The following is a 72,089-nucleotide window of genomic DNA, read 5'->3' as shown; positions in this document are numbered from 1 at the left end:
GGTTGTTTTCATGGATTCCACATCAAAGTTGTTAACTTTGTCGCCACCCTGCTGTGTTATCCACAAAATATACTGGCAAACTTTTACCATTTAGGGATATTATTTCAGCGCTTCTTGCGCATCTGTTTACATTCCCCTCATCCGCCATATCCCAAACTTATAAGAACGCTACTACACTTAACTTGGTGCAGGCTGGGACCGAGTCTGACCCTGGGGCTGGTCATATACTGCCGACGCCGAGGATTGCGGGGCCTACCTCGGTCCAGGTCTCAAAGGCCTACTATACCTCCTCCTCCTCCGAATTACCATCCGTGGCCATGGCGCCATCAGTCGGTAGCTCTAGGCACAGCAGCAGTGCCGTCGCTAAGCGACAGCAGGCGGTGCTCAAACTGCTGAGCCTAGGCGATAAAAGGCACACCGCCCAAGAGCTATTACAGGGCATTCCACATCAAAGTTGTTAACTTTGTCGCCACCCTGCTGTGTAATCCCCAAAATATACTGGCAAACTTTTATCATTTACCGATATTATTTCAGCGCTTCTTGCGCATCTGTTTACATTCCCCTCACCCGCCATATCCCAAACTTATAAGAACGCTACTACACTTGATCTTATACAAAAGGTTCTTAGAAGTGCTGTTTGGGGAGTAGCCTAGAGACAGGGGCTTGGATTGGCGAAAGCTCGCCTGGCAGCGGAGCGCCAGCTCCATGCCAAGATCCAACTAACATAGTTTTAACTGCAGCACCTTTAATCTACTACTAGTTCACTGCCTCCATACATGGTCCCCTTATCAAACGAGCTGTGTCAGGCAGAATTTTGGGTTGTTTTCATGGCTTCCATGTTAACTTTGTCGCCACCCTGCTGTGTAATCCACAAAATATACTGGCAAACTTTTATCATGTACCGATATTATTTGAGCGCTTCTTGCTCACCTCCTTTGGTTACTCTCTGCCACCCATTGGTTTGAAGCCTGAGTCCATTTAGGGTATGTCGCCATGACACTCTCTAGCCTGCTGCCGCTGCCTCTGCATGCCGTCCCCTATAGTGTCAGGGTCAATTATTGGATGTTTTAGATGCTATCTAGCTTCATTCTGTCACTCTGTCATGGCCATGCTGTTGCCCATACTTTTGGCATAATGGTGCGATTAAGCAGCCTCAGAGGCATCCATGCATGCTGCCCCTGCTGTTTCCTGTCCATATCCGTGGTGTTTCCATCCTTTTCTGAGGTTCCCAGGTGCTTGGCCAAGCTTCCCTGTGCAGAGCCTTGGTCCCCTTGAAAAATGCTCGAGTCTCCCATTGACTTCAATGGGGCTCGTTATTCGAGACGAGCACTCGAGCATCGGGAAAAGTTCGTCTCGAATAACGAGTACCCGAGCATTTTAGTGCTTGCTCATCTCTAATTATGATTCATCTAGTCTGTGTGCTGACAATGTGGTTATATTATCAAGGTGCAGGTTTATATACACTTTCATTTAGCTTCTGAAACTTCTGTACTAGTATCTGACAAATCAGAGATTAGACAGATCAGAGATGATGAGATCCATGAGATGCCTATTACATGCAATGACAGTTAGCTCTCCTACATCTCTGCAATTCCACAACACACTGCAATACCTGCTGTGCCTTTCTCCCGTCCCCAGATAAAGAACTTATGTGTCTGTAGCTTTACACTCCTCACGCTGCTGCCAGCAGAAACTCAGTGTCCATGTATCAGTGAGAGCTCTGTCCTGGAATGCCGGGGGGCGCATTATATCTGTGAAATGCTGTGAAATTTTTGGTAATAACAGTGAATAAGAGAATGTTATTTTGTTATCCTGAGTACATTTAAGAACCGTGTTTAATGGGAATACCCCTTTAAGAAACTACATTTCTGTTATCATGAAATTATGGTTTTCTATGAATCTCTTAACAGCGTTTTAATGAATCTTAATTATCTATGAGTGTAGATGTGTGGAATGTTCTATGTGTGGAAATATTAAATATTATATATTTAATACCTTTTTTTCATGTATGTACAGTCAATGCAGCTTACACATGGAAAACTACCCAATCTAGATTTCCCTATGTGTGTTTGAACACCAGTCCTCAAAGGACCTACATCAGCTTTAACTAACAAATCTTTCAAATTATGATTTCATGGCCATTTTCATGGATGCAATTTTTACGGAAATTGGAGATACAGCATCTTCAGATATTGGAGATACAACGGACTTTCTAAATAAACTGGCACAAGTAGTAGTCAATCCTTGAGAAGATATAACTCTTGTATCATTTAATGTAAATAGTCGTTACACATCAATATACCATGAAAGAGGTATAGAAGCGGTTACTATTATGTTGGATGACTCATTAGGGCAAATTTACCTACCCGGTCCTGTCGCGATCCCCGATCCGGATGGTCCGACGAAGATGAAGTCCTTACCCTATAATATAGCCTATAAATAAATTTGTTTATGAAATATCTAAATATGGTTTCATTTTATTACACTTACCGTGTGAAGATTGTTTTCCTTTAACAAAGATAGAAGCGAGAGGTCTCAAACGTAGAAGGCTGAGATAGGTATGACATGGAGGGGGTGTGTTTTTCATCCCTACATGGAATAGCCAATGACTGATTCTATTGTAGCGCATGCGCATTGACTCAGCAAGGACATTAGTAGAACGAGTCCATTGTAAACGTGTAAGAGTGTCGAGTTCCAGATATGTTATGACTTATATAATGTTACTACACATATTTTTGGATATGGATTATGAAGATGATACACCAATATAACTATAATGTTGCACATGTTGATTAACTGTATCTACGATTTGTCACATTTGACACTTCTTTATAAAAAGCCTGTATGTATCAGTTTTACTTGGTTTGAGAAAGGCGCCTGATTCAGGAGCTGAAACGTAGCACTCTTGGAATTTTTTTTTTCCTTTTTGTGTGCCACCATTATTTGAAGGTTATAAATATATATATGGTATATGCACACTACTGCTCAAAGGTTTGGGGGTCACCTAGACAATTTTTTATTTTCCATGGAAACTCATACTTTTTTCAAATTAGTTGCGGAATGAATGGAAAATATAGTCCAGACATTGACAATGTTTGAAATATTGTATTTTCATTTGAAATAATAATTTTGACAAATTTTGACAAATAATAACTCTGACAAATTTTAATAATAATAATTTTGACAAACACTGACAATGTTTGAAATATTGTATTTTCATTTGAAATAATAATTTTCTCCTTTAACCCCTTAAGGACGTGGCCCTTTTTCATTTTTGCATTTTTCACTCCCCACCTACAAAAATCTATCTTTTTTATTTTTCCATGTAAAGAGCTGTGTTTGGGCTTGTTTTTTACATGACAAATTGCGCTTTATGGTGATGGTATTTATTATTCCATGCCGTGTACTGGGAGGCAGAAAAAAAATTCTGAATTCATTAAAAATGATGAAAAAATGCATTTGCACCATATTCTTGTGGCCTTGGAATTTACAGCTTTCACTGAGCGCCCAAAATGACATGTCTACTTTATTCATTGGGTCGGTACGATCACAGGGATACCAAATTTGTATAAGTTTTATAACGTTTTCATACATTTACAAAAAATTAAAACCTTCTGTACAAAAAAAAAATTCCTCATTTTGTTCTTATGGTCAATAAACTTTATTGAAAAGAGTACAAAACAAATTATACAATTCCTTACTTAGGCATATCAAAATACAGTCACAGAACATTTTGTCACATGGATTATATAATAGAATGATGAAGCAACTTAAATCTCTGAGCTATGTGCCCTGTAGGGTATGAGGTTGCATTAGTTGAGATAAGTGGTAGCATCAAGCAGACCAGATTCAAGGTGACAATATAATGAGCCTAAGTAGTATTACACTAGACAAAGACAAAGACATCTACATCCAAACACACATACATACAACAAATAGTGTCAAAAAGAATCGGATTATACATTACATTGGGAACAAAATAAGTGCCGGGAAGAGGTAGTGTCTAGAAGATGGGTATGCGTACACAGATTTAGGAAACCACTCCAGACGATACCCAGGTGGATATAGTAGGTGAATCTTTAAAGGACATCCAAGCAGACCAAGTAGAGTGGAACACTGTTACCCTGTCCTCATCTACAGCCTTGAGCTCTTCCATCCTCTGAATGTGAGCCATAGCAGCCACCCAGTCAGCTCTTGAAGGAGACGTGGTCGATCTCCAACGCCTGGGAATAATCTGGCGTGTAGCAACTAAGAAGTGCCTCAGCAGGCCCTTTTTATTTTTGAGATGGGGCAAGGGAGTGCAGAAAGCAAGGCCTGTTCCGGAGCAAAAGTCAGGTGAGATTTAGCTAAAGCATTGTATAAGCGATTGATATCACTCCAGAGAGGTGCAATTAGAGGGCAGCTCCACCATATGTGTAACATTGTGCCTGTTTGACTTTCACACTGCCAACAGAGATCTGAAACCTGAGGATAGATTTGTTTCAATCTGACCGGTGTACGGTACCAGCCTGAAAGGATTTTAAAGTTAAGCTCTTGCAGTCTGCATGATGAGGACAGGGCATGCGTTAATGTGTACACTGTGTCCCACTGTTCCATTGACAGTTCCTTACCAGTGGCTGTTTCCCATGCCCTAGCATAATACGGTCTTGCGTCTCCAGTCTCCTTTGCCAGGAAGACACCATATAGCAGTGGAATGGTATGTGTAAGAGGAACTTTGGAAAGACAGAGTTCCTCAAATGTTGTGAGAGTAGATGTTAGTGCAGGGGTTGGTGCAAGTGTGGAGACAAAATTTTTCAGTTGGAGATATTGAAGCCAGCGACCTGGGCGGTTTCCCCTTTGTAAACCAATGGGCGGATGCCATCTTCAGACACTACTCTAATTCTAGGTAAGGTATCCTGGCCCAAACCCAGAAATGAGCTAGCTTGGATCCCTGGTTCAAATTGAGGATTTCCCAGGAGGGGAGTCATAGGGCCGGGGACTAAGATTATTCCCTGTGCGAGTGCAAACTTCCTCCAGATTCGTAATAATCTTTTTAACATGAAAGAAAGCGGGAGAGATTGGAGTGCGACAGATTGAGGAAGCCATAAGAAGCCCAGGGCATGAGGAGATGAGAGCTCCAGTTCTGACCGAACCCAAATTTTGTCTTTTTTATGATGAAAAAGATCTAGTATACATGCACCCACTGCTGCTCTATGGTAAGTAACGAAGTCCGGTAGTCCCGTCCCCCCGAACGTTTAGGTCTCATCAAGAGGCTCCTTCGTATGCGAGGTGTAGAATCTCGCCATATGAATTGACAAGATATTTTGTGGAGAGTCACAAAAAAGGCACGCGGTATGTCCATGGGTACCGTTTGAAACAACTATAGACGGGGGAGAATATCCATTTTTAGTACATTAATCCTCCCAAACCATGAAAGAGTCAATCCCTTCCATTTAGTTAAGTCAGCGATGACGGATTTCAGTAATGGTTCATAATTGAGAGAGTATAAGCAGCATGGATCTGCAGAGATTTAATTGAGGTGCTGGCCCATCTAAAGGGGAAGTTCGACGCCAGAAGCTCTGACTCTTATCTGTGAAAGAGATATGTTTAGCAATTCTGATTTCTGTAAATTGACTCTGAAGTTACTCAGTCTGACAAATGTCTCAAATTCCATCAGTATTGACGGGAGAGAGATTTGGGGATTGGTCACATACAGTAACAAGTTGTCAGCAAAAAGAGACATCTTGTGGTGTGTCTGTCAGACCTGGAGCCCCTTGATGTCAGGATTATTCCTCAGCATTATGGCCAGAGATTCCATAACTAGTATGTACAGGAAGGGTGACAAGGGGCAACCCTGTCTTGTCCCATTTGAGATCGAAAACGGTAGGGACAATGACCCATTCCCTTTAACTCTTGCTGAGGACCTATGCTACAGAGCCAATATTTCCTCCCTCATTCGCGTTCCTAAGCCGATGGAGCGTGGAGTAATTTCAATGGAACCGATCAAATGCTTTTTCTGCATCTATGGAGAGTAAGCACATGGGGGTGCTGGCTATTTTCGCCCTTTCGATTAAGGCAATTGTCTTAATGGTATTATCCCTGGCCTCCCTCCCTGGGACGAAACCAACCTGCTCCTGATATATCAGGGAGGCAATATACGGTTGAAGTCACAAGGCCAGTAACTTCGAATATATTTTAGTGTCCACATTTAGTAAAGAAATTGGCCTAAAGTTACCACAATGTGTTCGGTCTCTTCCCGGCTTAGGAATGACAGTAATATGCGCCTGTAAAGCCTGGTCTGGAAAGGGGCATTTCCCGGATACAGAGTTAAAGGCCTTGGTTAGCAGTAAAATCTAGCTGTGAAGCCATCTGGACCCGGGCTTTTCCCCGTTTTAAGGTTTTAATGACTAGTGCCACCTCTTCTTCCGAAAAGTTATTTTCCAGATTCTAGGCTTTTTCCACCGAGAGCTTTGGAAGAGAGTTAGTTTCCAAATACTCCTCTATCAGTGATGAGTTTGGGAGAGGAGAGGTGGGGCTAGGCCCATGATCTGCTATGTTGTATAGGGCAGAATAGTAATTAGAAAACTCATCTAGTATCTGGTATTCCTTGTGTACTACGCCTTTAGTCGCAGAGTTTATGGAGAAAATATGTGTGGTTGGAGTGCGAGGATGTATTGCTCTCGCTAACCAGGCTCCACATTTATCTCCATATTCGAAAAAGCCTCTGTGCATGCGTTCCCTAGCACATCTATATTTTTGATCTAGGATGGAAAGAATTTCTTGTCGTAATAGGGATATTTCAGCCTTTAAGGTCTCTGAGGGAGTGGATTTGTTGATACATTCCTTATCCGCCAGAACACTCAGTGTCAGTTTGTGAGCTCTCTCTCTCTCTCTTCAATCTGGATCCATGGGACATACAAATGGATCGTAGTTTGTGTTTAGTTGCTTCCCAACCAAGTATGGGAGGTGTGGTATCCAAAGCGCATTCCTCTATCGCGCTCCGTATTGCTGACTTAATCTCTTCTGCACACAAGGCATCATCTAACAGATGATAATTGAGACGCCATGCGCTTTTTCGGACCTGGTGTGGGGACCCTTCTAAAGAGCCGTAAACCGGGGCATGGTCTAACCATAAAAAGGTATCTATAGAGCATCTAGGAAGCATGTCAAGTAGTTTGTGAGATAGGTAGATATGGTCAAGTCTATGGTAAGTGTTATGTGCTAGAGAGTGGTATCTGTATTCTCTAGTGGATGGGTGTAATGTACGCCACATGTCTACCAGACAAAGAAGCTCAGCTTTCAATCTGCGTCTTTTGGCAAAGGAGACAGATGACCTACCCGCAGTAGTGTCCATGTCTACGTCCATCACCATATTAAAGTCCCCTCCTAGGATTATTTCTGAGCCATCTGCAAATTCCGCCAGCTGACGAAGCAAGGTCACCCCAAAGGATACCTGATTAGAGTTGGGGAAATATGCATTAGCGATAGTGAAGACAAAGCCTCGTATGTTGATTTTTAGAAACATAAATCTAACTTCTGGATCATATTTAGAGTCAACTAACACAAATTGAAGAGACTTATGAAATGCCATCGATACCCCTCCTGCTTTCCGCTCGGGATGCGGGCAATGATACCATTTAGAGTATAAATTCGTTGGGCAAGCGGGCACAGCCCTGGCTGTAAAATGCGTTTCCTGGAATAGTGCTATTAATATTTTTTGTTTGTTGAGGCGATACAAAATTTGGCCTCTTTTTGCCTGTGCATTAAACCCCTTAACATTAAAGGAGCAGAAGGACAACCTCAAATTGTTCATGATGATTTTGTATGTCCCTGGGTAAGGGTCTTCCCCGAGATCAAGAATGAATTAAAGGGAGATAGTGAGGGAAAGAGTAAGTAGGTAAATCAGAACAAAAAGTCAACAATCACTCAGACACAATACTGTACACGGTAGGTAGGGAAAGTACAAAACAAAACAGGTTATAAGTAATCAGTTAACCCAAATTAAATTGGTGCACAATGTAACTACGCGTGTGTAACTCGCTATACACACAGACCCCAGGGGGAAGTGTCTAGCTAGGGAGGAGAATCACGGAACCTGTGTACCCTTTTAAATAGCTGCATCTGATTAAACAAGATAATGCATAAAATAAGAGCGTATCCAACACAAATAAACTTTCGGACCCATTGAAGAGGAACAATGAGATAACTCTACTGAAGTAGACAGATTGGTTAATCTTCCTATGACCCTTGCATGGCATTTGAGATATATAGGAAAAATTATCACTAATCTTCACACTGCCATTCTACTAACAAGTTAGATAAAGAACATTGCATTATAGAAACAGAACAGCAAACAACTAATGATAATTCCAGTTACTGGTTATCTGGAGGGCGAGGATTTCTGGGCGGCTGCGGAGCCGGATGCAGAGTAGCTGCCCTTCCTCTTTGACCTCTTCGACCACCCCTCCGTGGCGGCCTAGCCGGAAGTGGGTGTGGTAGGGCACCGCCTCCCAGACCCTCTGGAATAGGGAGCCCTGGCCATTTGGTGATAGCAGGGGCTGGGAAACCCAAGGCAGCGGATAAACCCGGAACGTCCACCGGATGCTGCAGGGTATATCTCCTATCTGCATGGCAGATATGAAGGCTAAATGGGAATCCGCATGAGTATGGGATATTTCTTTTCCTCAATTCCTCCAAGAATGGTCTGAGGGCTTTGCGCTTGAGTAACGTAAGATGGGATAAATCTGGGAGCAGTTGTAAACGTGTGCCTTGAAAAACAACTTCTCCAGCCTCTCTAGCTTTGAGCATAATAGCGTCCTTAACTTGGTATTTATGGACCCTACAAATTACGTCTCTCGGTGGATCCTGTGCAGCAGGTTTAGCTTGTAAGGAGCGATGTGCTCTGTTCAGTTCTAGGCATGTGTCAGCCAGAACCTCCAGGAGAGAATTAAAGATTTGTTGTAAGGTATTATGTAGATTAGAGTTATCCACCGTTTCAGGCAGACCCCGGACTCTAATATTATTGCGGCGGCCTCTATTCTCTGTGTCATCCAACTGATCTGCCAGAAATTGGAGCTGGAAGGTGTGCGTAGCTAACACAGTCTCATGAGCGTCCACACGGTTGATAAGGGTAGAGGTATTGTCTTCCACAGTGGCGACTCTGGCGGTCACTCTTTGAACATCTTCTCGCACCACCCCTAATTCTGCAGCATATGACTGTTCTAGTCTGGCCATGTAACTTTCCATGTCCTCCCTAGTAGGGATAGATCGAAGATGTGTTCAGAGAGCTCGTAATTCCGCAAGGGCTCCCAATTCTTGTGTCAGCATAGTTGAGGACTACTCCTGTGGCAACATCATTTGTGATTGTTGAGGCGAGATTGAAGATCTCTCCGAGTACGGGGACATATAGAGATTTGGACCCTCCAAGTCTTGCGGTCCACTGGGTGGTATGGAAGCAGAAATGAGTAAGTCCGCTGGTGAACCCCGGGTCGGTGTAGAAGGCCACTCTTCCTCCTGTGAGGACCATAGAGCCGGGGAGCGCAAGTTTTCATGCACCTCTGTCAACTGCGCGGATGTAGATGGCAGAGCTATACTAGATGCCCCACAATGAAGAGTTTGCCTTCTGGGTGTAGTATTCCCCAGGGAGTTTTGGGTAGTATGCTCAGACTGGGTTAAATGAGGCACTCTCAGGACTTGGACTTCTCTAAGTGAAAAAGCCCCAGGCTCACAATATAAGAAGGAGATTTGACTTGAGGCTCCCATAGTTGGAGATTTAGGACAGTCTAATAGAGCCATTATCTGGCCCCCAAAGTGACCCCCTGCATCTGGGGCTTCCCCTAACTTCACCTTCTCAAATGCAGTCTGGGATGGCTGTCTCTGTGTGGCATGCTGAGGCTCAGCTACCCACTGCACTATGGCGCCGGCTGCCGCCGCTGGGGCCGGGTGTTCCTGCTCTGGCTGCTGCAGCACAGCTCCCTGCTGCACTATGGTGCTAGAGTTTAGGCTTGGCCTTGTGTGTGTCAGCCTGCCCGGGCCTTTCCCCTGCACCAAGACTCCACCACCTGAGATGGTGTTGCTGGGGGATCGTCTGTCCGTCACAGTCCTCACCTCCCCCCGGAAGCAGTGATCGGCCCCTCCGAGCCGTTCGGCTCCTGCTGCGGTTCCTCACTTCTCTGGAGCTTGGCGCCCGGGTCTGAGCACGGCGCTATCTTGGATGGCACTTTCGGCACGGACTCTCCCTCACTCACTGTACCATGATGTCGGGTCTGGGCCAAGGTTCCGATCCTCTCCTTTCGGTGGCCGGCAGCCGAATTCTGTGTCTCCGTGTGCCCTGTACGTGGCTTTGGCGATTGCGGGGACTCAGATGGAGAAGACCCGGCCGCCATTTCAGGACCTCGTGCTGCGGTCAGGTGAGCCGTCACCTGGGTAAGAAACTTGCCGATTCCCTTGGCAGCCGTCCTGGTTAAGGGAGTGCAGGAAGCCTTAGGGTCCACATGCTTTTTAGGTCCCATTGTGATCAAAAATCGGGTGTTGGATCGCGATGATCACAGCTTTTGTCGGGGATGAAGCAGGAGCTAGCACAAAGCACATCTAGTCACCGCCATAGCTAGGCCACGCCCCCTCTCATTTTGTTCTTATAACTTATATAACTTTTCTATATTTCAGTGAATGGAGCTGTGCGAAGTGTCATTTTTTTGCAAATTTTGATGACTTTTTTAATGTTATCATTTTGACCACTGTACGGCCCTTTAACCCCTTAACGCCGAAGCCACTTTTCACCTTCCTGACATGGCCCATTTTTTCAAATCTGCCCTGTGTCACTATAAGTGGTTATAACTTTGGAACGCTTTAACATATACAAGTGATTTTGAAATTGTTTTCTCGTGACACTTTGTACTTCATGTTAGTTAAAAAATTTTGGTGGTATGTTTTGCATTTATTTATGAGAAAATCAGATATTTGGTGAAAATTTGGAAAAATTCTCAATTTTCGAAATTCAAAATTTTCTACTTTTTCCACACATGAGTCATAACACCAAAAAACATAACACCAAACTAACATTCACTGAATGTCTACTTTATACCTCTGTGGTTTTTTATCATTTTTGTAAGATGTTATGGGGCTTTGAACGTCAGGTGCAATTTTTCACATTTTCATAAAAAAAAGCAAAATCCTGCTATTGAGGGACCTGCTCAGGTTTGAAGTCACTTTGAGAGGCCTAAATAAAAGTAAAACCCCATAAATTACCCCATTATAGAAACTACACCCCTCAACGTACGTAAAACAACTTTTATGAAGTTTTTTAACCCTTTAATTGGTTTAATTGGTTTATCAGATGCAGTTTTGAAATTACATTTTTTTTTACTAAATTAATGTGTTTTTCATAAAATGTACAAATTCTCAGTGGATAAAATACCAAAACGCTCCACAAAGTTTGATACCCAATCTCTCCCGTGTATAACAATACCCCATATGTGGTGGTAACCTGCTGTATGGGCACACGCCAGGGCATTGAAGGGAAGCTGCGCCATTCAGAGCAGATTATGCATTGTCACTTTTTAATGGCTATACAATCTTAATTTTTTTGGCAATTTGGACATATAAGGGTTTATTTTTTGCAACATGAGATGCACTTTACAAATAATTCATTTTAGTGGGTCTGTAGCTTTTTGATGAGATTTTATTAACTCTTTAATGTATGGAGGAAAAGAAAATTGTCAATTTTAGGTTTCTTTTTTTTGTATATTTTGGGGGTCGTACGCTGTACACTAAAAATACAATAATATTTTTATTCTATAGATCACTACGATTACGGTGATACCTCATTTATATAGTTTTTAATATATTTTACAGGAAAAAAATGAATACAAAGAAAATCTCATTTGTTTTTGCATCGTCATCTTTTTGATTCCAGCTAAATGCCCCTTACACACCGTGGTCAGCGCAACCGCGGCGTGTTAGGGGTTGACACCCGTGAACGGAGAAATCTCCGATTGCGGGTGTTAGAGGCAAGTGTCGGCTATAATATATAGCCGACATCCGCAGCTTCTGGCGCCGGCTCCGTTCAGGAGCCGGCGCCAGAAGCTTGACGTACTGTTACTGCATTTTGCGGGAACGCACCTCCCGCCATGCAGTAATAGTACATCAAATGTCGGGAAGGGGTTAATCACTTTTTATAGAATTTTTTAAATGTTTTTCAAAATGACAAAAAGTGGCCCTTTGGAATTTGGGCACTAGTTTCCATTACAGGGTTAAATGCTGGGAAAAATCCTTATTATATTTTGATAGATCGGACATTTTTAGACACGATGATACCAAACATGTTTGTGATTATTCCTGTTTATTTGCTTTTATATGTGATCTAGGGAAAGGGGGGGGGGGGATTTAAACTTTTACTTTTTTTCACTATTTTTTCATATTTAAATTTTTTTTTTTTAACCATTATTTCAGATCCTCCAGGGTAATTTAACCCTGCAGGGTTCGATTGCTAATCCTATATACTGCATTACTACTGTATTGCAGTATATAGCAATTTTACTATGATTTATAATAGCCTGCCATCTGCTGGCTATTAGAGATCATTGCAAGCATATCAGTCTCAATGAGACTGTAGGCTGCCATGCTAACCGATCGCTGCCCTCCAATGACGTCACAGGGGGCGGCTATCGGCCATCCACTTAACAGGTTAACTGCCGCGATCTGTGCCAGCACAGAGCACGGCAGTGACAGGCGGGTGTCAGCTGTATTATACAGCCGTCACCCGCTGTGTATGGAGAGAGCTCAGCTCGTGAGCTCATACTTTTGTCATTCTGGCTGCTGGGGTAATCTAGAGAAATTTCACCCGATGCTTCCAGAAGCCACTCCCACAAGTTGGATTGGCTTGATGGGCACTTTTTAGGGTAGAAGGCAGGTGACCACTGCTTTACAGATAGAATACCAGCAGTCCGTTTTTTCCCTAAATAGTTAATGCATACTTTGGGGATGTGATGTGGGTCACTGTCTTGTTGCAGGATGAAAATGGCTCCAATCAAGCGCTGTCCATAGGGTATGGCATAGCATTATTCCTTCCTTATTCAAAATCCCACTTTGTTAGCACCAAAGCAACTCCAGACCATCACATTACCTCCACCATGCTTGACAGATGGTGTCAGACATCTTCCAGCATCTTTTCAGTTGTTATGTGTCTCACAAATGTTCTGCTGTGTGATCCAAACACCTCAAACTTGTCTGTCCATAAAGCTTTTTTCCAATCTACCAATTTTCCTTTTATTAGCAAGTCTCAGGTTTTTTCTGCCCTAAGGGCCAGCATCCTGGAGTCACCTCTTCACTGTAGAGCAGTGGTTCTCAACCTGTGGGTCGGGACCCCAGCGGGGGTCGAACGACCAAAACCGGGGGTCGCCTAAAGCCATCGGAGCCTAAATTTTACTGTGTTTTTACTGCGAGTTGCATGGTTTGGGGTCACCACAGCATGAGGAACTGTATTGCGGGGTCACAGCATTAGAAAGGTTGAAAACCACTGCTGTAGAGGTTGACACTGGCATTTGTCGGGTACTATTTAACCTCTTCACGCTCAGCGTCCGATATATCGGACGCTGAGCTCAATGACTTAGCGCTCAGCGTCCGATATATAGGACGCTGAGCTGATGCCGGTTCAGCTCAAGATCTGAGCCGAACCGGCATCGGGAAAGACGGGGTGCCGGCTGTGACTGATAGCCGGCACCCCAGTGTAACACCCGCGATCGGAGTTGTCTCCGATCGCGGGTGCTTAACCCGTTAAATGCCGCGGTCAGCGCGACCGCGGCATCTAACATGTATCTGGGGGGTCTTTCCCCCACGATCGCCCCCCCCCCCCGAACCGTTTTCGGGGTGCGCCGATCGTTGCTATAGTAACTCTGGGGTCCGATCTGGATACCTGCAAGAATTGCCAGTAAGATGGCGTCTGTGACGTCATCTTACTGGCACAGTGCCAGCCTATGCAAGTGTATAGGCTGACACTGATAATACTCTGCAATACATGAGTATTGCAGAATATTATCATGAACAAGCAATCAGATGATTGCTTCTTCATGTCCCATGGTATAAAAGTGAAAAAGTAAAAAAAAAAGTTATTCAATAAAAAAATAGTCATAAATCACTAAAAATGCCCCAAACCCCCAAAACATATAAAGAGACATATAACTCAAAAAAAAGTCTAAATCATAACACAAACCCCACATATATAGTATCACCGCGTCCGTAAATACCCGTAGAATAAAATTAAATCATTATTGAACCCGCACAATAAACGCCGTAAAAAAAAACTGTTATAAACCCTCCAAAAATTATGATTTTTACCTTTTCAATCCCACAAAAAATGCTATAAAATGTGATCAAAAAACCATATGTACTGCGACATGATAGTGGTGCAAAGTACAACATGTCCCGCAAAAAACAAGCCATCAACCAGCTCCGTAGCCAAAAAAGTAACAATGTTATGCCACTTGGAAGACGGCAATACATAAATGATAGATTTTTCCCCACATTAGGGTTTTGTTTGACAAATTTAGTAAAACGTAAGAAAATATATTCATGTCTGGTATCCCCGTAATCGTATCAACCCATAGAATAAAGATAACAGGATTATTAGTCTATACAGTGAACACCAAAAAAAAAAGAAGTAAAAAATCCAGTAGAGAATTGATGCTTTTCTACTCCTGTCCTCAAAAAAAGTTCCTACATTTTTAACAATAGGTGATACAAACCCCAAAATGGTAACACTGGAAAAAGCATCTCATCCCGCAAAAAAAATGGCATCACATGGCCCCAATAACGAAAAAGCGAAAATTTTATAGCCTTCAAAAGGGGCCAATGAGGAAACTAAAATCCTGGCAGCTGCAGCGCCCTCCTTCCCTTCTGCACCTCGCTGTGCCCCCATAACACAAGTCACAGCCACATGTGGGGGGTCTCTGCACTCAGGAGAAATTGCAGAACAAATTGTATGGTGGGTTTTCTCTTTTTATCTTTTGGAAATGTGTAAATTTTAGGGCTAAATGAACGTATAAGGGAACAATATGACCATTCTAAATTTCACCTCCATTTTGATTCAATTACTATGAAGATCTCAAGGGGTTAACAATCTTTGTAAATGCTGTTTCTGATAGTTTGAGGGGTGCAGATTTGAAAATGGGTTGGTTATATAGGGGGTTTTGATGCTAAATATGTAAAATTTCATTCAAAACTGTATTTATCCCCAAAATAGTCAATTCTGAAAATCCGGAAAAGCGATATTCTATTTGCAAGCCGCGTGACATCAAAATAAATTATCCAAACATTTCAGAAATTATGAAAATGTAAAGTAGACAAATGGGAAATGTTATTCAGCAACTTATTTAGGTGGTAAATCGATCTGCCTGAAAACGCAATGATTTTGAATTTCGAAAATGGCAAATTTTTCCAAAAATTTATCATATTTTCTTTTTTTTTGTAAATAAACGCAAAACTTATCTGCCAAAATTTACCACTAAAATGAAGTACAACATGTGGGGAAAAAACAATCTCAGAATCGCTTTGATAAGTAACAGTGTTCAAAAGTTATAACCGTATAAAGAGACACAAGTCAGAATCCAAAAAATCGGGCTGAGCCTTAAGCTACAAAATGGCTGCGTCCTTAAGGGGTTAATGAAGCTGCCAGTTGAGAACCTGCGAGGCGTCGGTTTCTCAAACTAGATACTCTAATGTATTTGTCTTCTTTCTTGGTGGGGCCTCCCACTTCTCTTTCTACACTTTTGTAGGCAATCTTCAGTTTCTTGGCAATTTGTAGCATGGAATGGCCCTCATTTCTAAGAACAAGAATAGACTGTCGAGTTTCACATGCAAGTTCTTTTTTTCTGGCCATTGTGAGAGTTTCATAAAACAAAGAAATGTGATGCTCCAGATTCTCAACAAGCTCAAAGGAAGGTCAGTTTTAAAGCTTCTGTAATCAACCAACTGTTTTCAGCTATGCTAGCAAACTTGAACAAGGGTTTTCAAGGTTTTTTTAACATCCACTAGCCTTCTTAAACGGTTAGCAAATACAATGGGGCAGAATTATCAAGCTGTCTGTAAGTCAGAATATTTCTAGTTGCCCATGGCAACCAATTACTGCTCCCCTTTAAAATATTCATGAGCAGTGGTGAAATGAAAGCTGAGCTGTGATGGGTTGCTGTGAGCAACTAGAAATATTCTGACTTTCAGACAACTTCATAAATCTGCCCCAATGTACCATTAAACCACTGGAATGGTGGTTGTTGGAAATGGGCATATATACACCAATGTAGACATTGCATTACAGTATATACATATAACATGCATATATTTATGTATGTAAATATGTATATATTTATATAGAAAAAAAGAAAAATCGAAAAAAAGAAAAATCGAAAAAGAAAAATCCGGAGCAGCACTACTGGTTTAAATGGTAAGGTGGTGCAAAGCCGTAAGTTCCGTGGCAAACGGTCTTTTGTAAACAAGTCCAAAAAATAGGCAGCACTCCAAGGTTGTAGTCAAAAACGTGAGGGTGAAGCTTTATTCCATGGCGACGTTTCGGTGGTTTAATCCACCTTTATCAAGCATAACAACAATCATTACATACCAGCTATTTAAAGGTGCATAGTGCTTCTCATTGGTCAGATGGTGGTAAAGTGCATACAGGTAAGCACGTACAGAAACAACATTAAACGTGTATATTCATGATGACATATTACAATTCATACATGTTATGTACATTGGCAGTGAAAATTCATAATACAGTGGCAATAAAGTGCAATAGTGTCAAGCATTAAAAACAGGAAGTCCCACCTATCAGGATATGACCAGCCCACGTCTCCTTCTCCATTCATAAAGTTGGTACACACCTGTGATTAAAGCACCTGTATAGGCGCGATGTTCAGAGAGAATAGCGGAAGTGTGTGGTGTAACCATATCATCGGCTCCCCTGTAGTGTCACAGTGGGAGCTGCTTCCGGAATCAGGCGCACGCGCGCCACAATCAGGGGCGTGTGCGCCACATTTAGGTGCGCGTGCGCCACATTCAGGCGCCCATGCGCCACTATGGAAGGAGGTGAAGCGGTGGCCAACTTGGATGAGGGCACGTTCCCAGAACAGACCGGCTGTAGGATAAATGAAGGAAAGTATAAAAATACAGAAGTCGACAATCAGGGCATCAATGGGTGCGTCTAGCGTGTACTCACAGTATACCTGTGAGTTCGCTTTTCTCGGAGGGTCGTCCAGGGGTCGGGTGTCAGATGCAAATCCGTCACTCCGCCTTAGGAGCGATGCAACTCCTTAGCCCAAGCCCTGATAGCTGTCAACGGGGGCGATAACCCCACCTCCAAATACCTGTCGCTGTGGTCCTTTTTTCAGGGTATAAGTGCCTAGTGATGGAAAAAATGATCAGTTGCGATGTAGGTGTGTTGAAAAGGGAGACGTGTAAGCGAAATTGGTCCATCCGATGGGGGTATACAATTCTTATTGTCTAAAGAAAGGGAAAAAAAGGACAAAATCAGAGGAATACTGGTACAGGGGAAATATCCCATAGGGATGCATATACAGAAGATAACCTATTCCGGAAATCAAGATTACATGGTCACACAGTTCTCAATGACACATAATTACGTAATACTTGAGAGGTTAAACTCTATATTCAAGCCATTGGGATGAAGTGTATTAAGGCGATGGATCTATCTTAATTCACATCTACGGAATAATAATTCCCTGTTGCCCCCTCGTCTGAGAGGTGGGATATGATCAATGAGAGTAAACCTCAATTGTGATTCCTTATGTTGCATTTCTGCGAAGTGTCGGCTTACTGGTAGATCCATTCTGCGTTTGCGAATGGTGTATCGATGGTGAGTGATACGAGTTTTAAAATCGGTGGTTTCGCCAACGTATTTGAGATCGCAAGGGCAACTGAGCATATATATAACATGGTCACTGTTGCATGTCAAATAGTGGTGGATTTTATAAGTCTGGCTGGCATGTGAGAAGGTCTCCCCTTTGAGCATGAGGGGGCAATTTATACAAGATCTGCATGGGAAACTGCCCTTTCTTGTAGTTCCCATGATGCCTCTTTGTGTAATTGTTTTCAAGGGGCCTATATCTGATTTCACTAGGCGATCCCTGATGTTTTTTGCTCTCCTGTAGGATAAAAGAGGAGGACATTTGAATTCAGGTACATTTGATGGATCTCTACTGAGGACTGACCAATGTTTTTTGATGATTGATGCAATGTGATTGCTGCTGTCACAGTAGGTGGAAATGAATGGGATTCTAGAGGTGTGTCTTTCTGTTATAAATATATATTTTTATATACCATACATACATACAGTACCATATATAGATATAGCATATATACACACATACAGTATATACACCATAGACACATACACTGTTTATACACCGTGCACACACATACAGTATATACACACTGTATACAAATATATAGAGAAGGGGTAGGGAACCTTTTTGACTGCCGTGTATTTAAAATGTAATTCTATGAGAGACAATGGGGCAGATTTATCAAGAAAAACGGGTTCTGTCACACGTTAGCGCTATGATTCCATTTAGAAAAAGGAATCAAAGAGTACCGAGGCGGTCTACGGCTGATCATAAATGCGTTTGAATGAAAACACATGTGATCGTCACAGCATCCTAAAATGGAGTACAGGGGGGAGATTAAGCAGAACTTCAGTTTTCTGACATACCAGTCATGAAATAATTGCAATGCCTTGCAAGCCACCAGGTATTGGGATAATTTTCCCCTTCACACTATCTCCATGCCATGGGGGCATGAAGAGGGTGTGTCAACGACAGAGAGGGTCAGCAGAGGGGCGTTCCTGCACCCTTGCTATAGCCTACGAACCTTCATGACTAAAAGTTTGCAGGTTATGGAGCAATTCTACACTAGGCAGGGAGGGCATGTATGCCGCGCAGCCCAGACCTGATGTATCCAGAGGGTCAGGAGCTTCATCATATGATAAGCTCCCCCCTCCCCACAAGTGTATAACTCTTTTTTTTTCCCATGTAAACAGCTGTGTGAGGGCTTGTTTTCTGCATAACAAATTGTACTTCATACTGACTATATTGACTTCATACTGAACTGCAGGAGATTGTCTTGACCATGTCTACATGCCTAAATGCACTGAGTTGCCGCCAGGTGATTGGCTGATTAGAAATTAAGTGTTAACGAGCAGTTGACAGGTGTACCTAATAAAGTGGCCGGTGAGTGTACACACACATACACCCAGCTTTATATATTAGATATGTGTGTATAGAAGTGGATTAAGGGAAGGTTTACATGGATGGGGCGTATTGCGATCTTTAAAATGAACCTATTACCAAGGATCCTATATTTATACCAAGCGCTACCTATCTTTTTACCGGGGAAATTTTTTAAGTTAATGATGTCGATACAAAAAAATTCATATGGGGAGGCAAAAAACCTCGTATAAAGTTAGAAATATTACATAAACCAAGAAACAGAGGAGTGTTGGCAGTACCCATGTACCATAAAGCCACACATACACTCACCGGGCACTTTATTAGGTACACCTGTCCAACTGCTCGTTAACTTTACCTTAATTTCTAATCAGCCAATCACATGGCGGCAACTCAGTGTATTTAGGCATGTAGACATGCTCAAGACAATCTCCTGCAGTTCAAACCGAGCATCAGTATGGGGAAGAAAGGTGATTTGAGTGCCTTTGAACGTGGCATGGTTGTTGGTGCCAGAAGGGCTGGTCTGAGTATTTCAGAAACTGCTGATCTACTGGGATTTTCACGCACAATCATCTCTAGGGTTTACAGAGAATGGTCCGAAAAAGAAAAAACATCCAGTGAGCGGCAGTTCTGAGGGCGGAAATGCCTTGTTGATGCCAGAGGTCAGAGGAGAATGGGTAGACTGGTTCGAGCTGATAGAAAGGCAACAGTGACTCAAATCTCCGCCCGTTACAACCAAGGTAGGCAGAAGAGCATCTCTGAACACACAGTATGTCGAACTTTGAGGCAGATGGGCTACAGCAGCAGAAGACCACACCGGGTGCCACTCCTTTCAGCTAAGAACAGGAAACTGAGGCTACAATTTGCACAAGCTCATCGAAATTGGACAGTAGAAGATTGGAAAAACGTTGCCTGGTCTGATGAGTCTCGATTTCTGCTGCGACATTCGGATGGTAGGGTCAGAATTTGGCGTCAACAACATGAAAGCATGGATCCATCCTGCCTTGTATCAACGGTTCAGGCAGGTGGTGGTGATGTCATGGTGTGGGGAATATTTTCTTGGCACTCTTTGGGCCCCTTGGTACCAATTGAGCATCGTTGCAATGCCACAGGTTACCTGAGTATTGTTGCTGACCATGTCCATCCCTTTATGACCACAATGTACCCAACATCTGATGGCTACTTTCAGCAGGATAATGCCCATGTCATAAAGCTGGAATCATCTCAGACTGGTATCTTGAACATGACAATGAGTTCACTGTACTTAAATGGCCTCCGCAGTCACCAGATCTCAATCCAATAGAGCATCTTTGGGATGTGGTGGAACGGGAGATTCGCATCATGGATGTGCAGCCGACAAATCTGCGGCAACTGTGTGTTGCCATCATGTTAATATGGACCAAAATCTCTGAGGAATGCTTCCAGCACCGTGTTGAATCTATGCCACGAAGAATTGAGGCAGTTCTGAAGGCAAAAGGGGGTCCAACCCATTACTAGCATGGTGTACCTAATAAAGTGGCCAGTGAGTGTATGGTTAGGATTATAGATTGGTGTAAAAATTACAAGAACAAAAAATGGATCTCAATTGAACAGGAGGCTATACATCTGATGGCTGGGGAATGAATATACGAAACAACTATTTAAACATCCAACCATTGGCGCAACACTTCGAGTATGCCATTCCCCTGAGATCAAAGGCTAACTCATTCCTACACTGTCCTCAATGTGTCCTATATTGGGAAATCCAAGATTTGCGTTGGGGATGGAAGATTCAGTATTTAAAGAATGGAATAGGGCAGGGATCAATAGAGTCTCCCATTTTAGGACGGAGTTAAGATGGTCCCAACCTTTAGAAATATTTGGAAAATGGGGGGTGCCAGTACTATCTTCATGGAGATGCCTCTTTTTTCATGCATTTTTAGATTCAATACAAAGACCAGAGGAGTTCGAAAGTAGTCCTACTGAATTCGAAAAATTGAGTGTGGGGGCTGATCGAGTGCGACATCCCCTTTCTAGGATCTATGCTATGCTCTTAAGATGCAATAACTATGAATTGCCGTCCTTTACTTCAAGGTGTGAGCAAGATCTCCAAATTGATATAACAGACGGACAATGGGAACGTAGTTTTGAATTTTCATACATCTCTATACTTAATTCTAGATTTCAAGAAAGCAACTATAAAATAACCTCTAGGTGGTATTATGTACCCACTAAAATTAATAGAATGTTCTCAGAAGTTAGTCCGGTGTGCTGGAAATGTAAGCAGACAGAAGGTTCATATTTACATATATTCTGGTCCTGCCCCCTAATAGTACCATTCTGGGAAGCAATTTGTGAAATAATTCAACAAGAGCTCCATATTAGATTCCCCTTTGAACCAGCGTTCGTTCTGCTTCAGTGCAGTGATTTATCAAGAAGTGAATATAAGAGGTCCTTGCTGAGATATTTATTGTTAGCAATACGTCTTTGCAGGGCCGGCTCCAGGTTTTAGTGGGCCCCTGGGCGACAGAGCCCTAGTATTCATCATGCAGGACACTACGGCTGAGAGAGTGGGTACAGCTATTGATGAGACTCTGATAACACGTGTATACACGGAAAGAAGGAATTTAATTGCACAAATTTTTGATTGCGAGTCATCTAGTGACAACCCACTCTCAGAACATTTTGTAGAATGGGACTCTTTACTAAAACTATCAGAAAAAGAAAAAAGAAACTGGTGGGACACTGAAACGTTGACCTCATATATAAATAAAGAAATGATTCCTAGGGGTCTAAGAATCAAGACGTTACCCACCACAATTTATTCTGATAAGTTTTTGGAATCATGGTATGCCATTTTGAGTGACTGTTCACTTAAGTTGATGAAATTGATTGTTTCACATGAACAGGAAGCATTAAACAAAATGAATGAGGAAATAAATGAGTTAGGAACTACTCTACAGAATGCTTCACCGTCATCGGTGTTTGAAGAACACATGAATGAGATTATTATTAAAACCAAAAACATTGAGAAAGAAATATCAGAGAGATGTTATTGATTACAAGAGAAATGAGGTCTATACATGGAGGAGACGCAAATATGATAATGGGCAAGGAAAAGGAGCACCAGGTGATAAACCTAAATCCATCCTTAAGAAAGGCAGATCCAAGAGACGCTATAGGAAATCACCCAGGAAAGTTAATTTTTCAGAGACTGACGACTCGGATGGTAGCATATCCTCAACACCCTCTAACACCAGCGAAAGATCTGCAACCAGAAATACAGGAAGAAGCAGTTCATCTACTCCTGCACGACAACAGACCAGCAAACAACCGTCAAAAAACGGTGTAGACGGGCAGGAAGGAAACATCGAAAAAATAGGGACAATAACCCGACACCAGAAGAAACTGCAGAAGTGATACATTCGGTCATAAACTTATCCAGTTACATTTTAGACGAGAGTCAGATCTCGCTGTTGAGTAAAGGTCTCAATTTTTCTCCTTCCTGTAACTTTGACTTGCTCAAAACGATACTTGATGTAAACAAACTTGCTAGAAATATTACAGTTAAGAAACATTTCTTTGTTGCTAGTTCAGAGGATGAGATGGTCTCTATGCAGGGAGGTTTGCCTAATGATTACATTGCTGAATTGTCTTTACCTAGCTCGCATAATAAATTTTCAGACCAATGTAATGTTTTATGTATGCGGGCCCTTATGTGCGGTGGCTCTGAAACCAATAATAATGTCAGCAAAAATTTCCCCACGAAAAATTCTGATTTTTACCCAGTGGGCTCACGCCCAGCTATACTTGACAGGTTTCAGGAGATTGTGGAGGGTGAATTAAACAAACTTCACAATCAGGTAGAAGCCAAACATACACATTTAAAAATGAAAAACAATACCGATTTTACCATTAGGAATGCGGACAAAGGAAGGGCGGTAGTTGTCCTTAATTCGTCCCTGTACAGAAAACTAAATACGACCATGTTACAAGATAATACCACCTAATACCACCAGACGACTATGTGGAGATCCTACACAGGCAGCCAACTAGAGCTGAAACAACTCCTAAAAGAGGCGATGCACATGGGCATTCTATCACACAAATTAGAGGAATACCTATTTGTAGAGCACCCTGTTTTTCATTCGCTACCTAAAGTCCATAAAGATATATTTCCCCCTCCCATGAGGCCGATTGTGGCCGGTATTGGTAGCCTAGGGGAGAGATTAGGTGAATGGCTGGACATGTATCTCCAACCCCTCACACATGTAACTCCTAGTTACATTCAAGACACAAAACACATCATTCATATTATGGATAATTTTGAGTGGAAGCAGGGATACAGTTGGGCCACATGTGATGTGGCCGCATTGTATTCCTCCATTCCCCACTCAGAAGGTCTGAGTCTACTGAAAAGGCACCTGGATGTGTATACACGAAGAGAAAGCAGGTTCGGATCCAGCACTCAATGCCAAACACGGAGACGGTCCAATGTAGTAAATAGATCCTTTATTGAAGATAAAATCATGCGGACACACAAAGCTGATTGTAAGGGATCAACGCGTTTCGGCAAGGACTGCCTTATTCATGATCTGGTGTATACAATGGAACATGATACTTTTAAAACCTGGATGTGTATAGTACGTATGATGAATCCCTAAAAACATTTATCTTAATGGCCACATGATTTTTATTAAAGAACAATTTCAATTTTGATCTCATTTTTTATTTGCAGGTGGAGGGGGCCCCTATGGGGGCAAAATTTTCCCCCTCCCTTGTGAATATCTATATGTCCCAATGGGAGGAATCTTACATTTTTTCGGATACAAACCCACACCTTGAATCAATTGCCTGGTTTGGCAGATATATTGATGATCCGGAGGGATTCTAAAAACAGATTTACAGATTTTGTAGAATATCTAAATAACAATGAGATGAATCTAAAGTTTACCTCAGAATTTGGAGGTGAATCCATTAATTTCCTGGACATTACTCTCATGGGCACAGGTAAAGTCTCAGTGTAAAGTCTCAGTGAAACCATTTAGAAAAAAAGTTTCTGGGCACACTACCCTTCTAGCCACCTCATGCCATCCTAAGCACGTGATTAGAAACATCCCCTATGGGGAAATGATAAGTCTCCGCCGTAACTGCACATCAGATCATGATTTCATGCAAGAATTTGAGTCAACGGTTAAAATCTCAACGTTATAAAAATAAGGATATAGCTTCAGTGGCTAAGAAAATTAATAACATCACGCAGAAAACACTACTAGACATGGAAAAATAATAAAGTTACTAATAACAGGGGTAAACAGATGGTGCCATTTGTTACATCATATAGCAACCAGTATTCCCAAATAGTTGACATTGTTAAAAGATTTATTCCCATGCTTGTCCAGGATCCAATTTTACGTCAAATAATATCTCCCGGAATCAAATATATTGCCAAACGAGCTCCTTCCTTGGGCAACAGTCTTTCCCCAAGCCTTTTTTCTTAGCGAAGAAAGTAAAAAACCAACTTGGCTGATGTATAAAGGCAATTATAGATGTGGACATAAACAGTGCAAAATCTGCGATTACATCAAAACAGGGGATACCATCACATCTATGAACACAGGTGTTAGTTACAACATAAAATCTTATATCAATTGTAACACTTCCAGTGTTATATATGTAGCCTCCTGTTTAAAATGCAACAAACAATATGTAGGACACACAGCGGGTCCACTGAAAATCAGAATACGCAGACATTTATCCGATATAAATAACAACTCTGTGAACATTTCCTCCATTTCCAAGCATTTTAGAGATTGCCACAACAAACATACGGATGGTTTTTCTTGGACTGGCATTGAGAGAGTATACCAGCCCATCAGAGGGGGAGATATGAAACGCAAGCTGCTTAACCGCAAAACTTTTTGGATGTTTACTTTAGCCAGTCGGCAACCAGAGGGTCTCAACAAAAGATCTGACATTATATTAACTTATTAATTCCCTTTTTGATATTATATAGTGTTACATTACTATTTATACTACACATGTCATTATTTATTTTGCATATATAAAAAATTTTTTTTTTAAATATCTTCCTCTCATATCCACTTGGTGTGAACAAGTTCCTATGTCATTGCATCATACTTCATGCGTTTTCCACTGTTTACTATGGTGACCTACCTCTTGTTTTGCTTTGTTCCGTCTTGTTTATTTAATACATATATTCTCTTGATCCTGATAGAGCAGACACATTGCTCGTCATACCTTGACTTGATTCCCCCTCCATCCATGTGATGTTTGTAAGATTATAATGTTTTTATTACCGGATTTCTTCATCTCACGGCTCAAGGTGAGGAGGGCTGACACCGTGGATCACATGATCTAATGATTGACAGACTCTGTATTAGCTCCGTGTGTGTCAGCCCTCCCACACTGATCACCTGACTTGTGATGTCATGAAGCGGCTGTTTTAAAAGTATCATGTTCAATTGTACATATTAGATCATGACTAAGGCAGCCCTTGCCGAAACGCGTTGATCTATGTTGCAGCTACGTGTGTCCGCATGACTTTTAATCTTAATAAAGGAAGATTTTTTGATATTGGACCGTCTCCGTGTATGGTACAGAGTGCTGGATTCCGTTTTTCCTGTTTGTTTGGCCCGTGGATAGAGGCTGGCTTCCGGAGCACCTGCCATGATTTGGAGTACGAATATGGAAAGCAAAAGGTTTTTTAGGAGCTATGTGTTTAAGCGCTATTAACCGAATTCAGGAGATGAAGATGAAAAAATGGATAAAGGCTGTGATATGAAAATATTATGTGTAATTTTATTATAAGTAAAACAGCAGAATGAAGTCCAAATGGTTACGCGTTTCGGGAAACAATCCCTTCCTCAGACCATAAATGTTGTAGAGGACCTGCAAGACTTAGATGCTGTTTGCTCCGGAGCAAACAGCATCTAAGTCTTGCAGGTCCTCTACAACATTTATGGTCTGAGGAAGGGATTGTTTCCCGAAACGCGTAACCATTTGGACTTCATTCTGCTGTTTTACTTATAATAAAATTACACATAATATTTTCATATCACAGCCTTTATCCATTTTTTCATCTTCATCTCCTGAATTCGGTTAATAGCGCTTAAACACATAGCTCCTAAAAAACCTTTTGCTTTCCATATTCATATCACTACGGTTTCCTCTGGATTCCGGTATTTGGAGCAAGTGTGAGCTGCTGACGTTAACCTTATCGGAGAACATAAGGGAAAAGGGGTGAATACCTCCCCCCCTCCCCCCATTCTGATTTTATTGCACTTATTCAAGTGCCCACCAGGTGAGCACCTTCTTTATATCTACTCACCACGTTATCTTTACGATATCACGCGAGGCGCCGTCCTCCTTGTTGTCTCTTTTTGTCCTCCATATCTCCTTATGATTTGGAGTACGGACACGCTATCGACACCTTCAGGACGGGTGAGCCGGCGGTTTCCTTTTTCACTTGTTTTATGCTATACACTGCCCCCCCTCCCCCTGTATACACACTGCCCCCCCTCCTCCTGTATACACACTGCCCCCCTCCTCCTGTATACACACTGCCCCCCTCCCCCTGTATACACACTGCCCCACTCCCCCTGTATACACACTGCCCCCCCCCCGCTTCCTGTATACACACTGCCCCCCTCCTGTATACACACTGCTCCCCTTCCCCTGTATACACACTGCCCCCCTTCCCCTGTATACACACTGCCCCCCCTCCTGTATACACACTGCCCCCCTCCCTGGCCCCTGTCATGTCTCCCCCTCACCTGATGCAGCTCTCTCCGTGTGGTCACTGCTTTCCTCGGCAGGTCATGTGACCATGACATCATCAAAGGTCCTTCAGCCTTCAGGGAAAGGAGCGAGTGCGAGAGGGAAGGAATCTCCCGGGCAGCAGGGCAGATTTCCTGCTGACCCGGGGAGATCCGGGGGTCCGAGTGGGCCCCTCCAGTACCCCGGCACTTGCCCGGGTTAGCCGGGTGCTGGCGCCGGGCATCCGTCTTTGTATCCCAGTTATGTGGAAACAACCAAGGACACCATCGGTGTCTTTATGGTTCAAAAAAGTAGACGATATTAGATGTATGTTGGAGCTGACATCATTAGTAAATGGGACAAGGGATAGATTTAATGAAACATGGCAAATTTGGTTAGAGTTCATGAACTCAGAAACATTCAGATCTCATATAATAGATGAAGATTAGTAGCAGACAGTATCCTATTAGAAAATGGGTGATTTGAATTAGAAGATCGAATATAGAAGTATGCGGTACAAGTGGTAGCAGAGCGGGGATTTTTTCCTTTTTTTCTTCTTTGGTATTAGGTCGGTCATGCTTTCTTTTTCTGGTTTCTATTTCTCAGTGGAATTGTTTGTTATGTAATTGTCCATTGAATGCTTTTGATATGTTCTCAATCTATCTGTAATAGAAAAGTTAAAGAAAAAATTTCAAAAGATATGTGTGTATATGTTGAATGTGTGTGTATTTTCTATGTGTGTGTATATACTGTATTTGTTTGTGTATGCTGTATGTATGTGTGTATATGCAATATGAGTATATGGTGTGTTTATACTGTACGTATATACAGCACATATGGTATGTATATACTTGACGTCGAAGTGTATAATGTATATATACTATATGTGTGTGTATTTAGTGTGTATATACTGCAAATGTGTATATGAAGTGTTTATACTGTATGAGTGTGTATATTATGTGTATGTGCTGCATGTAAGAGTGTATAAATGTATGCATGCATGTATACTTGTATGTATACGTGTAAACATAAAAGAATATATAAGATGTATGATTGTATAAATGTGTCTGTGCCAATATGTACATATTTTTTTAAGGGGAAGGTGGTCCCATGTTATGAGACCCAGCCTCGCCTCATTACGCTCCCAACACAGATACTGTAGTATAGGGAGCTGGTTGTACTCACAGAGCAGCACACAGCACTGCTCAAGGGCAAAACTAGGAGAGGCAGGTGCTCATAGCAGGTTTGTGAATGGAGCCCACCTTCTAGCTTAGAAAATATACATAGTTGTACGCTCACAAAATCTGAGTTAGTCACACACATTCATATACTGTATATACACACATTTGTACACAAACAGTGCCATACATCACATATATGTTTTATAATTATTATGCTGTACTGAAGGTGTATGAAGATGTAGGGTTGTTTATACTTTATAGGTAAAAACATTTTTTAGTCGCACCTCCCGTCATGAAGCCTGTGTTCAGGCGTACAAGCTTTGATAAATATTGCCCATTTTGTATCCATCATTTGACTTACAAAACCCCCCCCCACCAAATATGATTAGTAATAATTGACTACTACCATGAGATCACAACTTTTAATGTTTTAATATATTAACAGACACATATGACATGTGTATTACTGTATAAATGACTTATGACTGCCAGTGCTGGACATTACGCAAACTAAGAAAACAAAAATAAAAAAGAAACAACCCCACATACGCTCGTACGATTTCCTTGGCATCATTATGACTAACTTGCTCACTGCAGGGACTAAGACAAGTAATGTTCTGTTGCCCCATATTGCATTGCGGTAAATAAAAAAAATAGTCAAAACATACTGCTAAAACTGGAAGGTAACGTGGGGATTACAATGCATTATAGACCAGACAGAGAAGGTTGCTGTATGCATACTCACATAATGGAAGCCTAGGAATGTTTGACATCATTGAAGTATGGAGCAATGGCTTTTAGTTAGTCTAACCCCAACAGCTGATGACAATTTTTTCCATAAATATACTGCACTCTGTTTAGCTGTCTCATATTGCTGCCTCCATTATACCTAGGCGACAGCCAAATACTATATAAAACTGACATAACAAGATACAAACGGTTCAAGTACTAACGTTCATGTAGGAAAATATGCAATGCCTTAAGTAGCCTCAAGGAGGCAGCAGTGCTGTGAAGTGCACGTTCATCAGTGGGGTCAGGCAAAAGTCTTCCATAGGCCATTTTGTATGAATCATATCTGCTGATATGTCAAACTAGAAAAAGCTAAATTTAATGTTGCAGATAGATATTTTTATTACTGGGCATCTATGCCACTGAAACCAATATATAGTTGAGCACCTTTAAATATACCTGTATGGATCAGACCACAAGTTTCCCTAACCATGAAAATGCTATTAATTCTGCATACAGCGTATCATAGAGCAGGAGGAGCTGAGCAGATTAGTATAGAGTTGTGTGGGACACGGTGTCGTTTTTATGTCCCTGCTAGTTCAATGCTGAAAGATCATTGATATCTATTCACTATTCATATGCACATAAGGGGCTGTTAGTCACTGATAGGACCACCATCATTGACATCACAGCATTGAAAAAGCAGAGATTAAAATCATCAAAATGCACACAAACATTAAATTGGGACTGCTGCTAGTCGCTTCAGCGGCTAACAAGTCCCCATTTACTTCTATGGGCTCATACACACAGCTTTGGTTTACCCAACCCCAAGCATGAGCCGAATGCTCAAGCTACAAAACTCAGGGCAGGTCCTAGTTCTGTCAGAGTCTGTGGCTAAGACAATGAAGTGTGAGTGGCGCTCATACTTCAATGACACATGGGCCGCAATCAAGGGACCTTGAGACATGAAATACATGAAATTCGTGTGAAAGAGGCCTTACACTGTATCCTTTTCACAAAACTACATGTCTGCACAACTCCTACAACATACAGCTCTATAACATACTGTATGCAGCATACACTGTATTCTCATGGTGACAGGTTCCCTTTAAGTGCAAATTCTTAGGGATTTATAGACAGGCAGAAATCATTAACTGTGGTACAGTAAAAAAGAACAATTTTTTAAAGCTGCAGTCACATCTGCAATTATATAGAAAAACAAAACTTAAGTGTATAACCTGCAGGAAAGGTGAATTTATTTTGCGGCAATCTCCCTTACATACAAACTTACTGGTTGTTGGCTGCTAAAACAGCTATCCATCAAGTAAAAACATTAAAGCTAATGATCTTTCAGTGATGTCACTAGTCTCTATAGTGTGTGCGTAGGAAAATTCACTGCTAGTATAATACAAATAAATTCTAAAAATATATCTATCTACTAAAAAGCTGAGTCGTCAAATGTTTTTTTAAAACTTTTTTAGTAACTGGTAAGAAGCTATGGCCCCTGTTATCTAAATGCTGTTTTATTAAGGCAGGTTTTTTTTTAAACGACATGGTGCATATAGCTACTACAAACACACAGGTATTACAAAATGAAGTATAAGTCGTGGTACCTATAGCTTGCTAGTCAGCACCTAGAATATGAAACTAGTAAGGCAACAGCAGTGTCATATACTATAATAATACTTGTTTTCTATCCACGGTGTAGACAAATGGGAATATGTGCGCACACGGAAACTGAATTGCTGGTCCCAGTCAATGTCAAGCCTGTGCTGGGTTTCTGCACATTGGGCCACTAAATGGAGTCAGCTGCCCTTGCTACATCCCCATCCCTGCTTCAGTCTTTGTGTCCTTTCTTAAGTGTCTGCTGTGAATTTTCTATCCTGAGATAGCCCGGGATGGAGCGGTTACCTCGTCCTACCTCTTCAATTACATGTCTACAAAACATTTATGCAGGTTAAATGGTGTTGTCTATCTACAAATGTGAAAATATGGATGGATTAAAGAAGTTTTCTAAAAGTACAAAGGTTTACCACAGGTACTATTATTAATGGCAGTGCCTCCCTCAACACATTCCCAGTCAAGAGAATGTACTATAGGCATTGGGCAATAGTGCATTATGGTCTAGAGCAGATGTGTCCCACCTGCCAGGATGGTGATACACCTCTGATGTAATACAGAGGCTGGTGGGGTATACACACTATACATATGGCATACTGAAACTGCAGTTTAGCACGTTTTGCTGGAGAAAGCAGAGCTAAACAATAACTGATGCTCATTTTATGAGCAATTTTAAGTGTGCCTTCAGCAATTTAATGATGGGTGGAAATGGTTAAGATCTACATTAATCACATTATATAACTAGGAATCATTTACAGTAGCTGTAAGGGTGTTAGTGCACAGATTCACTGTATTTCCAATCTGATGTTATATCTTCTGGCATAGTGTACTGGTGGTTGGTTTCTCTGCTCAATCCCTTCTTTGTTTACGCTGCTTGACATTGTCCTCCAGGGATGAAAAGCCATTTGTGTGTCCGTTCACCGCAGTCACTGAGCCATTCGGGTAATCTTTCCTTCGGGAGGCGGCTTTCTTGTAGGTCTGTAAGAGAATGGCAAAATGTCACTTCTCTATACAAATGTAGGGTGTAACTGTAGGCTGAGACTAATAAGAATGGATATACACGTAATGTTGAGATACTGAAGGGATGAAATACTAAGTCCTTGACCAATTTAGTCTAAAGATAACAGTAAATGCATGCACTGCCGCTGCGTAAAATTGTTTTACACGGTAAAATAAGGACCAGTCAACCAAAGTGTGAAATTGATCAATGACAAATAAAGTACACAATTTTATTTATTTATGTGAAGTAATAATATGCAATTACTGTAGCTAATTAAATGTCTGAAACATGAGTATACATGGAGTTGAGATCTTGTAGGTTCCGGTTGGGAGAAGATGCTAATTCTATTAAATGCGTGAACATAGTCCCATACACAAAGGTTGCTGAAACTATCTAAAAGCAATTGCTATCACAGCAATCACATTACAGATGTTTTTTTCTTATAAATCTGCCCGAGTGTCAATATATGTTATTCTATGGACTTTATATACATAACCTGTGCATTCAGTATGGAGATTACATACCATTTGAAGTGTCATAGAGGTTCACTATGGACATAATGTAGACTAGTTTTTCATGTTACTAAACTTTATCTTTCTTAAATGTTCTATGTCCAATTATAAATACAGGAAAACACCTTTTTTCCTATTCTGTGATCTTTAGTAAATATAGGGTGTTTATTTTCGGTTGCCCTTGGTTCAGACCTCTGCTGTTATCCTGTGGTTGTGCTTCCACAGATGATCACTGTTTTCTCAGCTTTCTACCACTGATCACTATACAGCTTTCTACCACTGATCACTATGTAGCTTTCTACCACTGATCACTATGTAGCTTTCTACCACTGATCACTATGTAGCTTTCTACCACTGATCACTATGTAGCTTTCTACCACAGATCACTATGTAGCTTTCTACCACTGATCACTATGTAGCTTTCTACCACTGATCACTATGTAGCTTTCTACCACTGATCACTATACAGCTTTCTACCACTGATCACTATGTAGCTTTCTACCACTGATCACTATGTAGCTTTCTACCACTGATCACTATGTAGCTTTCTACCACTGATCACTATACAGCTTTCTACCACTGATCACTATACAGCTTTCTACCACTGATCACTATGTAGCTTTCTACCACTGATCACTATGTAGCTTTCTACCACTGATCACTATGTAGCTTTCTACCACTGATCACTATACAGCTTTCTACCACTGATCACTATACAGCTTTCTACCACTGATCACTATACAGCTTTCTACCACTGATCACTATACAGCTTTCTACCACTGATCACTATACAGCTTTCTACCACTGATCACTATACAGCTTTCTACCACTGATCACTATGTAGCTTTCTACCACTGATCACTATGTAGCTTTCTACCACTGATCACTATGTAGCTTTCTACCACTGATCACTATGTAGCTTTCTACCACTGATCACTATGTAGCTTTCTACCACTGATCACTATACAGCTTTCTACCACTGATCACTATACAGCTTTCTACCACTGATCACTATACAGCTTTCTACCACTGATCACTATACAGCTTTCTACCACTGATCACTATGTAGCTTTCTACCACTGATCACTATGTAGCTTTCTACCACTGATCACTATGTAGCTTTCTACCACTGATCACTATGTAGCTTTCTACCACAGATCACTATGTAGCTTTCTACCACTGATCACTATGTAGCTTTCTACCACAGATCACTATGTAGCTTTCTACCACTGATCACTATGTAGCTTTCTACCACTGATCACTATGTAGCTTTCTACCACTGATCACTATGTAGCTTTCTACCACTGATCACTATGTAGCTTTCTACCACTGATCACTATGTAGCTTTCTACCACTGATCACTATACAGCTTTCTACCACTGATCACTATGTAGCTTTCTACCACTGATCACTATGTAGCTTTCTACCACTGATCACTATACAGCTTTCTACCACTGATCACTATGTAGCTTTCTACCACTGATCACTATGTAGCTTTCTACCACAGATCACAATGTAGCTTTCTACCACAGATCACAATGTAGCTTTCTACCACTGATCACTATGTAGCTTTCTACCACTGATCACTATACAGCTTTCTACCACTGATCACTATGTAGCTTTCTACCACTGATCACTATGTAGCTTTCTACCACTGATCACTATGTAGCTTTCTACCACTGATCACTATACAGCTTTCTACCACTGATCACTATACAGCTTTCTACCACTGATCACTATACAGCTTTCTACCACTGATCACTATGTAGCTTTCTACCACTGATCACTATGTGTAGCTTTCTACCACAGATCACAATGTAGCTTTCTACCACTGATCACTATGTAGCTTTCTACCACTGATCACTATGTAGCTTTCTACCACTGATCACTATGTAGCTTTCTACCACAGATCACTATGTAGCTTTCTACCACTGATCACTATGTAGCTTTCTACCACAGATCACTATGTAGCTTTCTACCACTGATCACTATGTAGCTTTCTACCACTGATCACTATGTAGCTTTCTACCACTGATCACTATGTAGCTTTCTACCACTGATCACTATGTAGCTTTCTACCACTGATCACTATGTAGCTTTCTACCACTGATCACTATGTAGCTTTCTACCACTGATCACTATGTAGCTTTCTACCACTGATCACTATGTAGCTTTCTACCACTGATCACTATGTAGCTTTCTACCACAGATCACTATGTAGCTTTCTACCACTGATCACTATGTAGCTTTCTACCACAGATCACTATGTAGCTTTCTACCACTGATCACTATGTAGCTTTCTACCACTGATCACTATGTAGCTTTCTACCACTGATCACTATGTAGCTTTCTACCACTGATCACTATGTAGCTTTCTACCACTGATCACTATGTAGCTTTCTACCACTGATCACTATACAACTTTCTACCACTGATCACTATGTAGCTTTCTACCACTGATCACTATGTAGCTTTCTACCACTGATCACTATACAGCTTTCTACCACTGATCACTATGTAGCTTTCTACCACTGATCACTATACAGCTTTCTACCACTGATCACTATACAGCTTTCTACCACTGATCACTATACAGCTTTCTACCACTGATCACTATACAGCTTTCTACCACTGATCACTATACAGCTTTCTACCACTGATCACTATGTAGCTTTCTACCACTGATCACTATGTAGCTTTCTACCACTGATCACTATGTAGCTTTCTACCACTGATCACTATGTAGCTTTCTACCACTGATCACTATGTAGCTTTCTACCACTGATCACTATGTAGCTTTCTACCACTGATCACTATGTAGCTTTCTACCACTGATCACTATGTGTAGCTTTCTACCACAGATCACAATGTAGCTTTCTACCACTGATCACTATGTAGCTTTCTACCACTGATCACTATGTAGCTTTCTACCACTGATCACTATGTAGCTTTCTACCACTGATCACTATGTAGCTTTCTACCACTGATCACTATGTAGCTTTCTACCACTGATCACTATGTAGCTTTCTACCACAGATCACAATGTAGCTTTCTACCACTGATCACTATGTAGCTTTCTACCACTGATCACTATGTAGCTTTCTACCACTGATCACTGTGTAGCTTTCTACCACTGATCACTATGTAGCTTTCTACCACTGATCACTATGTAGCTTTCTACCACTGATCACTATGTAGCTTTCTACCACTGATCACTATGTAGCTTTCTACCACTGATCACTATACAGCTTTCTACCACTGATCACTATGTAGCTTTCTACCACTGATCACTATACAGCTTTCTACCACTGATCACTATGTAGCTTTCTACCACAGATCACTATACAGCTTTCTACCACTGATCACTATGTAGCTTTCTACCACTGATCACTATGTAGCTTTCTACCACTGATCACTATGTAGCTTTCTACCACTGATCACTATACAGCTTTCTACCACTGATCACTATGTAGCTTTCTACCACTGATCACTATACAGCTTTCTACCACTGATCACTATGTAGCTTTCTACCACAGATCACTATACAGCTTTCTACCACTGATCACTATGTAGCTTTCTACCACTGATCACTATGTAGCTTTCTACCACTGATCACTATGTAGCTTTCTACCACTGATCACTATGTAGCTTTCTACCACTGATCACTATGTAGCTTTCTACCACAGATCACAATGTAGCTTTCTACCACAGATCACAATGTAGCTTTCTACCACTGATCACTATGTAGCTTTCTACCACTGATCACTATACAGCTTTCTACCACTGATCACTATGTAGCTTTCTACCACTGATCACTATGTAGCTTTCTACCACTGATCACTATGTAGCTTTCTACCACTGATCACTATGTAGCTTTCTACCACTGATCACTATACAGCTTTCTACCACTGATCACTATACAGCTTTCTACCACTGATCACTATACAGCTTTCTACCACTGATCACTATGTAGCTTTCTACCACTGATCACTATGTGTAGCTTTCTACCACAGATCACAATGTAGCTTTCTACCACTGATCACTATGTAGCTTTCTACCACTGATCACTATGTAGCTTTCTACCACTGATCACTATGTAGCTTTCTACCACAGATCACTATGTAGCTTTCTACCACTGATCACTATGTAGCTTTCTACCACAGATCACTATGTAGCTTTCTACCACTGATCACTATGTAGCTTTCTACCACTGATCACTATGTAGCTTTCTACCACTGATCACTATGTAGCTTTCTACCACTGATCACTATGTAGCTTTCTACCACTGATCACTATGTAGCTTTCTACCACTGATCACTATGTAGCTTTCTACCACTGATCACTATACAGCTTTCTACCACTGATCACTATGTAGCTTTCTACCACTGATCACTATGTAGCTTTCTACCACTGATCACTATGTAGCTTTCTACCACTGATCACTATACAGCTTTCTACCACTGATCACTATGTAGCTTTCTACCACTGATCACTATACAGCTTTCTACCACTGATCACTATACAGCTTTCTACCACTGATCACTATACAGCTTTCTACCACTGATCACTATACAGCTTTCTACCACTGATCACTATGTAGCTTTCTACCACTGATCACTATGTAGCTTTCTACCACTGATCACTATGTAGCTTTCTACCACTGATCACTATGTAGCTTTCTACCACTGATCACTATGTAGCTTTCTACCACTGATCACTATGTAGCTTTCTACCACTGATCACTATGTAGCTTTCTACCACTGATCACTATGTAGCTTTCTACCACTGATCACTATACAGCTTTCTACCACTGATCACTATGTAGCTTTCTACCACTGATCACTATGTAGCTTTCTACCACTGATCACTATGTAGCTTTCTACCACTGATCACTATGTAGCTTTCTACCACTGATCACTATGTAGCTTTCTACCACTGATCACTATACAGCTTTCTACCACTGATCACTATGTAGCTTTCTACCACTGATCACTATGTAGCTTTCTACCACTGATCACTATGTAGCTTTCTACCACAGATCACAATGTAGCTTTCTACCACTGATCACTATGTAGCTTTCTACCACTGATCACTATGTAGCTTTCTACCACTGATCACTGTGTAGCTTTCTACCACTGATCACTATGTAGCTTTCTACCACTGATCACTATGTAGCTTTCTACCACTGATCACTATGTAGCTTTCTACCACTGATCACTATGTAGCTTTCTACCACTGATCACTATACAGCTTTCTACCACTGATCACTATGTAGCTTTCTACCACTGATCACTATACAGCTTTCTACCACTGATCACTATACAGCTTTCTACCACTGATCACTATGTAGCTTTCTACCACTGATCACTATACAGCTTTCTACCACTGATCACTATGTAGCTTTCTACCACAGATCACTATACAGCTTTCTACCACTGATCACTATGTAGCTTTCTACCACTGATCACTATGTAGCTTTCTACCACTGATCACTATGTAGCTTTCTACCACTGATCACTATGTAGCTTTCTACCACTGATCACTATGTAGCTTTCTACCACTGATCACTATGTAGCTTTCTACCACAGATCACAATGTAGCTTTCTACCACAGATCACAATGTAGCTTTCTACCACTGATCACTATGTAGCTTTCTACCACTGATCACTATACAGCTTTCTACCACTGATCACTATGTAGCTTTCTACCACTGATCACTATGTAGCTTTCTACCACTGATCACTATACAGCTTTCTACCACTGATCACTATACAGCTTTCTACCACTGATCACTATACAGCTTTCTACCACTGATCACTATGTATGTACCACTGATCACTATCAGTATGCCTAGTTAGGTACAGAAATATTTGGATATTGACATAATCCTCATAATTCAGGCAATGCATGAAATGAAAAAAAACTGAGATGCACTGAACTTAGGAATTGTCCCCTATTTTTCTACAAAACTTCTTAATTTCAGAGGCTCAAAAGTAACAAATACATAGTGATAAATATATAAATAAATTCTCCTTTTTGATGCTTTGCCAGACCTTTACTGTAGTTTCGTTTTTCAGTTATTTGTTTCTGGGTCCCTCTCCCTTAAAAGGGACAGCATCACAGGATTTACCCCATTAAACTACTAGCACCCTCAGGTAGGATATTACTGTAAATACTCAAGTATAAGCTGACCCAAATATAAGCTGAGGTTCCTAATTTTACCACAAAAAAGGGAAAACCTATTGACTTGAGTATATAGCCAGGTCCCTGCCCCAGTATATGACCAGCCACCATTTCCAAAGTATACAGCCAGCCCCTTGCTCCATTATACAGCCAGCGAGTCTGCCCCCGTATATAGCCAGACTTGTTTGCCCTATTTATAAATAAAATCAATACTCACCCCCCCCCCTTCCAGATCTTTGTTTCTTCCGTACAGCAGCCGTAGGTCCATGCCGGCACAGCTCTGACGTCAGCCGCTGCCAACATCAGTGTGTGCCAGTTGCCGCTGCTGGACGGAAGAAGACCTGCGGGGAGCGTCGGAAAGAAGAATTTTGAAATCATTATTTTTTTCATGACTTGAGTATAAGCAGAGTTTGGGGTTAATCAGCACATTTTTTAATGCTGAAAAACGTGGTTTTTCTCAAGTATATACGGTAAATGTCCTTTCTAGAATTACCTCTTTTATGTCAAATCTCAGCAGGTATGTGAAAATCAGCTGAGAATTAAGAGAACCTGAAACGAGTCAACTTTAAATCCTGCAGGGGAGTGTCAGTTCAAACACCCCTATCTTCAGTTCTATAATACATAGACACATGATTTTAGTGTCATATAAAAAAAAAGAAAAGAATCTCATCTTTCACATCCTATAAGGCCCTTTAAGCTAAAGAATCGGAGATAGAGGCACTTTAAGGACTTAGCGGATGGTAGATGATTACTTTTTGGAGAAAAATCAAAAAAAGGCAGCTACATATTTAAGAGCTGCGATTCTTAGAGCCTTCCTCCAACTGTAAATACCTTCCTGAGATTTCTGGTTTTATTATTAAATAAGATCTTTGGTCTGCTATTTTCACAGTATAACATTTAGTTAAATTATTTAATAAGTAGTTCAATTATTTAATGCTAAAAATCATTAGGCCATCAGCTATTAGTCATTATTTTATACAGACTTTAGATGCATTTCCCTCCAAGTGTTACACTAAAAATATTCTACAGTCTCAATTTTGGCCAGTTCCTCTTGGGAATACATCAGCATTTTTATAGTTTTCTGTCTTAAGTGGTCTATTTTAGGAAGAGAGCAGATGTCACATCGGTCAGGAATTCTAAGCTCAACTCCTCACTCTAATAAACTATACTGGGAAACTCTTCCCAGCCCCAGCAGTGTCATGTTTAGTTATAACAATGAGAAGGAAGCAGTCACTGTGAGGATGTGTCTGTAGAAGTATTCATACCTGAATGTAGAAATTGGTAAAGAGGATAATAAGGGAGATCATGTAGGAGTTCTGGAAATACAGCCATCCCATGGGAAATTTACAGGGCCAAATCATTGCACAGCTGGTCTGAGTCATTGTTAGGACGAATTGGGTCTGTGGTAAATGAGAAAAGTAGATATACAGACACAAATAAGTGACAGGAAATGTAACATTTACATAAAACACAACAAAACAATGTGCATATGAAGAGCCAAATATACACTCTAGTCCAGTCTCTGTCAAAATTTTAAGAATCTATGGGCCTAATCGTATACCCTACATAATCCACTATCAGATAGAAGCTGCGTGTACAGTGTAGCAGAGTGTATCTTCTATCTGGGAGTTACTGAAACAGATTACAACCCCTGTGTTTGACCACCACGGGGAGGTGAAATCTGTCTTTAAAGAATTGGAAGTCTGTAAATTCTCTATCACATAAATATTGAAGGGAATTCATCAAGTAGTGGTGTATCGTTGTGGCAGCATTCATTATTGACTTTCCGCCAGTGTTTTTTTTTTGCTGATCTATTTTTTCCATGCTGCACTTTGTGCGCCGTATTTATTAAGTGTTGGCGCCACTATATTTCTCCTTTTCCGTCACGTCTTTTTTTTTTGTCGCAGCTTAGTAATCCCTACAATTTCTTGCGCTTCTAGGTTCCCAACACATTTTTGTTCCAATTTTGTGGTGCACAAATAGAATTTGGCAGATGAGCTTGTATCTCGTCTATTTCACCATCATAAATGCAGACAGCTCAGAATCTTTTTGTCGTGCACTAATTCATTAACCCCTTTAGATCCAAAATCTAATATCCCTCTATAACAGTGATGGCGAACCTTTCAGAACTCGAGTGCCCAAACTGCAAGCCTACACCCACTTATCTATCCCAAAGTGCCAGCATGGTAATTTAGACCAGTAATACCCACAATAACACTATTTAAACGCCAAATAATACTGCCACATGATAAGCATCACTATTACAACAACATAAATGGCATCATGCTTAATATTACCACCATACAGTAATTGCTTTTAATGCCAGTGATGAACATTGGCGCCATATAGTGATAATTATCACCGCCATACAGTGAAGATATAGCATCATGTAAAAGGACACCAATGCTACTGCTACACCAGTTTTAGCGTCCCCTTTCTTGCTTCCTCTTAGGATTAGTCCTCTTCTTTAGTCCATGTTCACACACTGTGATTGACTGAGGGTGCGATCAGATGCACCACTTTCATTCTGTTTAGAAAGAGCATTAAAAGTGAATGGGGGGGGGGGGGGGGGCGCGAGCCATGGCCCGATCATATACGCATTGCTATGGAAGTGCATTAGATTGTCAGCTAGCACCCAGTGTCTTGCATTCAACAAGACATAGAAACACATATATAAATCGAGCCATGGTTAGCCCCCATGCACTTTAATTCTGTTTCTAAACTTAATCAGAGCGGTACGTCTGACTGCACCATCGCATCCATGAACTCGCACCCCATGTTTTCCATGATTTACAATCCAAACATGTGGGGATCTATCTCAATCACAAGAATTTAGGCTTAAACCCCCTTCTACGCTTGTGAGTGTGATGCGCTGAACTCGCAGCATGCGCTGCCTGGATCTCCCGGCCTGAACGCTGCAAACTGGTACTGAATTCAGCATGTCAGTGCAGTTCTGGTTTACAGCATTCAGCCTGGGCAATCCAGCGCATGCAAGTTCAGCGCATCACACTCGCAAGTGTGAAAGGGGCCTTAATCTATCAAAATTTAGAAGGTGAAAGCAGCACTGTGGGAGAGGGAAACAGGGGCAGGGACTGAAAGTGCCAGGAAAAGTGAGTAAATGAGGTCCAAGTCGCATCTGGTACAATAAATACAAACTATCAGGCACTGAGGGGATGGGGAAACCTATTTAGCAAGATCTCCTCACTGGGGCAAACTGGGTGTTGTGGGGTGGAGGGCACAAAACACTGAAGTCAATTATTTAACACTTTACCTGCTGCCTGCTTACACAGACAGCAGACAATGCAGTACCTGGCTTCCCCTGCCTGTAGTGAGGGGCTGCATTCCCTTATCTTCCTTATCAGTCATCTTGCTGCTGTGAACTCCTGGCTGCCGGCTTCTGGCTTCCCGGGCTCAGGTTCAGTGAAGAGGAGGGGGAGGGAGCAAAGAGAGAGGCAGTGACACGCTGCTGCTGCTTCACAAGTTATGGCAGGACAGGTCAGCTGCTGCCTGCACTGTGAAGCCGACAGTCCGTCCAAGGTGTATGTAGCAGAGCAGAGAGTGTGTTATCCTCTGCTCTGCCTCTCCGATGCTTATTGAATCACTGGAGCTCCGGCACGTAGCAGCAGCTTGTAGCCTGGCCGGAGCTCCATTAATAAAACAGACATGGTGGAGGCAATGGTGCGCGTGCCAGCAGAGAGGGCTCTGCGTGCCCTGTCTGGCACGCGTGCCATAGGTTCGCCACCACTGCTCTATAAATTACTGCACTATTTGTGTGCCATAAACACAGCCCTTGCAACACAATTGATGAATGTTCCTGATTGGGTCTTGAAATGGTAAATTGTAACTTGTGCTGTTATTGGTTGCTATGAGATACATAGGCAGCTTCCAGAAATCAGGTGTATTGTTTTCACTGCAGCATGAAGTGATTTTATTTTGGGACGACAAATGGCTTCCTGGTTGGGAATTCCTGGTGTCAGCGGTAGGTTAAACACTACTGCTCAAAAAGATGTTTTTTTATGCCACACCCTACACCTCACTGGTTTCAGAGATTAAGTGATCCTACAGTACACACAACTATGTTATTATGTAACGTGCACATTGCACATTTACTTTACTGACAAGTGAAAAATGCATGAAAGTCTTACCAGCTGGCACTGAGTGATGTATTTCTTCCACCATAGATAAGGTCGCATGGCTGGAATAGCTGAGAGTCCATAGTAAGAGTACATGAGGACATGGATAAAACTATTGAGAGTGGCACCAAAGTAGGCTAAAAAAAAAAAAAAAATACAACAAAACATTTTATAAAATAGAATGTTTCAGTAAATATCGTTATTATATAGTCACTTTTGATCTCAGTCTTAGGCTTCATTCACTCTACCGTATGGGGGACATATGTACAGCCGGCTTGTACCCAATGCAATACTATGGAGAGAGTAAGGTTACTCCATCTCTCCATGGTGCCCGCCAAGCCGTAGCCGTGCAGGCATACATCAGTGTTAATGCAGCCTTAGGATGTATCTCATACTATCTCAATTACAGTTCTGGAGACATTACTTTAATATTCCTCCTACAAATTTATCATTAGATTGACAAACACATTGTACAAAAATGGGTCCATTGTAAGGACTTGATTGTCCAATGCATATATGAGATTCTTCACTTGATGAAGTGGGGTTCATGACCTGCAGCAGTAGCTCTTATGCCTCCAGCTTTATCCTCCTATACTGGGCTGATAAATTGCTGAGGCCAGGTCACTGGTTATGGAAAATTATTTAAATATTATACAAACTAAGCTGTAGGGAAATTGAGCTGCTTTCCCTTTGTGGTTTTATTTTTGCCATTGAAAAAAGCTGAAGAAACTCCTTGTATATTAATAAGCAAACTAGAGGGAATTCAGAAAGATTGGAATAAAAAGTAAACTTACACCTTGTGTATTTCTGAATAGGTGGTAGATTACAAAGATCGAATTGGAACAGAACAAGCATGTGTATACATGTCCTAATCTCACTCAACATTTAATACTCACAGTGTCCACAAGGTACCCAGTTCATGACAAACCACCAGATGTTCAGCATGGATGCATGGTGATAGACGTGTAGGACGGTAATTTGATGGTTGTTTTTGCGGAGGATGAAAAAAAAAGTGTCCATAAACTCGATGAGCTTTGAAAAGTAGTACCACCAGAGGACTCGAGTTATCTGTGAGGAAATAAATGACACCATGTTACCATATACGTCTATATAATTACATAATTAAATGAAAATGTCAGAAAAAAAACATCAATGTGGGTCTTGTGCTCTGCATATAGAAGAGATTATTGTAAATGCCCTTCTGTACACATCCTTAGTAAACTGTTACTTGGTCCCAAAGCCTTTCCAACCCACTAAACCTTACAGTACAGTACTTCACCAGAGCCCGCTGCATGGTCTTGCTGCGGTGGGGTGCCACCAGGTCGTTCCACAGATGTGGATAGCCTGCGGTGGCAACCAAGGTAGTGGAGATGCAGAGACAGATCGTGCATGGAATTACAGCAGGAATACAGCGCTGGAAGGAACACTGGAACTCACGGCAGGAACACAGGAGCTGGCACACAGAACAGGAACGGATAATAGGAACATTGGAGACACTGGAACACGGGAGGGTTTTCACTTCACAGGAAATGGCTGAAGATCCGACGGGGCATGATGGGAGCCGCCGGATTATATAGCAGGGCCGGATTAATTCTGAAGAGCCGGCGCCTGCGCACGCTAGGGAGCGGGATCGCGGGCAGCCTAGTCGGGTGCAGAGCAGGAGCATGGAGAGGCAAGTTCGCATCTGGGGACGGAGCAGCGGAGGGGCACGGGTTCGCGCGCCATCCGTGACATGGATCGCGGGGGCACACATGACAGAGCTTCACATTGGAGTGCAGTGGGGAAGTATTATTATTGTAGAGACCATGAAAATATATTCACAATTCTGCTAGTTTCCTGGTGTTGAGTGGAAGAAGTGCATTGTGAGAACTTAGGTGGACATTACACAAAGAGCACCGAGTTGTTAGGTGACATATCTAGATCACCGGGCACTTCTGAGAAGAACTTTAAAAAGGAGCTCTGTATGTGACTGTATTAAATAACTGAAGTAGAACAAAATCAGGGCCGGAACTGCACAGCTACAGAGCAATAAAGAATTCTCAGTTTCAATATCCTTCATTCCAGCTCCTTCTGAACGTGTCCAAACAAGTGGCTGTTTCTGTTCTTCTTTTATTCTTTGTGATAAGTAAGGACTGTTATGATTGCAGTTATGTCAGAATATGTGCAGTTATTAGGTAATGGCTTCAACTTCTACATTGCTACATGTGCATGGGACCGGTTTCCTACTGTGCAGGAAAGAATTGATCAATTCTGCACTTCCTTTACTCTGATTCTAAATGAAGGTGAAACACTAGCCAACCAATGGCAGAAAACATTACATTGTCTCATTATTTAGTAATTAACCCCTTAAAGACGCAGCCATTTTGTAGCTTATGGCTCAGCCCCAATTTTTGGATTCTGACTTGCAACGCTTTATATGGTTATAACTTTTGGACACTGTTACTTATCAAAGCGATTCTGAGATTGTTTTCTTGTACTTAATTTCAGTGGTAAATGTTGGATGATAAGTTCTGCGTTTATTTTCAAAAAAAAAAAAAAGATAAATTTTCGAAATTCGAAATCATTGCATTTTCAGGCAGATAGATTTACTACCTAAAGAAGATGCTGAATAACATTTCCCATATGACTACTTTACATTTTCATAATTTTTGAAATGTCTGGATAATTTATTACAAATCAAATACCCGTTTTCTGGATTTTCAGAAATTGGGGATAAATACAGTTTTGAATAAAATTATACATATTTAACATCAAAACCCCTCTATATAATCAACCCATTTTCAAATCTGCACCCCTCAACCTATCAGAAACAGCTTTTAGGAAGATTGTTTACCCCTTGAGATCTTCATAGTAATTGAATCAAAATGGAGGTGAAATTTAGAATGGTCAAATTTTGACGGTTATATGTTCATTTAGCCATAAAATTTACACATTTCCAAAAGATAAAAAGAAAAAACCCATCTTATAATTTGTTATGCAATTTCTCCCGAGTACAGAGACCTCCAACATGTGGCCGTTACTTGTTTTATGGGTGCACGGCGAGGTGCAGAAGGGAAGGAGAGACCTGCAGCTGCCAGGATTTTAGTTTACTCATTGGTTCTTTTTGTAGGCTATAAAATTTTATCTTTTTCGTTATTGGGGCCATATGACAGCATTTTTTTTGCGGGATGAGATGCATTTTCCAGTGTTCCCATTTTGGGGTTGGTATCCCCTATTGTTGAAAATTTAAGAACTTTTTTTGAGTGCAAGAATAGAAAAGCATAAATTCTGTACTATATTTTTTCATTTTTTTTTTGGTGTTCCACCGTATAGACTAATAATCATGTTATCTTTATTCTATGGGTCAATACGATAACGGGGATATGAATATTTTTTTTTTTTAAGTTGTACTAAATTTGTCAAATAAACCCTATGTGGGAAAAATCTATCAGTTTTGCATTGCCGTCTTTCAAGTGGCATAACATTGTTACTTTTTTGGCTACGGAGCTGGTTGATGGCTTGTTTTTTTGCAGGACATGTTGTACTTTACACCAGTATCATTCTGGAGTACGTATGTTTTTTTTATCACTTTTTATAGCATTTTTTTGTGGGATTGAATATATAAAAATCATAATTTTTGGAGTGTTTATAACAGGTTTTCTTTAACAGCGTTCATCGTGCGGGTTCAATAATTATTTACTGTTATTCTACGGGTTGTTACGGACGCGGTGATACTATATATGTGGGGTTTGTGTTATGATTTAGACTTTTTTTGTGTTATATGTCTCTTTATATGTTATTGGGCTTATGGGCATTTTTATTGATTTCTAACTTTATTTGTTATTGAATAACTTTTTTTTTTTTACATTAACCATTAACTGTTTCCACCATGGGACATGAACAAGCAGTCATCTGATTGCTTGTTCATGATAATACTCTGCAATATTGATGTATTGCAGGGTATTAACAGTGTCAGCCTATGCACATGTTCGTGGGGAAAAGACCCCTCAAAGGCAAGTTAAATGCCGCGGTCGCACTGACCGAGTGTTATACTGGGGTGTCGGCTATCAGTCACAGATGGCACCCCGTGTTTCCCGATGCCAGTTCGGCTGAGATCTTCAGCTGAACCGGCATAAGCTACGTCTGATATATATCGGACGCTGAGCGCTAAGTCACTGCGCTCAACGTCCAATATATCGGACGCAGAGCGCTAAGGGAATAATAACCTTTTTGTTCACAAGCATTTTCACGCTCATTCAGCAGTAAGAGGTAGACCACAAGTAAGGAAGTTTACCATGGTTATTACAAATGCACCCAAATTGTGCTTATGCTGGTAAACTACCCCTTTCTGCTGTAGGAGCCACATATCACGTGAACGTGCCATCCATGTGCTCATTAGGTTCGGCATACTCCCGCCATGAACACTGGGAGGAGTGTATGGATTTCTCTGGCATTAGGTTTGGCTACGTGGTTGAAAAACTAACAGGACATAGCTTTAAACATTTCTAGAATAAATATTAATCTCACCCAGAGGCAGCATTAACACCTGTGCAAGCATCACATCCACTTTTACAGACAGTCTTACTCCTTATAAAAAGCCCCATGCATCTAAAAACAAATAGACTTTTCCCTGTGTTTGAGGGACAATAAGGATGGTCCTCTTCTATCCATCGCGGCCCCGGCATCGGCTCCATGTCCCCACGCAGTCCGTCGCAGGCACCTTGACGTCAGCCGCTTGCTGACATCGTAGTGTGTGCCGATGCCGGTGCACACACTGGCTATATACCACAGGGGGCTGGCTGGCTATATACCACAGGGGGCTGGCTGGCTATATACCACAGGGGGCTGGCTGGCTATATACCACAGGGGGCTGGCAGGCTATATACTGGGGCTGTGACCAATGCACCCTTGGCTTATACTCGAGTTAATAGGTTTTTCCAGTTTTTTGTGTTAAAATTAGGGATCTCGGCTTATGCATGAATATATACAGTATTTAAAAGAACAGACAAATGGTCCATTAAATAGTATTGCATTGCCATGCATAACAAAAAGGGACGGAGGATGTGCGACTTCAGAAGTCAGTTTTCTATGGTGAAGTTTGTGAAGGATGGGTTAGACTTCTGGTAATATACTGATTAGAGCAGTCATGTTACTACAAATTTCATACTTTTCCTCGACTAAACATACTCCTCAGAAACACAAAGAGGAATATTTTTTTACTTACTTTTTGCCAGAAGATAATTAGTGCGACCTCTGATCTCACAAGATAAAATATATAGCATCTTCTTGATTCATACACAGAAGGGCTCTTGCACATGAAAGTGAGCAGCCTGTGTAAATGGGCCGTATGGTAGACCGATCCCACAGGCTTCAGGGCCAGTGTCGATCAACTGGAAGGAAAGTGCTTTGACTCCATACCATCATTTCCCTATACTACTTTTGTTCTGTCTTTCGTGTGTAACCTCCTGTGATGATTTAGTAGAATAGGTTGCTAAACAACAAAGTAATTTGCAATTTGGCTCGGTTTCAAAATCATGTACCTTGAAAAAGGTTTCATGTTGACAAATGATGAATTGAATTTGGTTGGCACATTCACCTTTCACTGCTATGCTGTGTGTACATATGAGTTTTCTCTATGGGTCTTAAAACAATAAGGTCAACAAAGGTCTAATAATGTTAAAATGATGCGCCCTTCCAGTTCCTATGTACAAGGCATAGTTACATAACCTGGTGCCCTCCTTTTTAACCTTTACAACAAGGGCTCTCTGATTCCTCAAAGTAGAACCTGTGCCAAAGTAGACTAGTATACTACTGCTACCCCTACTCTTGTCTCTGACATTGCTCTTTTGTTCTAGACACTTTTGAAACACTCATTAATACCTATTTTACTTTTAACACAATATCAGTTTACTGATTTACAATGAGTGTTTTTCTTTCTATGCACCAAACTTTTTGAATCTCTTTCCACGTACAGGTCATGTAGGGCATGCAATGGGCTTGCCGTGGTCTCATCTTATCAGCAGAACAGTCTGGGCAGAAAGTGCAGTGTCAGATTATTGCTGTCTGTGATACATAATGGCTCAGATTTGCCAAGAGTCTAGATAAGAGACAACTAATTCACACTCTTTAATCTACCTAGCCAAGTGATAAGCTACTAAGAAGCCCTGCATCATTTCTTTTCCCCATTTGCCGTGTGTCTGACCTCCATGAGTATTTCTTACATCACCTAGATGTGCGTTGTGCTTGAGATGGCTGGTACAATCACATATCACAAGTAATTGCTCTTTACTGTCAGTAGATTAAGCAGAAGGTATGCACGAAGAGTTCCATCTACAGCTGCACAACAGGTGTTTTTGATGTATTCAAGTATAGTAAAAGTAGTTTGTCTCACCTTCATGTCTGCTTCACCTCCACTGTGAGTGTCCTGACAGAAGAAGTTGTAGCTTCCTTCCCATACTCCTGTCACCAGCTGTAAATGAACAAAATGCGGTGAAATGTGACTGGTATAACATAAGGAATTACATTACAGTCTATGACCAAATTAAAAAGTGCTAATTCACAGGTAAGTTTTTTACAGAGGTGTTTTGAGTTCTCCACAGAAGCGATCCTACAGTATTGTTTTTCAATGTAATACGGTGGAGAAAAAGGGTGAAATTCTCTGTTTTTGTTTGTTTTGTGGACCAATGCTGCCCCTGAAAAGCTATGCATCAATAAAAAAAACACACAAAACACTGAGAGCACACTGCAAAGCCAAACAATTTTGTTAAACAAAAGAAAATTTCAAGTTTCTTGCACATGTGGCCATGTACATGGTTTTTGGCACAGGGAATAACGCTACGCCTTGGCCAGTCATATTTATTCAGACTTACACCAGAAAGTGGCCCAAGTTATTGCCAAAATGTACAACAGCCTGGCGTAGATTTCTATTGTGGTAGGCAAGTTACTTCTACAATTACTTCTTAGTACTTCTGGCTGGTTATGTATCAGCTGTGCTAATTGGTAAGACTGGCGTACAAAGTGACATTCTTAATGTGTTAGCCTAATGTGTTTCAGAAATAAAGATAAACTGCAGTTTTGCTGCAATTTCTTTGAGCCAAAACCAGAAATGGATTCAAAAGAAATGGGATTTTAAAGCACTCAAAAAAAATAATAATAATAATAATTTGAAAAACCCTGAAACTTTTAATCCCTTCAATACCATAGCCTATAAAATTTGATGAATTATCTTGAGGAAAATGTTTTTTTTTTTAACTAGTTATTTTTTGGTAAAGCCATATGTGAATACAATCAAAAGACCTATGTTGTAGCACTGATTATCCTAAGCTGATCAAGTTTACGTCCCTCCAGAAGTAAATTTTTTAATTAAGACAGAAAGACCTTCTTTTCCCAATAAGAATATAGAGAATTTTTTTTTCTGACTAGAGAATACTTGCATTCTGTAAGCTTTATAAATATGATCGATTAATGATTGTTTATGATGTATAACCATCCATTCTTCATGACATGGTGTGAAATGACTGTGCACACCATGATATTCCCATTAACATTATGGCTCCTTCCACAAAGGGTTAACATGCTGAGCTATCCGTACCAATAGAAGGGGTGGACGGGGCTCTGTTTCCTCACTCACTCTTATTGACATTGCATAGGGAAACTCCTTCTACGTCACCTGACTGGATGCTTTGGCCGGCCCAGCGGTCATGTGACTAGCAGGGGGCGGAGCTTCTGAGATTGTCAGTATCCTACTGGTGCTCGGAAAAGAGGCTTGGACCGACCTCCTGATTGGAGAACAGGAAGGGGTGTGTTGTAAGGGGATCCTTATAAGGAACAACACCCCTAGCATGGCGGCATGTCATAATATCGGCTGCACGCCGTGTAGAATGTGATATACACGTGTGAAGGTTATAGATAGCCAGCTTAGCCTATCAATCTATTCCTAGCCTAGTCAGTAAGGGAGGAATGACTGAAAAGAATGAATGTGCTGTGTAATAGATTACACGCTACAGGGGCTCCAAAGTGATTCTGGAGCAAGCATTGATACCAGAACTAGCAGTACAGAAGATGAGGCAGCTGTCAGTGGCACGTCAGTAGTGGAAAGGCTAAATATATGCATTTGGTGTGGGCAGTGAAAATTGTGGCTCTCATGTGGAGCTGGATGCATGTGGACACTGCACGTGGCTTTTAAAGCTCTCTATAGCCTTCAGTCAGCAACATTACTGACCACAATGGAGCAATCTTTGTGATTATAATGACCCAATATTACACAACCTTAGTAGAGTGGGTAATACGATGTAGGGTGTGATTAATAAACCCATAAACCCTAAAAGCTTGGATCACACCTTCTCAGCCTAAATACAATGGCTTATAATCCCTGATGTTAATATACTATATGTTACTATACTATATGCTGGACCACTCTTAAGGGACATGTGGCTATGCAGTAATAAAAAAAATCACATGTAAAGGAACCTATAGCCAAAATAGGCTGCATTTTGGTGCAAATGGTCTAAGTGTGAGCTCCTTTGTAAGCGACAGGGAAGGAAGGAGTTTTGAATGTAAGAAACATACTACCATAAATCGTCCGTCCTCTTGTCATACACTATTAATTTAATCTAGTCTGACCGGAAAAGAATTTGTAGATAATAAAGAAACTGTGAGTGAAATTGAGACCCCTGAGGAGGGGACACTCGCCGAAACGGGTAGGGTCGTTATCAGGGTCTATAGACTAGAATTGTCTTTATAAATACTATTGGCCATTGTTGTCAGTTGTTAATACCAGTTAGCCTACCCTATAGGCGTACTTAAAAGGAGAGGCCAATAGAAAGTAAGTGTATGGGTCTCATTGTAGGGCCAATTGTTCTCTTGATCTCTTCATAAGGCTATTTTGGCATTTTTTAATAATACTAATAAAAGTTATTTTTAAGACCTATGTTGTGTTTCCTTTGAATATATTTTCGAAAACAAACTGCCCCAGGAACTGCAGCTTTCACACAAGAAAATATGTTGCATACAAAATGAGAAAAATGGCATTCAATGTCAATCTAAGCACTAGGTATCCAAATTATAAAATAGATACTTCTCCATCCTATTAAAGGAAATGGAAAAATAAAAGGTAAAAAAACCCCCACATATTCTAGTTTCATAAGTATCATTCACTTTTCATAAAATGGAATCTTATGCTGGATTCTGAAGCCCATGTTCTATGCACCAACATGACTGGAATAGCGTTATTTATTTTTTTAAGACATTCTTAGCAAAATGATCTTTTAGCAGACACATAACCCCTTAAATGGTCATAGACAGAAATCATGAGATGTCCTGTGGTCATATGATTTGTAATATAATTTACAGTAAAATATGGATGGCAAGCACAAGTCAGATAATCTGTTGTGTTTCCAAGACATTTTTATACATCTGCTATTTTGCGCAGTGCATAGATTTATGTGACCCTCTCTGTTTAATTACAGTGTCTAACATGATGTAATTATAGCATGCAAGTAGTGTGAAAATCATAGTAATCTAACTACACTTGCAATGTGGTGTAAGAAGGTCTGCTACACTGAATAGATAATAGCAACAACATGCAACATATTACTAATGTGAAAGATATATCTGTTGTACAATTACTGTAGCATATGTATGCATATGTCTAAATAACATGTCTTTTGGCAGTCAGCTTTTAGCACATAGATAGTAGTATGTAATTAAAATAAAGGGTAGCAGCAGGTACCACACTGCACCTATTCTTTTGTTCCTCACTGCATGTTTCTTTTTCAAAACTATGTTTTTGCACTGAAAATTATAATGGGAAAAAAAAATACTGTAAAAAAATTGAAAAAAAGCAAAAAGATCTTTTAAAGAAGTCTTCTCAAAGGGGTGGTCTTTTGGAGAGGTTTCACTGTATATCTTATTGAAGTATGGTGCCTCTAAAAGGGAACCTGTCATCAGGAGCCCTTTTTCTGGCTCCCCCGTGTCCCCATAGTGTATACAGTTTTTATAGTTAGATCAGTGGTTCTCAACCTGTGGGTCGGGACCCCGACGGGGGTCGAACGAGCAAAACACAGGGGTCGCCTAAAGCCATGGGAGCCACAATTTTATAGCATTTTTTGTCACGAATACAATATTCTTGTACATGGTTTGGGGTCACCGCAACATGAGGAACCGTATTGCGGGGTCACAGCATTAGGAAGGTTGAGAACCACTGAGTTAGATGAAAGTTTACCTTTCTGTATGCAGAGCTGTGTCCCTAGTCCCATAGGAGTGGCCAGTGAGGAATGGTTCCCTATGTCCCCAATATCCCCCCCCCCCCCATTGCTTGTCCCCTCAGGAGGTCATATATGTCTACCCCATTTCTCACTAGCGTCTCAGATGGGACTAGGGACACAGCTCTGCATACAGAAAGGAAAAAGACAGTTTTAATATAAAAACTCTTTGGCAATGTGTACACTATTCTCTATGAGGACATGTGGGAGCCAGTAAAAAGGCTCCTCATGACAGGTTCCTTATAATAAGGCTATTTTTTTCCTCCCTCTGTCATAAACTCTAAAAGCTCTGCCAAATCCAGACAGACTGAAGTATTATAATACATGTGCACACAGACAAATTTGGCAAGCTCTGTGTAGCGCTGCGGAATCTGTGTGCGCTATATAAATACAGGAATTATTATTATTACTATAGAAGTCAATAGAGAGGAGAAAAATAGAGGCCAGCAAGGGAGAAGTGGAACTACCAACACATAGAGGCTGTAACAGCTGATAGGAAGTATTCTGCCTTATTCCTACCACATCTATATTTCTACCTATGTAATAATTCTTCATTTATATAGGGCACACAGATTATGCAGCGCTGCACAAATCGGACCCTGTCCCCAATGGGGCTCACAATCTCATCAACCTAACAGTATGTTTTGGGAGTGTGGGAGGAAACCGGAGGACCCAGAGGAAGCCCACACAAACACGGAAAGAACATACAATTGTGCTGCTTCTGAGTGAGTTCATGAGAGTTCGGGTGCCAAATGCCTGTTTTCTCCATGTGCTGAGTAGGGAGCACATTATAACTGCTGGTCTCTGCCCATGCTCAAGAGCGACGAATTAGAAAAAAAAGCCTACAGATGGGAACGGTTAGAAAATTCAGGACCAATACAGTGTTATTCTTCATGTACATAGACATGGAAACTTATCCTGAAAGTCATCACACACTGTAGGGCAGGGGTAGGGAACCTACGGCTCGGGAGCCAGATATGGCTCTTTTGTTGGCTGCATCTGGCTCTCAGACAGATCTTTAATAAATAGTGAGGGCTGTGTGTCTTAGACTGATCACTGGACACAGGCAGCGATGTTACTTCTGCCTATGTCCTTTGTACGTCCTAGGCGCCATCGCCACCATCATCTAAGCCTGGGTCAAAGAGAAGAGCATGGTAGTGATGAGGAACTGGCTGCAGGGAGCGCTGGTAAGTGCATTTTTTTTTTTGCTGTGACTACCTATCTACTTGGGGGCATGTGCTGTGGCTACCTATCTACTTGGGGCATGTGATGTGGCTACCTATCTACTGGGAGGCATGTGATGTGGCTACCTATCTACTGGGGGCATGTGCTGTGGCAACCTATATACTGGAGGACATGTGTTTTGGCTACCTATCTATTTGGGGGCATGTGCTGTGGCTACCTATCTACTGAGAGTATGTGCTGTGGCTACCTATCTACTGAGAGTATGTGCTGTGGCTACCTATCTACTGGGAGGCACGTGTTGTGGCTACCTATATACTGGAGGACATGTGTTTTGGCTACCTATATACTGGAGGACATGTGCTTTGGCTACCTATCTATTTGGGGGCATGTGCTGTGGCTACCTATCTACTGGGAGTATGTGCTGTGGCTACCTATCTACTGGGGGCATGTGCTGGGACTACCTCTATACTGGGAAGCATGTGCTGTGGCTACCTATTTACTGGGGGGCATGTGCTGTGGCTACCTATTTACTTGGGGGCATGTGCTATGGCTACCTATTTACTGGGAGTATGTGCTGTATCTACCTATATACTGGGGGTATGTGCTGGGGCTACCTACCTGCTAGGATGCATGTGCTGGGACTACCTATCTACTGGGAGGCATGTGGTGGGTGTCAGGATTTGGAGTAGTGAACCCCCTGGACCACCGCGGATGATGATGTAAGCAGACACCTGGGACCGGAATTTAAGTGGCACCCAGTCTTCACCAGAGCCCGCTGCAAAGCAGGAGGGTCCCGCTGCAGCGTGGTGCCACCAGGTCGTTCCATAGGCGCGTCTTGTCCATGGTGGTAGCCAAGGTCGAGGTGCAGGATCACTAGGTAGTCTCGTGGTCAGGAACAGGTAGACGGTCAAGGCAGGCAGCAATGATGCAAGGTCGGAGATGGAGCAAGACGTCAGGGCTGGCAGTTAAGGAGCAGAATCAGGAGCACTGTGGAAAGCTTCCTCATAGCACTAAGATCCGGCAGGGAATCCTGGGAGCCGTTGGTCTTTATAGGAACCCAGGAAGTGAGCAGCGGCAATCAGCAGCACGCTGGCCCTTCAAATCCGTGATTGCCGGCACGTGCGCACTGGCCAGCCCGGACGTGTAGGAACGTGGAGAGGTGAGTGAGCTCGGAAAGGGGAGCCGCCACGGAGAGGGGCACGGGTGTGTCTGTGATTCGAGAAGTAGTTCGCAGGGGCACCCGTGACACAGGGACTACCTATCTACTGGGGGGCATGTGCATATTGTACGGCTCTTACGGAATAACATTTTAAAATATGTGGCATTCATGGCTCTCTCAGCCAAAAAGGTTCCTGACCCCTGCTGTAGGGGATAGGTTGGTGTTGAACCCAACAGTATGGTACAGGCTATAGGGATCTGAACCGTTGGTGGCAGCCAGTTGTTACCCCACTAAAGTAACAAATCACTTCTTTAACATGTACAGAAACTTTGAATGGAAAGAACTGTCTCCATTCACTGTCTCTGTTAATTAAATATACATGACAAAAACCACCAAAGATTGATCTGTGCTTTAGTACTTTACTTAAAGAGAACTAGTGTCACCAATTATCAGTAGTAGACAAATAACCCAAAACTGCTAAAAGGGTAAAGAAAGGTAAACCTCGTTCGAGGGTTGGATGCACCTTGCTCAACTTCAAAGGAAATCTACCACATGGATGCTTGCAGTAAACCAAGCACGCTGCTTCTAATAACTTAGTTTTTGAGGAAACCAACTTTTAACCCCTTAACTTCCAGGCCCTTTTTCGTTTTTGCGGTTTCATTTTTACTCCCAACCTTCAAAAATCCATAACTTTTTTATTTTTCCATGTGTGAGGGCTTGTTTTCTGAGTAACAAATTGCACTTCATAGTGACGGTATTTAATATTCCATGCTGTGTACTGGGAAGTGAAATTAGTGAAAAAATGTGCCATTTTCTTGTGGGCTTGGATTTTACAGCTTTCATTATGCACCCCAAATTATATGTCTTCTTTATTCTTTGGGTTGGTGCGATCGCAGGGATACCAAGTTTATAGAGGTTTTATAATCTTTTCATACATTTAAAAAAAATTAAAACCTCCTGTACACAAAAATTTAAATCTTTATTTTGCCATCTTGTGGTTCAAATAACTTTTTCATACTTTGGTGTACGGAGCTGTGTGTGCTGTAATTTTTTGTGACTTTTGATGACGTTTTCAATGCTACCGTTTTGAGGACTGTACGGCTTTGAGCACTTTTTATTTTTTCAAAATGACAAAAAAGTGGCATTTTCGACTTTGGGGGCTATTTTCTGTTACGGGGCTAAACGACGGGAATAACTGTCATTATATTTTATATTTTATATGTAGTTATAACAGTTCTATTAAAAGGGGGGCAATTTGAATTTTTAGGGTTTTTAAACGTTTTTTTTTTTTTTTAAACTATGTTTCAGACCCCCTAGGGTACTCTAACCCTAGGTTGTCTGATTGATTCTACAATAGTATGGCAGTATATGGGGATTTACCACATCAAATCGCACATTGTAATGAAGGTGTTAAAACAAGACAGCCTCGGCCGAGGACTTCAAAGCAACAGATCGCTGCTCCCCGAAGACGTCACAGGGAGCAACAATCCCAACCAATATGGTGGCCACCAGCAGTGATCGAGGGGTTAAAATCTGCAATCGGTGTTAGCACAAATCGCAGGTGTTTTCCTACAATATGCAGCAAACACACACCTTTTATGGAGAGGCTTCAGCCTGTGAGCGCTCTCCATACATCGGCAGCCGATGTGTGACATACTATTAAGTCACACGTCGGTAAGCAGTTAAAATTACGCAAATGATGCTCGGGGGATCCAGGCTACAACACAGAAGCCCCTTCTGGCTCCGTCCTTTGCTAACTATTCAAGCCTCCATTGCTCTGGTGACGTATGACTAGCAACGTAGCCAGGAATCATTTGCATAATTTTATAGACATTATAGCAAAAAAAAAAAAAAACTGATCGTGTTTTAGGAAGCCCTCCCCAGTATGTAAGTGTGCTTGATTTAAGAGCGCTGCATCCAGGTGGTAGATTTGCTTTTAAACATTTGTATGCTGCATTGCATTAATGAAGTTTAATATTTGAAATGTTGCTGGACAAATGTTTGCAAATGCTCTCCACCTTCAAAAACTTTACATCATCTCATCTCATTTTTTGTGCAACATTTTGACACAATTTCAAACAGTTCCCTTCACAACCTCAAAAATTCTCACATTGCAGTGCTAAATGGCATTTTCTACTGTATTCCACATTCTCCAGGCAACATTTTGTTATACTGACTCCAAAATCACATCTAGTAATAAACTGTCTGAATAGATACTAATCTTTATGTTATCATGTGCTATTCTAGGTTAATATGGCCTGATGTACTGCATGGCAAGGCCACATTTTTGTGACTGATCAGATTTGCTCTTGCCGGTTAAGTGTACTTTAGTCTGTGATCACACCATGGTGATAATGAGCTAAGTGCACTTTTGCCCATATTTCTATTAAAAGTAATAAATTAGCTTAACTTATGGTGAAAGATCATGTAGTGGTTGTACACAGGGAATGGAGCCTCCAGAAGATGGGTTTATTATTGAGATGTAAATAATATACAATAAAATGCTAATCTTCCAATACGGTATCTCTAGGTACACAGATGGAAAGACGTAGTAAGCTGAGCATGAACACTGGCAGCAGCCAAACAAAAGACCATATCCCACAACATGAGCATACAGAAGGATGTTTACTATCCCTTAAAGGAAACCTGTTATTAGGGATCCATTAACTGAGGTATTCCTGATGGTAGATTTCTGCCTCTGTTCTAAGCCCTACAACGTCTTTCTCTAATCATTTCGCCCAGTAAAAACTCTAACCTATGCGGTGCGATGGCTTCTCTGGAGCTCTGCACATGTACCAGAGGACACTACGGCGAGCTGGCAGTGACATGTGTGGGCAAGGGCTGAAGAGCCGGTGAACGTTGCAGGGAAGCAAAGTGAGATGGTACTACTGAGGCTACAGGGGTGGACCTGGAGCTCGGTTGGGCTACTCCCCACACAGTAGCCACTGAAGTAAATTTTTTTTATATAGTAAGATAGGGCAAAAAGATTAGATAAAGACATTGTAGGGCTAAGAACACAAGCAGGAGTCTACCATCAGGTATACCTCGGTTAGTGTATTCTAAGAGGCTCCTAAACACGATATGAACGTAGCCTTATTTGTGCTACAACTTTGTGATATTGGATTTACATTTCTCATTACTCATTTGAAAAATGGGAGGGAACCATTTTGGGATAAGTGCAATGCTTTTTCATCATACATTTTAGTAAAGTATTTATTTAGGGTGAGTTAATTTGCAAGGCAGGTTCTCTTTAAAGTCCTTTAAAGAACTTGGTACTTCCTGTGACATCCCATTTCTTACTGGCTTTCAGAGGATGGAGAGGATCATGTAGTCATTATTATCTGCAACCCCCTCCGTCATAACCATTTCCAGATCATTGGAAGTCCTGATGAGCTTTCTTCACTCCCACAGCACTCCTCCATTCTTCCCCCACTAAATTATCTGAAAGCACACCAGGCTATGTGCCCATACACAATATTTCAAAACAGTTTTTATAGATCTAATGCCAGAGGTATAATTCACTCCTCAAGAAAAATGAACACCCTCTCTGATTTTGAAGGTAGGTTTGGCTTCACTGAGTGGGTCTGTACAGATATACCTGGGTTTTACAAAGGGTGGGTTGTTGTATCTATAGCAAGTTAAAATCAAAGAATTAACAGTGGAATACTCACATCGACTGAAGCCCACTGCAAAACCACCTCATTTTGCATCTACAAATCGTAATCCATCCCAATCAACCTTAAAGCAAACCCATCAAGGACAGGCGCAATACCTCCTCCCACAAATCATTCCCCAAGCTTTTTCTGCCTTTGACTATGTTGGCTCCACCCACTGACATGCATCTCCGCCCATCGCAGCGCACATGAATGGCGAGAAGACCAGCAGTTTCCCCACACAGCGCTCACAGCTAAATTCACAATGCAGTGAGGAGTACAGCATTCTGGTAAGAACAGGAAGTGGACAGGGACAGGATTTCCTGTCTTCTCAGGTCAAGATTTGAAGAGACATTGAGCTGTCAATCAAAAGAAGGAGGCAGGGTTCTATGGTAGCCTGGGAGAAAACGTGACTCTTCTCTTCAGAAGCTGCCCTAGTCTACTCATTTGCATATCAGAAAACAGCTGTAACTAACGTACAATGCCTCAGTGGCAGATAATTTTTGGTGATATGGGGAGGTATTACTGGTGTGAAGGGTAAAATTTTGGTCACAGGTCTGCTTTTATCCACAGAGAATGTATATGTTTTGGCCTTTAGAAGGTGGCTCTGTACCTTTTTATAATATCTTGTAATGAATTATTCTCATTGTTGTCTTTTTGTTTTAACTCTGCTTCCTTAGGGCAAGTGTGGACAGAATACTATTAGTCAGTGTGATGGAAAAAGTTCCATACGCTTCAAGAGAAGTAATGTAAAAAAAAATGTAGATGCATGGCTTGCTGTATTTAAGGGTTGGTGTAGCCCTAATCTTACGTAACTAGGCACAGCTTAACTTCATTGTCCCCGGGGCATTTGAGAAATTCTGAAATCCACCTGCTATATCATCAGAAGCTCCGGATGTCACTCTGTTTCTTCCCTCTGATTTATATTGTACCTTTGCTTGCTGAAAAATAGCTACCGTACTGAGCACAAACCCTTCAAAGCTTGTGGCTACTTCAGTTCATTTCAATAATATAGATTTATTCAATTAAATCTCAAAGGAAAGAGTAGAATAAGCCTCTAGAACAGTGATGGCGAACCTTTTAGCGGCCGAGTGCCCAAAAAGACACCCAAAACCCCCCTTATTTATCGCGAGGTGCCAACCAAAAATTAAAGTAGTAACTTACTGCTCCCTGTTCTTCAACAATCATATTGGCCTCCTGAGGACAGCAACACAGTAGAAAGATGGAAAAATTGCATAATTTTAGCTTCTTTCCAGTGTCCCTCTGTAGACATGTAGGGGCCAGCAGGAGGTCCTCCAAAGATAATTCGGCCCTGTCTATTCATTCTCCCTCTTCCAGTCCCAAGTAGCGAAGTTAGTATCAAAATATGACTGAAAGCAGCATCTTTTAAGTTGCTTGGAACTGCAGGAAGACTCTGTCTGGTGTGCTGGGGCGATGGCCTGGGTGCCCACATAAAAGGCTCCGAGTGCCGCCTCTGGCACCCGTGCCATAGGTGCGCCACCACTGCTCTAGAAGAACCCAGTAAGCCATATTATTCTCTCGTTCACTTTTACTATAGCGTTGCGCGTGTCTCTAAAGATAATATTTGAATGACAGGGACACATATTGTACCAGTAAGGAGATTACTGATGTGAAACTCTGTATTTCAGGGACAAAGAACATTGTGTGTCCAAGACAAATATTCCAAATCTATTTGCTGGTCTGGAGTGTGAACATTCCAGCAGTACTTAGAAAGACAAGCATTAACTCTTTATTATGTGCTGCAGACGCACTGTATAATAGAAAACATTACATTGTTAGGCAATATGACGACATGTTTATACGGCTTTGTGCACAGCAGGTATATACATATACAAACAGTGGAAGCCTGCGGGAAACACGTGCCACTAGATGCTAGTACTGTGGAAAGCCATATATTGTGAAATCCTCTTGATGTATACCCCTGACAAAATTTTCAAAAGTAATGTGAACAGGGGCTCATATAGCTGTTAGTAAAACACTTGCTTGACAGTTAAATGTATTCTGCACTGTCCTATGCCAAGCTGAGTGTGAATGTTTATTTTAATGAGGAATGACATACATAGAGCTGCCTGGCACAGAGAAACTATCCTGCTGATCCTTGCTACAAGGTCACCATACATGGGAGCATATGATGGCATTTATCTTAATGTTTATGGGCTGATTTTAACAAAGACTAACAAATGGCAAAAATATAAGAAAACTAAGGCACTGAAAGGTCAGCAACTTTCAGGTCTCCAGCTGTAGTATAACTGCAACTACCAGCATGCACACTTGCTTAGCCGTTCTCAGAACTGCTATGAAACTAAACATGTTGGGAGTTATATTTTCAGCTGTTGTGCTGAAGTTTGTTGATTTCTGGTATAAAATATATGTGTGACTGCAATAAATATATTGAAACCGATGGCTGTCTACACAATGCACATATGCAACGCTGAGAAGCATGACACATACCGAAACATGTAGTGTGTGGATCCAAGGGTGAAATACAGCAGCAGTAATGTGTGCCATGGATTGGGATCATTTCCTAAGGGCTTAACCAAGCTTTATAACATGGATGTGCATTCATGGTCTTACCTCATAGAACATGTAGAGTGACAGCAGTGTAAGGCCAAGGTTATAAACCACTAAAATCCCTCTGCAGGACACCGGCTGTCTGTTCTTCATGTACTTGGGTCCTATCCATACAATAAATAAATACAGGAAGGTGCAAACAAAGGTGGGGATGTAATTGTCTAACATGAACCATCCTTTCACTCGTGGGTCTGGAAAGTAAAAAAGAAAGGAACTTCAGATTAGAGACATTAAGACAAGCTACAACCAGAAGAGAAAGGCCACTGAGCCAGGTTTGGCCTCTAATACCACCCTTTCGCAAAATCTCTATAGCACAAGAGCATGATTTTTGCCGCATTTGCAGTGTTTTCCCCACATCTCAATATAACTAATGAAATATTGTACAGCTCTGAATGGATTGTAAGCCAGATAGCTTCCTCTAGCCGCTAAGGGTGTCCATAGACACATGCTCAAAACCAAGTGCAGTTTTACCATTCACATGCTTTTCTTAAAATGTGTATAAAACACCATCTTTAAAATTCAAATAGGATGCCTTGTATTTTAGGAGACAGGGCTAAGTGTTTGGGTTTAATCCCCAATAGGGTCACCCATATTGTGCTTCATTGATTGAACAGAACTTTTATGATCACCAAGTCACATGACCCGTAGGTACCCACTTGATGTCCCATGTCCTGCTGCATACAAGCCCCTCCAACCAAATCTTTGATTTTTAAAAATATTCAGGATAACAAAATAACACATTCTCTAATTCAACAAAAATACAGCATTTCACAGATATAAGTCCAAGCTGTCTCTATCAGCCCTGGTGTACACAATTTTGGTTTCCCTGGGTTCCGACTGTAAATCTTCTTCTGTCTAGGGTTGGGCAGGGCCAGAGGTCGCATTAACGCCTCACCACGCGTCATAGACGCGTGATGAGGCGCAATTACCCCCCAAAATAATTGCCATGCGTAAAAGAACGCATGGCAATTATTCCCTGTAGCGCGCAGGCTGAGCGGCCCGGCGCGCGCTGCAAAAGAGGGAAATGTTAGTAGCGCGATCACAGCGCGCGCCGGGCCGCTCAGTGGGACACGTGACACAGTGTTCCGTGTCAGCAGCGCTCCGGAGAGACCCGGAGTGGGAGCGCAGGCCCCGGGAGACACGTGGACAGCGGGGCTGCGGCTCCTCGGCTGTAGGATCCCGGCAGGACCGGAGACCAGTGCCAGGTGAGTGCAAGGCCCACCTGTGGAGTGCACCGCGCTCACTGCACTCTGTGTAGTGAGTGTGCTCTGTGTGTGTGTGTGTAGTGAGTGTGCTCTGTGTGTGTGTGTAGTGAGTGTGCTCTGTGTGTGTGTGTGTAGTGAGTGTGCTCTGTGTGTGTGTGTGTAGTGAGTGTGCTCTGTGTGTGTGTGTGTAGTGAGTGTGCTCTGTGTGTGTGTGTGTGTAGTGAGTGTGCTCTGTGTGTGTGTGTGCGCGTGTGTGTAGTGAGCGTGCTGCTGTGTGTGTGTAGTGAGCGTGCTGCTGTGTGTGTGTAGTGAGCGTGCTGCTGTGTGTGTGTAGTGAGCGTGCTGCTGTGTGTGTGTAGTGAGCGTGCTGCTCTGTGTGTGTAGTGAGCGTGCTGCTCTGTGTGTGCGCGTGTGTAGTGAGCGTGCTGCTCTGTGTGTGCGCGCGCTGCTCTGTGTGTGCGCGCGCTGCTCTGTGTGTGCGCGCGTGTGTAGTGAGCGTGCTGCTCTGTGTGTGCGCGCGTGTGTAGTGAGCGTGCTGCTCTGTGTGTGCGCGCGTGTGTAGTGAGCGTGCTGCTCTGTGTGTGCGCGCGTGTGTAGTGAGCGTGCTGCTCTGTGTGTGCGCGCGTGTGTAGTGAGCGTGCTGCTCTGTGTGTGCGTGCGTGTGTAGTGAGCGTGCTGCTCTGTGTGTGCGTGCGTGTGTAGTGAGCGTGCTGCTCTGTGTGTGCGTGCGTGTGTAGTGAGCGTGCTGCTCTGTGTGTGCGTGCGTGTGTAGTGAGCGTGCTGCTCTGTGTGTGCGTGCGTGTGTAGTGAGCGTGCTGCTCTGTGTGTGCGTGCGTGTGTAGTGAGCGTGCTGCTCTGTGTGTGCGTGCGTGTGTAGTGAGCGTGCTGCTCTGTGTGTGCGTGCGTGTGTAGTGAGCGTGCTGCTCTGTGTGTGCGTGCGTGTGTAGTGAGCGTGCTGCTCTGTGTGTGCGTGCGTGTGTAGTGAGCGTGCTGCTCTGTGTGTGCGTGCGTGTGTAGTGAGCGTGCTGCTCTGTGTGTGTATGTGCGAGCATGTAGTGAGCGTGCTGCTCTGTGTGTGTATGTGTGTGTGAGCATGCTGCTCTGTGTGTGTATGTATGTGTGTGTGTGTGCGCGTGCTGCTCTGTGTGTGTGTGTGTGCGTGCGTGTGTAGTGAGCGTGCTGCTCTGTGTGTGTGCGTGCTGCTGTGTGTGTGTGTGTGTGTGTGTGTGTGTGTGCGTGCGTGCGTAGTGAGCATGCTGCTCTGTGTGTGTGTGTGTGTAGTGAGCGCGCGGTGAAGATGATTTTCATGTATAAATAGCGTCTGTTAACATTATATACGGCTAGAAGTTTTATATTTTTATTACAAAAAATTTAATACTCCTCCTCGGCTAAAAATACTCCCCAAAAATAGGAGGAGGAGTATTATTACCCTTCTGTAAAAATCTTAGTGCGACCTCTGGGCAGGGCAGATTCTTCTCATAAAAATCTCCTTTCTGCTTCCTGCAGTCTCTCTCTGCTCTCCAGACGAGCTCCTACACACAGATACATTTCCTGACAGTAAGAAGCGTGAGGAGACTAAATCTACAGGCAAGATAAGATGTCTATAGCAGGTGACTGTATGTTTTATAGCTCAGATGTAGCAGAGCTGAAGTGTCATCAACCAAAAAACAAAAAAGCTCTGTAGCGTGTGACTCCTAGTGTGTACACCGGTCTACAAATGAGGGCTCTGAGGAAGGAGGACACACCTCCGAAACGTTACACTAGACCATACGGGCGTTTGTTGCTCAGTGAAAAGCCATGATCTCCTAGCGTGCTACAATTTTATGGACAATTGACACTGTTTGCCGAAGATATGGTGATGTACTGGTGTTTTATGTCTTTTCACATTTGGATATAAAGAAAAATTGATTTATATTGCTGACTCTGGTCATATGTCTCTAAACGCAGAGCTGAAGTGTGCCATTGTGTATTATATTCATCTCATGGATCTCATCATCTTTAATCTGTTTCATCCCTTTTTTATGTGTCAGATACAAGTGGAATGTTCAGAAGCTAAATGAATAAAAATTCTGTATCATGATCTAACCATATTGTCCGCACACAGCATCTCACAGCACTAGAGGAATCATGAAGTGTCTGCTTAGAGAGTTCACACTCTAGAATTTTACACTGACCATCACAGAATTATGACCCTTTTAAATATCTATTTTTCTATTTAATAGTTTTTTTCATATCGGTTAATAGAAAAGCTGGGAGACAGCCTAATTTGCAGCTCATCACGTGTTCATGTGTGTCAGGCGTTGTTCCAACTAGTGATGGGAATTACGACTCTTCTTAGTGAGTTGGCTCTTCTGGCTCCTGAACGGCTCCCTATTCAATATATAAAAGGAAGCCGAAGGCCAATCAGTCACCCCACACCACTCCCCTTTTAACCCGATTGTATCTGGTTAAAGGGGGCATGGTGAGCTAGTTAGAGGCGGGGTTAAGTGAGCTGACTCCCGTCGTTCACGAACAAGAGGCGGTTCGTTCACGGACACATCACTAGTTGCAAAGCGTAGCACTAATCTTCATTCACTTCTATGCGCTCATGCAAGCGGCAGGGTTTTCCCCATGTCCCCGAGCTTGGGCAGTCTTTATTATCCTTAGCAAGTGAGCGATATTTACATACCAATGACTGCAAACAATGGTCCATATTGGTTTTTCATTGTTTTCAGCTTTCTCTAACTTCTGAATGGCAGCTGCATAATGGAATGTATGCCTTTATACAGGCAGTAAACCCAAATTACAAATTATTTCTAGTTACACACATCTCTGGCCACTGTGACCTCTGGGGAAGGTCTCTGAATGCGGGTCATTTGCTGAACTTTAGCCCCAGGCTGCAATCAACTGTAAGAGTTATCAAAGGTGTCTGTAATAAAGCTTTATCGTTAATCCTTGTTCCAATAATAATCCAAAATTTTGAAAGATATTCTGTCTAGAGTTACACTTTTTAAAAAATATGCAATCTAACATATATACAAATTGAACTTAAGAAAAAACCTACAGAACCTACAGTGTTCTTACCCGGGGAGACTGCCTGTGTCTAGGAAAACCATAGAAGCTATAAGAGCTGATAAACTGTTTTCATCATGATTTTGCAACACAGAATTTTCAAAGAAATAGACAAGTAGTGTTTTAGAAGTCTGACAACCTGGAGAGTTCTGGTTAAAGGTCTTTTCAGCTCTTTAACCGGTTAAGGACCAGGCCCTTTCCTGTTTTTTCATGTCCATTTTTCACTCCCCACCTTCAAAAATCCATAACTTTTTTATTTTTACACGTAAAGAGCTGTGTGATGGCATATTTTCTGCTTAACAAATTGCACTTCATAGTGATGGTATTAAATATTCCATACCATGTACTTGGAAGTGGGAAAAAAATTCCAAATGCAGTGAAAATGGTGAAAAAACGCATTTGCGCCATTTTCTTGTGGGCTTGGATATTACAGCTTTCACTGAGCGCCCCAAATGACATGTCTACTTTATTCTTTGGGTTGGTACGATTACGTGGATACCAAATTTGTATAGGTTTTATAATGTTTTCATACATTTACAAAAATTAAAACCTCCTGCACAAATTTTTTTTCTGATTTTGCCATCTTCTGGCGCTAATAACTTTTTTATACTTTCTTCCTCTTTATTCACATCTCCGGAACAACATGCAGTTACAGCTTAAAAGATCAACGCATTTTGACGCTTGTGCGTCTTAGTCATGATCAGTTCCATATTACTATTCACTAAGCATTAAATCACCTGATTTAATGTGAGGGCTTGTTTTCTGCGTAACAAATTGCACTTCATAGTGATGGTATTCCATGCCATATACTGGGAAGCGGGAAAAAAATTCCAAATGCAGTGAAAAATCACCTGGTGCTTTAATGCTTAGTGAACAGTAATATGGAAATTGATCATAACTAAGACGCACAAGCGTCGAAACGCGTCGATCTTTTAAGCTGTAACTGCATGTTGTTCCGGAGAGGTGAATAAAGAGGAAGAAATTTATTTAAACCAAACCTGGTGGCTTCATGTGAGTGCCGAGATTCCTTGTACCTTTTGCTGTTTTGGGACCTGGCGGTGGTCTTTCCTTTTTCATGCACCAAGGCTGATACCAGAGGACTTTGGACCATCACACTGTGGGGTGAGCTGAACACACACCTGTTTGGTGTACGGAGCTGTGGGTGGTGTCATTTTTTGCGAAATTTGGTAATATTTTCAATGATATCATTTTTAGGTCTGTACGACCTTTTGATCACTTTTTATAGATTTTTTTTTATATATTTCAAAATGGCAAAAAAGTGCCATTTTCGACTTTGGGCGTTATTTTCCGTTACGGGGTTAAACGCATTGAAAAACTGTTAACATATTTTGATAGATTGGGTATTTTTGGAAGCGTCGATACCTAATGTCAGTTCTAGGGAAAGGGGGGTGATTCGAATTTTCAGGGTTTTTTATTATAATTTATTTTTAAACTATTTTTCATTTTTACTATTTTTCAGACTCCCCAGGGTACTTTAACCCTAGGTTGTCTGATCGAATCTATTATATATACTGCCCGTGAGCCCTCTCCATGCAGCGGGGCAAGACCGCTGCCGTGAATACACGGCGGGCGGACGTGAACCAGTTAAAGGGGTTGTCTTGTAACATCAGTGATGAAACAAATCACACTACTAGAATATTGATAGTGAGATAACAATATAGGCAAAAAACAGGGAAAACGTTCTCAAAGTGGCATCAAATATCATTGAGTTATATTTATAATAATGGTACCACTCAAAACGCAAGTATTATTATTACACAAAAAAACTATAAATAATATTTGACCCTCTGATGGTATAGTGTCACGTATACTGAAGATTTAGAGTGTGTGTTTAGAGGCGTGGTTCGCACATGGTTCTGAATTTCTTTTTGTGCCGAGTGGTTTATATGTGCTGGCACAGCATTTCTTCAGGTGCCTGCAAAAAGCTGTTTCAGTAGTAAATCTGAGCTGTACCTTCATATTAGCAAATTAGGGGTCACCTCATGTGCTGACACTTACAAATAAAATGCCATTTCTAAAAAAAAGAGGCCCCATGAACATGATGAGGTACAGTTTGTTAAAGGAAATGTATCACCAGGCAATAAAAACTAGTCTTTTATTTCCTTCTCATCTATTCTTATTTTATGATCATAGATTTTTTTTTTATTGTTTTTCCATCTACACCTGCACTCTTTTGGACCACTGAATTCTGTGAAACAGTGTTTGGGTATCAGCTGAACCAGTTATTGTTTGATGATGATGACTTGACCACTGAAAAGTGATCAATACAAAACAAGAAGTGTAAACCATTGAGGAGCTCAATTGTGCATTTTTTTTTTAACTACTTAACTTGGAGGCCTCTTTCGCACTTACGTATGATCCCATGGTCCATAGCCGGAACGAGCAGGCAGCCACACGCCGGAGAGAGTAATGCTGCTCACCCCTCCCCTCTCCATATTGGTGCATGGTCCCCATCTGTACATACAGGAAATGATAAAACAAGCTCTATCTTTTTCTTGTGGGCGGTACGGTGACACATATGTGTGGTCACCATACCCGCCCGGGTGCCATAGGCTTCTATGAAGACTTACAGTGGTCAGTGGTGTAAAAGGGGCCTAAGAGTGAATGGACAGGGCACAGAAGCTTTAGTGGGTGTCTGCTGTAATATAAAGCAGCCCTCCCGTAGCTAACAGCCCGATTGTAACAAGCACACAGCCTGGAAATTGCAAAGTGGTCATGACAGGACAAAGGCTCTAATTTACTATAGCCTGCATATGGATACTGGTCATAACTGAAATCTAAAACGGACAAGGCCTGGCATAGATTTCATTGGGCCACACCGAAATTACTAAGGCTGCATTCACACGTTGCGCTTTGTTTGCGTTTAACACGTGTGTTTTCAAACAGCTGAAGAGGAGATTTACCTAATTACATTGTCAACATTGCGTTTACAAAAAGAATGTGTTAACATTTTGTTAACATGTATGTAAATGTTCTGTTAACACATGTGCGTTCATTTTGTAAACACAATGTTGACAACAATCTAATTAGATTAATCTCCTCTTCAGCTGTTTGAACATGCATGCATTAGTCTCAAACAAAATGCAATATGTGAATGCAGCCTAAGAGACCGCTTAAAATTAAACATGCCAGTCTAATATATTCTACTCATTAGGTGTTGAAAATGTTCTTACTATAAAAATATACAAATATTTCTCCCATTAAAAGTTCACGGCTGCTATTTACTATCCACACAAAGGTATGGTTACACAGCTCTTCAGGGCATATAACTACCACTGTCTTCAGTTTAGTATAGTTAAAGGCTGATGACAGATTCCCTTTAAGAAGTTAAATAGTGAAACTTAAGTGGTACGTTAAAGAAGCACAAGCTGAAATGTTGTACTTTATTATTATGTACTGGAAATAATAAAGAAAATGTTTGGAATGTTTACATTCTCCGTTTGCTACCATTTTTCTTATTAATATTAATAGTGGCATAAAAAAATCTGATACAACTTAAATATGATTAACAGAAAACTAGATTTCAATAATAATACTTTCTGAAGATACATACATTCCCCTTAGTTGATAAGTTAGACATTTTTTTGATTGTTAGAATATTGTCATAAAAATGTGAGAGGTCTGTAAATCCAGACTGGAATTGTAGGAGAACAGCTGTGGAAGGTTTGTTTCAGCCTGATCAACCTTTTATTCTAGGAAACTGCCCCTGGCAGTGGAATCACCATGTGATGGATATCCTAGCAATATATATCACGTGTAACAATGTTAATAGCCCATTAAAGAGTATCTATACATGTGCATAAGGAAAGAAGTGGCAATAAGATGGAAATGGTGGACTGATAAAATGCATTTACCTCGTGGTCCAAGCAAGTTGTCTATATATCCATTTACTGCCTTATCCATGGCCTCCATTTCTTAAACCTAGAAGGAAAGAGAAATAAAAAAAAAAATAGTAACATTTTATAAGTATGGACGTCTGTTTGCGCTGGCTGTATACTATAAACCTTTCAGTGATACTAGGTTTTCACTTTTGGTTCTGACACCCTTTGTGTCTAGAGGTCACCAATTTTACTTTTAAGTAGCATTTGTATGTTTTTTTTCAGGGACCTGCAGACTGGACTGTGTGAGTAGGTTCCATAAAAAAGGTCCAGAATTGGACATGGAATAAGGATACACAGATCCACTAAAAACCGTGATATGTGCATGACCCACAGCCTTGTACTGTATTGCCCATGGATGCACAGATGAAGCAAGGTGAAGCAAGAACCTATGGCTAAAGGCAGCTCTATTTCCACACATCACTGCTAACAAATTATCATGTCAAAATAGTGTTTTCTTTTACAGGGAATCTGTTGTGCCATTTTAGTCTATAAAACTGACCTGCTCATCAGAAACATCAGAATATTATGTTAATAATGACATAATGGAAGTCCTGTGGCTCTGCAGGTATACTATACTTTATCTCACACTAGCCTTGCATCAATGGATTTCTTCCTTAGCTAACATGTGGGCTTTTTGATTGTCTGATAGATATTCCTCTCGATTCTCCCATACACATGCACACTTGGATGAGTGATCTCAACTGGGGGAAACGAGAAACATCTGCGGGGTCCCCTTGATAGAATATGGCAGCCAGGTCAACAAACTAGGGTCCCCTTACTTGTGTAACAATAAGTAATCGACTGGCCAGGATAGATCTTATGTCTTGTTCAAGTTTCGGTAACCTATCCCCCTCCACTTTTCCATATAATGGACATCTTAGGAGCCCCGCTAATAATGCATGTGCCCACCCTAAGTAAACGGGATGAGTAGTGAGGAGGTTTTGGTAACCAGTCACGTCACTTTTTGGTAGTTTGTCAACTTGTTCATCAATGTCAACTGTCGTACAGACCTGGCTCACTCCATAGCAACCAATCACAGTGAAGCTATCATTAACCTATTCCGGAAGAAAGAAAGCTGTCATCTGACTGGATCTGCCGTGGTGAGGCGGCCCAGGACCATGTGCTACCCGGAAAATTCTAGAAGACGGTGTCAGGAGGGAGGGAGGAAGGGATGCCGCGGGTACCGTGTAACAAGTGCTCCGGGCCACCTAGCGGGGAGTGGGGGGCGAGTGACATGTGGCACATCTGTGCCGCGCTCTGATTGGACGGTGGAGAAGTGTGGAGACAAGAGGAAGGGCGGGGAGCGAGGACCCCTAAAAGGCAGAGGAAACCAGAGCAGCGCGGACCATATATAGCGGGGGAGTCCTGACATCATCCGTCCCGGCCACCTGTCACCCGAGGGTGTCCCAGCCCCCCAGTACACGAGGGCTGCCCCCCATCCACATCAGCATCCCCACTACCATGCATTGCCGCCCCCGCAGTGATGCCGGAGCGTTACCGTTCTGCTGCCGCTGTTCGGGGACCGTTATGTTTCCAGCGGCTTCACTTTGGTGGGATAAGTCCCGGCTCGGAGGAGGCACCGGCTGTGTGTGACTCCTCTGCTCCCAGCACCCGCGGCCGGCAGTGTGTCCTCCGCAGCCCCGCCCCTAGGTGGAGCCCGGCCGCTCCCAGCCACCCAGAGCCGGGGACCAGGGACGCGTGAGGAGGCTCGCCTGATGAGACGGAGGGGGAGGGGGCGCATCATGTACTGTCCTGCACTGTGTGGCTGAATGTATGGAGACAGGGAAAGTAACGGAGCCACAGCCTGGTACCCGGGACCCGGGTCAGCACCATTTCGCTCCATCTTATTGTGTAGTCAGATATACATCATCTATCCTAGCTTTTGTGGGTTTCCTATGGTTTGCCTCACACACTCCTAAGACATTGTTACTCAATGCTATGGCGATATGGGGCACTAAACCACCCACAGGTCCTTAGGGACCCTCTCCCAAATTCATTTTTTAAAATTATTCTGTCCCCAAAATGTAATTATTTCATATGCTGCCCTGCCCACAATTAATTATTTTATATATTGGTCCCCCACCATCTTTTTACTGCTGTAAGATTTAAAAAAAAGATGAGAGAGAGGAGAGTTAGGGAAGTGCAGCATTATTCAGAGCTTTGTGGATGAGGGTTATTATTTTAAACAGTATTCTGAAGGAGACAGGTAGCCAGTGCAGTGACTGGCACAGACTGAAGGCATCTGTGTAGTATAGATAAGCCTGGATGCTGCATTAAGAATAGATTGTAGAGGAGAGAGTTTAGAAAGTGGAAGACCGATTAGTCGGGAGTTACAGTAGTCTAGTCGAGAGTGAATCAGAGCAACGATTAACATTTTAGATGTTTAAATTGTCAGAAATGGGCGGATTCTTGAGATGTGTTTGAGATGCATGCGGCAAGAGCGAATAAAAGATAAAATATACGGTGCAAAAGAGAGGTCTGAATCCAGCACAACCCCAAGACAGCGGGCCTGCTGCCTCAGTGCTATAGTGATCCCACAGACCAAGATGGAGAAGTCATGGTTGGCTTGGTTAGTAGATGGTGGAAAGATAAAGAGGTCAGTCGATTAAGTTTCAGGAAGAAAGAAGACATGATGTTAGAGACAGCAGAGAGACAGTGGTGATTTTACGTGCATAAGTATATAGCTGGGTATCATCAGCATAGAGATGATAATGAAAACCAAATCTGCTGATGATTTGTCTGATGGGGGAAGTATAGTATATTACGACTGAGTC

General features: G+C 41.8%; 1 protein-coding gene across 4 annotated transcripts; it reads right to left on the bottom strand.

Moving 5' to 3' along the window:
• Nucleotides 1–28,558: 28,558 nt before the first annotated feature.
• On the bottom strand, nt 28,559–71,017 carry ELOVL5 (ELOVL fatty acid elongase 5). Of its 4 annotated transcripts, none has more exons than XM_072142293.1 (8): nt 70,776–71,017; nt 69,289–69,355; nt 61,161–61,348; nt 48,698–48,775; nt 43,224–43,395; nt 42,340–42,464; nt 39,460–39,594; nt 28,559–31,477 (listed from the first exon to the last, which is right to left on the bottom strand). In XM_072142293.1, exons 2-8 carry the CDS (start codon nt 69,344–69,346, stop codon nt 31,349–31,351), a joined length of 885 nt encoding a protein of 294 aa, XP_071998394.1. In that variant the 5' UTR covers nt 69,347–69,355; nt 70,776–71,017; the 3' UTR covers nt 28,559–31,348. The 4 variants fall into 4 exon arrangements, with proteins under 4 accessions (XP_071998394.1, XP_071998391.1, XP_071998392.1 ...); XM_072142290.1 differs by having other exon boundaries at nt 70,814–71,016; XM_072142291.1 differs by lacking the exon at nt 70,776–71,017 and adding an exon at nt 70,326–70,552.
• Between the last annotated feature and the right edge of the window lie 1,072 nt (nt 71,018–72,089).

The sequence above is a fragment of the Engystomops pustulosus genome, chromosome 3, assembly GCF_040894005.1.
Source record: "Engystomops pustulosus chromosome 3, aEngPut4.maternal, whole genome shotgun sequence".
In the NCBI taxonomy this organism is placed as follows: domain Eukaryota; kingdom Metazoa; phylum Chordata; class Amphibia; order Anura; family Leptodactylidae; genus Engystomops; species Engystomops pustulosus.
The sequence above is the reverse complement of the archived record's forward strand: the minus strand, read 5'-3'. Positions and strand labels throughout refer to the sequence as shown.

Bases quoted from the DNA above. Each gene is read 5' to 3' on its own strand.
- ELOVL5 (XM_072142293.1), bottom strand. From the start codon at position 69,346: ATGGAGGCCATGGATAAGGCAGTAAATGGATATATAGACAACTTGCTT. The intron at 43,396-48,697 runs GTGAGACAAACT...ATTTCCTCACAG, and splicing joins GAGGTGAAGCAGACATGAAG to ATAACTCGAGTCCTCTGGTG. The intron at 39,595-42,339 runs GTAAGACTTTCA...CATTTACCACAG, and splicing joins ACATCACTCAGTGCCAGCTG to ACCCAATTCGTCCTAACAAT.